A 60948-nucleotide genomic window follows, 5' to 3' on the forward strand; every position below is an offset into this window, starting at 1 on the left:
TTGAGAAAATTGAAGATTCTCCTTTCGTAGCTTCTACATACTATCTTGTCTCCGTTGGTTAAGGTTAATAATTTTAGATAGATGCTTAGATTTGTTTATTCGGAAACACAAGCATTTTATCTTCTCTCCAACTATGTGATGACGCGAAGCATACAAACCTCTCATTACCAAAAGTATATATCGAATAGAAAGTTATATATTAGAAGTTTGGAGGTGTTGGAAGATGTGCAGGTGATTGTTTAATTCCACATGGACTATGCACTGGGTAGATTTTGGATATTTATTACTGGGTTAAGAAACCCAAATAACATCTTTTAGCTAGTCTTTTTGAGTATGGTACTGAGCTATTGCGAATGGTATTAGACCAAACCTAGCTCATGGCTCACATGGAGTAAGAGAATATTGCAGCATGGGCCCATTTGGGTTGACCACAAACTGATCGTAATGTTGGATTTGAAATATTTGTGATTAGATTTAAAAAGATATAGACCCTTAGCCAAGCAAAGATATTGGGGCTCAAACGAGAAATATTGTAAGGATCCATGCAGCTGTGCATGTAGTTGCACATCGGCTATATAGTGGGTAGATCTTGGATATATGTATAGAATCAAGGAATCCAAATAAGACCTTCCAACTAATCTTTTTTTGAGTGAGGTCCTGGGTTGTTACAAGATGATTTTTAATTTTTCCCCTATAATATAAAGATCAAGTTTTTTCTTAAGAAAATATAATTAAAGTTTGCTGCTTAACTTTGTTTTTTTTTTGTTATTAGATCATTTAAAACAATTTTATTGTCAAAGAAGTTTCCATATTTTAAAAAACATCAGTAGTTGCATTTTTTTCATCCACCTTAATGTGAACCGTAAGTTTCTTTTCTTTTCTTTTAGATGTGTATGTTATCAGGCCAAAATAAAAATTCAGCTAATATCCTTTTTATTGATTATATTGCCTTGGCTCCAGGTGGGAGAAAGAAGCTGATGAGATTGGGATGATGTTTTAGTGAGCTGCTCAAGAATTCCCAAACTCTCCCTTGGTAAGGGTAGGAAAATTTCTTTTTTTTCTAGCATATTTTCATCAAGGAGCTAGGTGTTCGTGGGGAGGCAATTGCCCAAGGGAGTGTTGAATTTTTGGCCAACTAAGATATTAACCCCTTCAGTTTTTTTATTTTACAGTCCATTGTGGAAATATTTTTTCATACCTGGATTCTCAACAAATCAAAAGTTAGTTATAATCGAGCCTCCCAGATTTTTTTCATCTTGACAGAAAAATCTACCTACTTTGTTGTGGTATTGAAACTGCTAGACAAACACTAGGAGACACACCTGATCAGCTTCTCCCATGCTACTGTGAACATGGAGTTGTCTCTCTTTTGGCATGTTTCTTAGCAACAATTTTAAGGTTGCATTAGCACCAAATTTTATTCTTAAAGCAATAAATTCATAATGAGAATATTGATGCTGAAAGCTATGAGATTTGTTTAACCTCAAAAGGTTGTTCCCAAAAATCTCAATGGGATAATTTTATACTACTTGATTTATTCTACAATAATGGACAAAGAAAAGAGAAATTTTCAAAAGTTGCTTCATTCAAGATGGCAAATCAATGAGATAACCTATCTGTTTTATTTTCTTTTTTGGATGTTTACCTATCATATGTGACAACTCACATAGTGTAACAGATGTAAAACCTGTGAACTCATAGATCAAGCAAAGCTTTGAGATAGAGCCAACTTTATAACATATCAAGAATAAGCAAAGTTCTAATTCCTTAATTTGCTAACTAAATAAATTATGTGTAGTCTTCGGCGCCTACAAGTGCAATCTTTCGAGTTCAAACCATTTCAAATTCAAATAAGTTCATGCTTGATCCGCAGAGCACATTCACATGAGTTTAGTCCTCTAGGCTCAAATAATTTAAGCATGACATATGACTTGACCCTCAACCGTAATTAGCAATTCTCTCTTGATTAAGTTAGTGTGTTAGTTTGAAATTTGTTATTTTATTAGAGTAGTACAGGTACAGGGTTCCATGTGTGAAACTAGAGTTTGAGTACAGATAATTCATTTGGAATATTATTACAAACACTTTAAAAAAATAGAAACAAAAAAAAAAGTTTATGTAGACCATATCATAAACAATCATGCTGCAGCATTGTGCTCTTTAAACCTATTGAAAGTCACTGCCAGGGCCGCGTAAACCATATCATAAACTTGATCTATAAGTCGAAAATAGGCTTCTCTCCATTTTCTGTTGAATAATAATGGACCAAAAACGGCCCATAAACCAACTGCAAATCCTAGCCCCATGCTCATATACAACCACTCGATTTAAGATCCTTCTTCATCCCCTCCAACAACATTTGGACCTTGATTTGTCTCGTCATCTTTGCACTTTTGAGCTAATGGGAACCCGCAAAGACCAGGATTACCAGCATAGATAGATGGCTCGGTGAAGGTCTGAAACTGATTACCTGATGGAACTCTTCCTAAAAAGTTGTTATATGATAAGTTCAAGTGACTCAAAAAAGTTAGCGCAATCATGCTTGAAGGAATTCCACCATAAAGGTTGTTTCTTGATAAGTCAAGTGACTTCAACTGTTGCAATGCACTGATTTTTTCTGTGATCTTTCCTGTCAGACGATTTCCAGACAAGTTTAAGCTCACTAGTCCAACAAGGCTGGCCAGTTCTTCTGGTATTTTACCAGACAAGTTATTGTCTGAAAGGTCCACAGCGATCACAAGTGAAAGGATTATGGTATACTCAATGTCACTTCCTTTCATGGTCACTTGCAAATTTTCAGGGTAATAATGATAATTTGAAATGGTTTGATTAGTCTCCCGTAACACTTTCATGGCAATGAAGTTCTCAAAGCTCGAAGGAATAGTTCCTGATAAATTGTTATTAGCAAGATCCAGGATTTGAAGAAAACTTAGTCTTGATAGCTTAGAAGGAATATTTCCAACAAGCTTGTTTGATCGTAAGCGAAGGATCTTCAAGGATAACAAACTTTCTCCTATCCAAGTAGGTATTGTACCAATGAATCCATTATGTCCAAGATCAAGAGTTTCTAAATTCACACAACTCTTCAAGGATAATGGGAGTCCTCCTGATAGATTATTGTTACTCAAATGCAACGAAGTGAGGTTTGGTAATGAACAGATTGACGGAGGAATGTTTCCAAATAGATTGTTGCTTGAAAAATCCATGACAACGGTAACGAAAGAGTTGTTCCAGCAATCAGGAAGCTCACCCAACAAGTGATTTTTTGAAAGATCAAGAACCTCAAAGTCGGGCACACAAAGAGACGAGGGAATTTCATCGCTAAAATTATTTATGGAAAGGAAGAGATATGCCAAATTAGGCATACTTTTGCCAATACCAGGATGAATCACTCCTGAAAATGAATTGTTTGATAGGTCTACCAGCGCCATTATAGAAGAAATAAAATTTGGCAAAGGACCCTCGAAGTAGTTAGAACTTAAATTCAACATATAAATGTTGATTAAGCTTGTTAGATCAGGTACACTACCTGCGATTCCATTGCTGGAGATATCCAAGTAAAATATATCCTGGGAAAATGACTTCCAAAACCAATCTGGTAGAGTGCATGAAATTCCATTGTTGGAGATATCCAAGTAAACTATATGCTGGGAAAATGACTTCAAAAACCAATCCGGCAGAGTGCTAGAAATTCCATTGCTAGACAAATCTAGATAGGAAATGTTTTCTTGCGTCCGGAGCCATGCTGGAAATTATGGTCCCAACTTGCAAGAACCAATACCTAACCACTGAAGCTGAAAAGGGGGGATCCAATCTGACGTCAGATTCAGAATTAATTGGTTGTCTGACAAGCGTAGAAAATTCAATTTGGTGAAATTGGCAAAGTGTTTTTCAGACATGACACCCTCCAAAGAGTTCGAGCTAAGGTCTAATGAAACTAGCTCCGCAAGTCCCGCAAGCCTTCCAATTGATGCTGGAAGAGAACCTGAAATTGAGTTGGCACTCAAATCGAGAGATTTGAGCATTCTAAAGTCCCCCAACAAGTCTGGCAAATAACCGCTAAGCTGGGTGCCCCGCATGTGCAGAGTCTTTAAGTTGTTCTTGATGCATCCCGTAAACACTTCATCAAGTTCATGCAAATTTTTGCTGATATTAATCTGTGACAATCCTAAATACTGCAGCTTACACAGACCCCCAAGTGCACCCGGGGTTTTGCCTTCAAGAAATAGATTGCCGGATAAATCAAGGAAATTGAGCGAAGCTAGATTCTTAATTGCAGGCGGAATGATGCCCCGAATATAATTGTAGCAGAGATCAAGGTGCTCGAGGCTACTTATGTTGAACAACCAACCAGGCATCATCGACGAATTAATGAAATTACCAGAAAGATCAAGAACAGAAAGTGAAGTAAAATTCACATGTGCAAGAGACAGCGGAATGGGGTTGATGTCACAATACTGTAAGCGTACCTCAACGATAGAAGGGAGCATGTTTAGTGCTTGCAGCCAGTGAGCACCTTCTCTGAATTTCACACCCATCATATTCAGATATCGTAGAGAAGAAAGATGAGAAATCCAGAGGGCATTATCAATGATGAATTCAGGAACAGGATCAAGATCACTATGGAGATAAAGATATTGGAGGCTCGATAGATTCCCAAGCTGGGGTGGGATCAGTCCACCCAAACCAGCTCTGGAGAGGTCAAGATATTTTAGCTGACGGAATGAGCCCACGAATTCTGGGATGCGAAGTCCTCCAAAGTTGTTCATGCTCAGGTCAAGATAATTCAGGTGCTTCAGACCAAGTAACGAAGGCCTCAACTCACCTTCCAAGGACCCCTTGTGCTGCGGAAAGCGAAAACCGTCAATGACTGAGAATCGGTGTAGAAAATCGTCAATGAGTGAGAATGGGTGTGGGTTTTTTTTTTTTTGGTAAAATTATAGGAGGGGAGGGGGAGGGACCAGCCCACCCGCGTAGCAGCCTCATTACTGAGCCCCCCTTCCACTAGGGAATGTTCGATACAGGTCGCAGGTTTCGCGTGCCTTTCCCGACCCGTGAGCTCACCCCACTGGGTTCACCGCCTCACGTGTGGGTACGTGACCCCAGTGCCACTTTGGTACAAGTGGAAGGAAAGCATAACCGCCAACAAGCCAGCCGAGCGTGGGGCATCCGGTCCCCTAATTTAATCGACGCCCGTGCGTTTCGAACTCGGGCAACTTGGGCGGAATTATCGCCCCCTTACCACCAGGCTACTACCTTGGTGGCAATGGGTGTGGGTTTTGGAGGTCAAGCTTGACAACATGGCCAGTCCGGTTGTCACAAGCGACGCCTTCCCATGTGCAGCAGTCGTCACCGACCCAAGAAGATAGCCTGTTGGTGGGATCTTTGAGGCCTGCTTTGAACCCAAGAAGAGCATTCCTTTCAATCAGCATGCAGCCTGGGATTGAATCTCCATTGAGTTTTCTCACTTGAGAGCACAGAAAAGCAAACAACAAAAGTAGAAGCTGGGCTCCTTTTAGATCCATGAATTTAGCTGCTGTGAGATGGAGTAGATGGATCTCCTTATATTTATTTATCTGAAGCAGATTCCATTGCCGTCCCCGTCCATGACCACGCGCCAATAAATTGACCTCTGAATTTCAATAAATTGCCGTCCATGACCCGCCAACAAGATCAAGCTTCTTTCCACACCACACATGACTTGCTGGCAGTCCAAACTCCGTGGGATATTTACGAAAACTCCTTTGCACACCACACATAACTTTGGTGCACTCAAAAGTCCGTGGGATATGTACGAAGACTTTTCTCCACACCACACATGACTTCGGCGTGCTTGTTCGGTGGTCCAGAACTCGGACAAGTTGCACTCAAACCAGTCTAAAGTCGTGAAGGGCTGGAATAGCTCCAGTGCATCCACATCTAATGAGAGGAACTATGTAAGTGAGTATTTAATCCTACATCGATTATATATCGAAGAAGATACTGATACAGGGTGAAGAAAGTAAAATCATCTCTTCAACTAGTTTTTTTTTAATAAAATCCTAAATCATTATAAATAGTGTTAGAATGAATCCAGTCCATCATAGTATGTGATTATGTGTTTAGTTCTATATCAGATATATGCTGGGGTGCTTAAATAACATTTTTCTTCTTTGCTAGCCTTTTTGAATGAGGTCTTAGGTCGTTCCACCTAAAATTTTGAAACTATTAATAATAAATTTATAATAATAGTATTTAAGATATTATTTATTTAAAATTGGACTCTTAGTCTAGCGAGGATGCTAAGATTTAAACAAGAGTAACTATATTTGAAAAATGATTGTGTCTGAAATTGGATTATTAGACTTGTGAGGATACCAAGCTTAATCAAGGATAATTGTGTTTGCGATATGATTGTCTTTGAAATTGAATCCTTAGTTTGGCGAGGAACCATACAAGTACGTGTTCAGTCTCATACCAATTATGCGTTAGCGAGATATTGAATACTTTTATAAAGCCAAAAAACTCAAATAACACCTTTTTAGCAAGCTTTTTCTAGTGAGGTTCTTGATTGTTGCATCTAATATCTTGAAACCATTAATTTTTAATTTAGAACTAACTGATCTTTGAATGAAGCTACGCTTTTACCAACTCTCAAAAAATAGGGATAGAATGCAACTGTGATGGTACTTACACCTAGTATCATGTAATCTTGATGTCTAATTCCACCTCTCTCGCAATAGCAACAGAACTTCCAGATGCGGCATATATTAGTCATTAATCAATTATACATGTTGGAGAGATCTTGACACTTATGTATGACATCTGAGTTCTTGGTTACCGGTTCAAAACTTGACAAACGGTACCAAAGCCAATTTTGTTGGAAATTTTGAAGCAGATTCCATTGCCGTCCATGACCCGCCAATAAATTGACCTCTGAATTCTATCTTGGAAAGTTAGTCGATGATTTCCACACCACACAAGACTTGCTGCAGGCAACAGTCCGTGGGATGTTGACGAAGAATCCTTTCCCCACCACACATGACTTCGGAGCAGTCCAAAGTCCGTGGGATATTTACAAAGACTGTTTCCACGCCGCACATGCCTTTCTTGTAGGGCTCGTTTGGTTGGCGAGAAAAGAATGAGGAAAAGTATGGCCACGGAAAAATAATGAGATGCCTCTTGTTTGGTTGGAGTTTTCAAAGAAGAGAGATGAGAAAGTTGTATTCCTATAGAAATATGATTCCCACATTTCATTGAAAAGTCTTTTCAATGGGAAACATGGAAAAGTTACATTCCCATGAGCTAGGAATGACTCCATTTTTATTTTTTCCCTAAAAAGTCCTTCAGCATTAAAGAGGTATTAAAGATCTAATTTTTATTAAGGGTATAATAGGAATTATACATAATTTTTTCAGAAAAGTGGATCGTCAACCAAATATAAGCACTTTGGAAATCTGTCATGTTCCCATGGTTAACCAAACATGCCAAAAGTACTTTCCCAGGCATTCTCTTTCTAGAAATTTACTTTTTAGAAATCATATTTCTAGAAAAAAAAATACTATCCATGAAACAAACGAGCCCGTAGTCAAAAGTTCAGGAGATATTTACGAAGACTTCTTTCCGCACCACACATGTCTTCGGTGTGCTTGTCCAGTGGTCCTGAACTCGGACAATTTGTACCAAAATCAGACTAAAGTCATGAAGGGCTGGAATAGGTGCAGTGCTTCCACATCCAATGAGAGGAACCATGTGAGTATTAATTTAATACTTTTTTAACTAGCTTTTTCTAGTGAGGTCCTTGATTGTTGCATCTAATATCTTGAAACTATTAATATTTAGTTTAGAACTATTTGACCTTTGAATGAAGCTATGCTTTTGCCAACTCTTAAAAAATAGGGATGGAATGCAACTGTGATGGTACTTACACCTAGTCACCTAGTATCATGTAATCTTGATGTCTAATTCCATCTCTCTCCCAATAGCTACAGCACTTCCACATGAGGCATATATTTAGTCCTTAATCAATTATATATATTGGAGAGATCTTGACACTTACATATAACTTCTGTGTTCTTGGTCACCAGTTCAAAACTTGATAAATGCTATCCAAACAAATTCTGTTGGAAATTTTGAATTTTCTTTTATAAAAGATTAAAATTTCTAAAAATAGAATTTTAATTCTTTCCTATTTTAGGAGATCTGGAGTTTTAAAATACGATTTTAAATAGCCCTGGAATTGTAAAAGCAAGCGCTCTTGCATTCATACATAGCTTGTTCCTTCAAGCCCAAGTTGTGTATTAAGGATAGTGGGCTAACAACGACGCATGCCCTCGCACACTCAGCTTGGGTTGGCCAACTAGGCCATGCGTATGGCATGCGCGACGCGTATGTACATGTACAGGCGGGCCTCTATGAGGTGCCAGCAATATCAAAGCCGTTGAGGCCTTTATTGGACTCTTTAGCAATTACCCAGACCAAGCCTAAAAAGGGTCCAGATTCAGGGGCTTAGGATCATTGGTTCCTTGTGCTACTACTTTGTCCAAGATAGAGAAAGCCTCACTCAATTTTTTCCTATTCCTTCCAATTTACTTTTCATCTATTTTTTTTTCAATATCTCTAAACTTTCATCATGAGTTGATTGGATCATGCCTCACATGCGATCGTGCTCGTCAAAGAAGGATAGGGCTGAGCCGAGTTGTTATATCTTAAGAACAATCTCCCGTGGCCCCACACGAGGGAGTCTAATTTTGTTCTCAAGGCAATGCTCTTAGCTCTCCAAAGAGTGCAAGCTATTAAAAATTGTAGATGCATCATTGTTGTCATTGACGTTTCCATAAGAAATAGAAGAAAAAGAAAAGGATCTAGACTCGATATCAAATAGCCGTACGGGGCCCATGGCCCATTTAAAGGAGCTTGGATCCAGCAGACCTTGGCTTGTCTCGGGCCCTTTGCAACTTTGCCCATTGTCTTCCTTGACGGTCCATCCATTCTTTGGCGTGAAGGTGACGAAATAACATTGTAGGTGAGGTCAAATAGAGGTTTTTTTGGCCTGAAGGTGAGGAAACGACATCGTACGTGAGGTCGAATGGAGGTTGTTTGGCTTGAAAGAGTGGTACGACCTACATCTTGAGAGACAATCAACCAACCTTTACATCATGAGGGTGAAATGCTAAGAAGATGGAAGGGATGGATCTTAAAGAGAGAAGAAAGGCAAGTGGGTGGTATCGAGGTCTCAGACAAGAGTATATAATAGGAGATGTCCTTTGAGCCAAGATGCTTTAGTGATAGAGGAAATTTGAAACCAACTTCGACTATATTTGGTAGAGGGGATAAGTTTTGAAGGAATATCCTTATATCACAGAAAGGATAAGTTATTCCACGAGATATATAAGTCTTTTCTTTTATATTTATTTGGTTGAACGAAGAAGTAAGAGAACAAAAGACTGCTTCAAGTTTTGTATTAAATAATAATAAAGATTTTATTGTAATCACAAAATTGCCCTCCAACCTTTTGGTGTATTTAAAAAATGGGTAGGGATAAACTAGTAATTGGAGAGGGTAAATATACTTTGTTCCCTAGAATAATTTTATTCTACCAAAATGGTATCATGGAGCTATCCCTTCTCTCCCCCTTTTTTTTGGCATTTAAACTAATATAGCTATTTTAGAATGTTTTTGGGTATTTGGCTAGATAACTCTCAATTTGAGGAGGGAACTTATCATCTCTACCAAATATTGTCTTAGGATATCCAAAGCAGCTTGACATGGTGTGATCTAATGGGGAAGAAGGAAGTAAATACTTCAACTCGCTTAGCTCAATTTTTTAAAAAAAATTTAAAAAAATAAAAAATACGGTGAAAATAACGTTTGACCCCATTTTATTTTATTAATAAATAAGAAATTGAGTTACATAGCCTCTATTTGTATTAGTATAATCCGTTCTTCCACAATTCAAGTTGGACTCTTCTAGGTAAGAGAGGACACATCTTTTTCAAAATAAATATGACTAGTTTAAATAATCTTGAAAAACTAACAAGTTCAAGAGCTAGACATTCACTTCTACGTCAATTTTATCTACAGTCGCTTCGCCTAATTCTTCTTAGATTAGAAGATACGTCATGTCAAGATCTTCCAAACAATGAAATTTAATCTTGATCTCTCGATACCCCACATCTTTGAAAAGGATACAATGTCGTTAAGCTCGAAAAATTATCTAATTAAATCGGACATTGTATAGGCATATTAGGATCTTCGGAAGTTTGGTGTATGATTCGGCTTTTCGATATGGTTGATCTTCCTATTCAGCACTCCCAGTAATGGCTAAAGTGATCCGCATCAAGTTTGCTAATTTATTTAAATTATAGTATTTAGGTGTGCTCCCGCAAATTGTATTTGTTATTTATTAGTTGTGATGTCCTTTCCTATGCCCCACTCGAATAATGGTGTATCGTCCTCAATGAAGATTTGGGGGTTCTAGCAATGAAGATGAGTGGCTATTGTTGGCTAGGTTCCTTTGGCAATGAATTTTTATGTTATAGTGAAAGATGTGGCCCTAAGGAGGGATGGAGCCATGGGCAGCAGCAGGTTAGGCGGCAGAAAGGTGCAGAGAGACGTCCAGGTTGGGAACGTACTAAGACATCATCATAGGTTTAGAAGCTTGTTATCCACCATCGCCCAGTACCCACATAACTATGCTTTAAGAGTAATCAAGAGCACATATCAACATTTATTGATCTCTTCAAATATTGATTGATGGTAGCTGTAGGATCTATAAACATAAAACACGCTCATGATCTCCAAATTTTCAGCCATAAATCTAATATAGTCTCAAGGGCACAATTATTCATCACCCATTTGTTAAATACAATAAGTTAATTGCAAATAGTGCTTAAGAAGAATTCTCTATTCTAGCATTGTTAGCACAAAAAGAATTTCATGACTTTTCAAAATAGTCACCAGCACTGAGTGATCAAACTGCCAACAAGACATCAAAACATAACAAGCAATGCTACGGTAACTCAGAAAAGCCGCTCAAAAACATATAAAATAAAAACTATCTAGTCCCGAAGCCACTGATCTTGCATCTTGGACATCATGAGATGCATCAACAATTAAGTTGAACTATATGATCAAATGAATGAATGTGCGTATGCATAATAAACTATCATTAACTTCCTACGAAAAAAGATTAGGGGAGTGATGAGGGCTCACAAAGCCATCTTGCAGTGGTTGATGTCCAGTTTTCAGATAAGGTTTACCATTTTTTCCCTGCAAATTATCCATTACTTTTCAAAAGAACTTTACCAAGAAGATGGCTAACAAAGCATGGAGCAATATGTATCTTTTGTTTCATACTTCCAATTATTTAATAATAGCAAGATATTATAAATTAAATTTAACTATTTAAAATTTGTAACTACAAGTATGGTTTTTGATTTTAATCGATTTGTTTCTTTAATTATATTAATTTCAAAGAGACATTAGTATATCTTTGCAGGAGTGGGCTTTTGTTATTTAGTTTTTTATTTGCTTATGTATTCACTATTTTTTCTTCTTTTATTTTTTTCGAGGGGAATTTCTCCTTTTTAAATTGAAAATCTTTTTTTCCCCTTTACGAGGTTTTTCATCCATCTACTTTATGTTAATATATCTTTTTTCCTTAGCATTATTTTTGACTGATGGTTTTGATTTTTCATGTGCAGCACTTATTTCGTTATAAATGTTTTCTTTTGAGACACCAATACTAGATATTTTAACTAATTATACTCGAGTAAATATTTATTGTTTGAGAATATATTTCGATAGTCTCATAAATAATTGTTTATGTCATTTTGTATTTTATATACAGAATGATGGAAGTACGTACCGACTCATCTTTCCTGTTCATATAGATTATCAAAAAAAAAAAAACTAATAGATGATCAATATAGATGATATTGTGAAGACGAACACTGACAACTATGTTAGAATAGTTGACATAAACTTTGAATAAGCTACAACATACCAAACTGAAACCAATTCATGTTGCATTGGCTTTAAATTAGTGAGTTTAATAAAGCTGCAACTGGGCCGGGTTGACCTGTAACCCAATCCGACCCATTTTAAAGGACACATGGGGTTGGATTGGGTTCTAAAATTAGACGTGTTCCATTTTTGGGGCCGGGTTTGGATTTTCTATATTCTGACTTGATCCGACCCGATCCATTTAAAATTTAGACAATTATGAGTTTCCAACCCTATGACCCAACCTGACCTGACTCGAACATGATAAATCATTTGAACCCATGAGCCACAGGGGGTTGCAGGCCTAGCCGCCCAACCTAGTGCTTAAGGCTGCCCCAGGGTGCTTAAGGAGTTAAGGGTCTCTCATCACTATTTTTGTTTGATTTTCAAAGATTGGAGTGTTTATGCTTGTGATTGTACTCTGATAATTGCTATCAGTACTTGATGGGAATCCTAAGTATATGTGCATGGTAAATGGTAAGCACTTATATTTTAAAATGAGAACCAGTGGTAGTTTCTTGTGATTATGACATGGAACTTTTTCCTTCTTCAATATAGTCAATGCTTTTTATGCTATGCAGCTTTATATGCATCTTAATCTATGGATTGCCCTTCCTAATATTTCCTGTTGAGCATGAGCCCCATTTCTATCAGTGAAAGCATCTTTATTTGGTGAAAGTGGGCTGGGTTGTGCAGGCATAGTTTCAGCGGCAGATATCTGTGCCAGAGGTGGTTATGTTAGACCGGTAAAAGCAGCAGGCCATGGGGCTTGGATGATGAGAAAGACATTCGTACTGCCTCCCCATGATCCCTAGATTTTCTATCTTTAACTCTGTGAATAGGGGAATTTGGGGCATTAAGTTGACTAAGGTTTTTGAGGGTTCAGATGTTATACTTCTTCTTTCTGGACCCGAGCCAGACATGATCCAGATCCAAATTTTTTGGAGTTGGGATTGGATTATACATGGACCCGACCTGACACCCATTGGGTTAGAAATTTTAACGCTGGATCCGACCCAATCTTCTATTGAGTTGGGTCTGAGTCCAACATCAGGATCCGAACAAGAAACCAGGTTGGATCGAGGTTACTCATAATCCGGTCCGACCCCACGCATTTACTCTATGAGAGTTAAGTGATTCAATTGCTATAATTAAATAGAAGCTAGAACTTTGTATCATATGAGAAATTCTTTAGTAACACAAAAATCTCATACAAGAAAAGCCATATTGAACCAGTTCTCTGGTTATCTCTCAACCGAATAATGTTGGTTTCATTCAAGCTCGATCTGAGCCACAACCATAACTATTTAATCTTTATCTTATGGGCCGCCTAGATGAGCCAATCCTTAAGCCAAGGTGCAAGCTTTTGCCACCATTAGACCATAATTCAAACTGAACTTGTCTCTATGTTGCCCACATGTGTGCACAGATCTCAAGGAGGGTTGTTGATGGCATCAAGGTGCGGTAAATCCATATCTACATTGGATTTGTTATCAAGTGCAAGTTATTTCAGCTCCATTATGTTGCAGCACTTGTTTGATGAAATGGCTGGGCGAATTAAACGGGGTTGAGGGGAGGCAGTGGTGGTGGAGCGACAGCAGGAGGAGATCCTCCATCCTCTACGATGTGGTGATGGGCCTGGCTGGAGAAATAACTCGTTGAGATCTGCTTTCTGGACGCCGGGCTGGAGAGCAGCGGAGTAGAAGGTAGTAGCGGCGGTGATGGAGTTGTGCAGCCGCGAGAGAGACGCCGAGGTGGAGGGCTGGAAATGGTGCCGCCCACCCCAAGCTTGGTGAAGGGAGGGTAGTGAACAACGGTGGTGAGGAAGTCTCTATAAAAACCATGACTCCGGAACGGTGAGTATGGGGCCACTTCGGAACGAGTGTCCAGCGATGTTCAAAGGTCGGCAGCGGTCGGGAGCCTTGGGTGAAGGCGTGCTTTTCCAACTGTTTGATGAAATGGCTGAATGAGGGACCGTGTAGATCATTTCACGAGTGAAGAGGGTTTTTCTCTCTCTAAGAGCTGTTTTGGCAACCTAATAAGATTGGGCAGGATTTTCTTCTCGAATCGTGGATTGGGCGACCCATTCAGGTATGGCCTATATCAACCTCACACTCTCCCGACAAGAATCGTATGGAAGGAATTAGAAAAAAAACTTAAATGAGTCCTGTTTTTAAATTCTTGCAAACCAACAGGTCAACAAACTGGGACTTAGGTCGGGATGCGAATGGGTCCTTAGAAGAGCTAATAGGCCGGAATCCTACAGAATATTCGTTCTTTTTTGAGAGACCTCTTTTATTTGTATCATTTTATTCGCGCCATGAAAGGTGGCGATGCGGTCAGCCAGTGTACTAGCCCATTCTCAAGTCGGTTACATTAATTAAACATATCAATTTAATTTTAAAAATTATGATTTGAATTGCATGCACGCATATCGACAAAAAAGTGAATAAAGCAATGAATAACAACATTGCTGAATGCCGACAATTGAATCAAGGTAAGACCATTTCTCCTCCACATTTTAGCATGCCCCGCAAAGAATATCACACTAGATTCTCAAGGGGGACCATTCTAAATTAACCCCTATCTTTAGGTGAGATTAAAACCTTTTTCTATGTCAAGTGGGAAACACAGCCACATTAGTCCCATCCTTTTAATAACACCTAAATTATGCTTATATGCTGATTCTAATGAAGCACATTGGCCGTGTCGCTGTCGTTTGGTGCTGCTGACCTTTCTGGCCGACGCAATCGGCGTCTCCATGCGGGTACGGATTGTATCTTTGGCGCGGAAGAATGATTGGTGGTTTTACACGATGCTGACCGTTGGATCGCCACACGCACTGATCTAAAAGCAATCCAAATTTCTGCGTTCGTTAGCTGCGCCGATCATGAAGTGACTATTGTATGATCCAGCGATGCACGGATTCACGACTATTAGCCCCGGTCTGGTTCCCACCGCGCACTCGTTTGACCCACGACTTTTGTCGTGTACGGAATTGAGCTAACACGCACAGATCTAAAAGCAATCCAAATTACTGCATTCATTATTTACACAGATTGCGAAGCGACTATTGCACGATGGATTCACGCGGAGAAAGTTGAAACGGCTAAAGACGCAACCTCCGTCTGGTCCCCACCACGCACTCATTGGACCCGCGACGTTTGTCCCTTTTCACCGCAAGAGTGGCCCTAAATTGTCAAAATTCAGTCATTTTTTAACGGAGAATTAGGGTTGGGTGAGGTCATCTTGAAAGCGCTTTCCTTGTTTCTGGTGATGTCAGCGATGCATTTTGTTAATGGATCTAGTGTGGATGCTATGTTCTCGAAATTGTTTCCTATCATGCGGTGGAATCAGGACTTGTAAGGATAAGGATCATGGGACAGGATAGGAAAGTTTAGAAAAAAAGTAGCAAAGAATCAGGAAATGAAGATCAAAAATAAGAAAGGACTTGATGGATCATCTTGAGTGAGGCAACCATGGTTTGACAATTATAGAAACAATTTCTAATTTATAAATAAAAATTATAGGTATAAAATTTTATCTTTAACTCGGTGGGCACATGTATGACATGAGCTCAACTAGATAAACCTTCTAAATATATTTATCTAATAATATTGAAACTAATAATAGATTTATAGGCATAATTAAACATATTATTCTCTATCAATTAGTGGTTGACGTTACTATAGTTGAACCATGATAACATTGATTATTACTTTTCATTAATATAGTATGTATGGTTTCATGGATAAAAGATCTATGATGTAATAGCTTAGAAAATCTTGAAAATATAATCAAGTTTCATACTGTGATTACTCTTGTTATCTAAGCAACATGAATCAAAATATATTGAAATGATATTAACTTTTATAAGAAATATATATGGGGTTATCTCACTATTAGTTTTCAAAAAATGGACAAGTTAAAATGGTGCTAACCTATTTGAGCTTCCGAGAAAAAGCTTTTGCTCAGTAACATATAAATTATTATCAGTTTCTACTCAAGCCAAATTGCATACATTTATCGAAATGCAAATAATACGATAGATTGGGTCGTCTTCTTTATGGCCCGGCATTCGGGTGCAGTAGTTTGGATCAAGGTCGAAGATATATCTCACCATTTGTATCAATTTTTTTTTTTAATTTGGCAGATTATAGTCACGTGAAAACTATATGAATGCTTTTTTTTAACCCAAAAAAAAATATTGTACTATAACGATCTGATGCGATAAAAGGTACAAAATCAAGGCTTTTAGAATGCCGACATCCAAATCAATAAACCCTCTTTTTTTAAAAAAACTACAGCCACTATTTATCAATTTAATACTTTGCAAGATTTATTTGTAAAGAATAATCAATATTATTTACTATCATAAAAAATGAAGAAGCGAAAGTGGTGTCGCGCACTGGACTGTTGCGCTTGTTTTGGTATTAACGTCGGACGAGGGAGGACAGGGAAGAGAAAGCGACTGGTAGCGGCATCGTTATTCGTTTATGGAAGTTCTAAAAATAAAATTATGAAGTAGAAGAGCCGGAGAAAAAGCGACGACACGGAGAGGGAGAGATATCTGATGGCGATAGGATGGATTGGATGCCCCTCCCTTCCCATCTCCTTCCATCGACCTACTCTTCTTCCAAGAAACCCCCCTCTCTGTGTTTCTCACACACACGCACGCACACAGAGTGCGGCCTTCAAGGGTCTCTCCCTCCTCGCCCTCTTTGGTTTACTCTATTCTGTTTTGTTTCTTGCCGTCATGGATGGTAACACAACCTTCTCTTGCCGCATGGCAGTTTTCAAGTGGCTCGAGGAGGAGGAGAAACCGCCAGGAACTAGAAGAGCTCACCAGCTCGAAATTTGAATCTTGTACAGGAACCAAGGAAGTTCATTTTAGAAGGTGAAGAACTTTGCCTCTTTTTAATTCTAATAATTCTCTTCGTTCTTTCCTTTTTTGTTAGTTTGGCAAAGCCATATGCCATTTTTTTGTGGAATTTTAGTAAGGACAGAGCAGTTTGTAGGTTGTTTTTTTCCCCCTCTCCTTCTAAAGTTACCATTTTGTTGGATAAAAGAGAGATTTTCAAGGGTTTGCTTGGCTTTTGGGGCCTAAGAGGACTCACGAGTATCTGATCCTGGGGTTTTAAGTCTTTTAGAGGTGAATACGAGGAAAGACCAAGAAATTTGATTGGAGTTATATGAATCTTTCAATTTAGAGTCACTCGTCCGACTTTTCTTCTTGCGATTCTTTATCTGGAGTTTGGAGAAGTTAGGGATTTAATGATTCTTTTTTTTTTTTTTCAAAACTAGGTTTGCTTTTTAAGGTGTCCGTGTCCTGATTCTGTTAGTTTGGTTCATCTCTAGCTTATCTCTCTAATTAATTTTGCAGCCAAAGAAGTGCCACTATATATATAGATAGGCTTTTTTTCATAGTAAATGACTCATATCAATTTACGAACAAACTATTGAATACTATTTTCCATTTAGTAGAGACCAAAATTGAATCTATGATGCATTTTTTTCATGCCTTATACAGTGATAGTCAACCACCTCTAGTTCTTTCACTGTATCGTTTTCAGTATTTTATCTCCTCTTATTTTTTTGATTTTCACCTCTTTCTTATTGCTTCTTCACACCTGTTCTTAAAAATGTTGAAGTATAAGAATGGAAATACTTTAAGCTAGCCAACAATTTCTTAAAGTCATTGTGGCCTAAGCCAACCCAATCCAGCTCAAACTACTTTTGCTTGCTCGGTAGAACTGGCTTACACACTGGTTTGGTATCAAGCATTACTTGTCGGATATTTTTAACAACCAGCAACATACCAGTTTGTTGGGTAATGCTGGACTAGCAAGGATCTGTAAGACAAAATCAAGTACAAACATTATCAACCATTGGGGCTGTGCATTATAGATATTTTAAGAAATTCTTGTTACATGTTTATAACCATGTTAGGTAATATGACATCCTTAGACATTACAAAAGTAGCACTGAGGATAACATTAATATATTTTTTCCCTTAATCTGTTAGAATTTCTAAGTTATCTGCTTGAATCATTTGTGTAGGTATAAGGAGTAACACAAAGTGATATTTGGTTGCTATAGTGACTAACTTTCTATTTTGAAGCTTCAATTTGATTTTTTTTCTCAACCATTTTCGGATCAACTTAATCATTTCTCTGTGATGGGGGCTTAAGGTAAGGAACTCTATAATTTGTCTTTTAGTTTCTGCTTTTTTACCTTTTCTTTCTCCTTTTTTACCTTTATGTCATGGCATTCATTTATATTATGCAAAACAAAAGAATCTTGATATTTAGGAAAACTTATTTGATTTTCTTAGCAAATCAAATGACTATAGTTTCTATCTGGCTTCCTTATTGGATTGTGCTTGTCAAATTCTCTGAGAACTTCTTGATTGGTGGTTTCTAAGAAATAATCAAGAAGGCAAATGTTCATTCTTTGTGCCAATTGTTTTAAGTCACTAAGTGCCATTGACATGGGTTGCGTCGCTTTGGGGCCAGCACAACACATAGCATGCCATGCTGACACATGGCACTCACCAACATGCAATGGGCACAGGGTAAGTAAAAGTTTGATACATTAAGAGTTGTTAATGAATTAAAACAATATTTTAACTCACATCTTCCCATACAATAAAAAATGTGGGCGTGTATGCTCGATGATCGATGAATACCGTATAGGATGTTACTTAAGGCACGACATAGGAGTGTAGTTGAGCCAAGTTTGATCGAGTCTGTGTTCGATCAAGCTTGGCATGAAATTACTTTTGAGCATAACCTTTGAAATGAGCCTGATTATTTTATTAGTAGGTCGAGCTTAATTTCAAACTGAGCCTAACACGAGCCTGATCAGCCAGCTTGATTCAAGAAATTTCCTAGCGCCAAAAAGTTACTACTTTGACCCAACCTCAGAAATCTAAAACTTGTTCTAGTGTTGGAAAGTTGACCTTAATTTGATGATTTTTGAATTTTAAATTATTTTTTTTATTGAACTCAAAGGGGGTTTTGTTCCTTATTTACTGTGATATATAAATGGTCTTTTACTTAAATGATATTCATGGACGACTAAATTCTATTGTGCAAAACCAACAAACGACTGCCCACTTCCTCTGCAGTACAAATAAACAGCAAGGGAGAACAAAAAATTTTCTTTTGGTTAATGCCAGGCCATGCTGAAACTTATCAATTTCATTGATATCTAGCGATGTGCATGGTACCTGGGCACATGTCTGCCCCATTTTGGTACCTAGCGTGCAGACTGGCACAGACTAAAACTGAGAACCTTGATACTTGATGCATGTGAAAGAAATTTGAGTCACTTTTGAACTTACCTTTGGATCCATGTAATTAGTAGTTCTGGAGGTTGTCTAACACTTGGACGAGCATGAATTAGAATAGACAAAATTACCTAAAATGATGGCATGCATAAGAGAATACTACTTTTCTCTTTTTGTGAACTCATCCATATCTTTTCATTGTCTGAGTCTACACCGAAGTCCTTGCAAAGTAGAATGTAGCTTAGTTTATTTAGTTTTGTAGGTCAATTAATGTTGTTTGTAAACATCTTACTTGTTTTTTAATTCTAGAGCTTCTTGAAAAGGGAAGTGTCCAAGGATTTCAATAGAAGGTTTGTTTCAATATTGTGGATATCTGATGCAATTTTCAAGGGATGTGGAGTCTGTGAGCTTATTTTGCCTTGGAGATTCAAAATCTGGTTTGTTGAAGAAAATCAAAATGAGTGACAAGAAAAAGAAGGTAGAAAATAAGAAAGGAAAGTTTTCTATATCAAAACAATAAGCAAAATGAATTTCCTCGACTACCAAAATATTTTATATACATGTCTCTTTAGGAAGCTATCAGACAAACCACATTTAGGGTTAGTGGTCAATAAGGAGGACTTTACGAAATGGACTTTGTTTGGCATGTCAATTAACTTTATATTGCTCCTTCCTAAAGCAACACAATAGTTGATATAATAATAGGAATGCCCTTACAAATCCAGAAATTGGCTCCAACTATTTAATGACCTTCAAAAGCTTATTTAGCTTATTTTGTATAACTATGATTATAAATCAACTAAGACCATAATGGATAAATATTATGTTCTGAAGCGTTATGATGCAATGCAACTTGAAGTCTAATAACTTGGGTACCAAAAATAAGAAAAGAAAAAGTCTAACAACTTGGTATAGAATGTTTGAACTCAAAGCTTCTTTGTTGTCTTAAATGTACAAGTCACATTTTTTCATCCTAACCCTTGTTCTTGTTGACTTTCTTGGCACTGGGCTTGGCCTTAAGAGTGTTCCATAAGTTAGGTTGGCATCCAGCTCATGTGGAGCCCCCCTTATGCCAACTCAAAACCCATGCCTCTGCTTTCCTGGTATCGGTAGGAGAGAGGTGGTGGAGGCATTATTTATTAATAAAAAAAGAGTGCCTTAGGGCTGTTGTATGGTGTAGCAAGACGCACATAGACAAAAGGAGAGTGGGAAAAGAGGAGAGAGGAGAGAAGAGAAGAGAGGGAGGAGAGAGGAGGGAGAAGGAAGAGGAGAGAGACCCTTTCTTTAGGTCTATTGACCTCGACTCTAGATCTTGTCCATATTTGGTATGCAACTTTGCAATGTCCTGCACAATGCTTGTATGGCATTCTCTTTATTATTTTTTCTTGTCATTCTCCTTAGTGATTTTGTGTGTGGGTGATCCACGTACGAGTTATGTATGCAAGTGGTGATTCTTAAGTCAAGATTGCTCGGCCTAAGAGGTTAAGTTATAACCTCCCTATTGCTTGATGGAATCTTATGGCTTTGTGATTTGTTTCCTATTAAAAGGTTTTCCATGTAAAATTTTGCGTACCTCTTTTATTTTTGTTATTTCCTTGTCTTTATAGTTTGGCAATCTTAGAGATCGCACACAAAAGGGAACACATTGCTTCCCGATAGTTGTATTGGAGCATAGGATTGGTATCAAGTATTCACTTATGCATCATGAATGGAATCATTTGCAGGATGATGAGTTTGAATGGGAATAACTAGTTGATATGGCAAGCTGTGATGGAAGACTTGCTATACTAAGTGTTCAAAATTCCGTACATTAAACTTATATCAACCAAGGGTGGGTAGGGCAAGTGCCTATCAAGGATCATACTGACAAAGGTGTTGATAGGTATGCATGTTACACCCTAGAGACCCTTTGTGTGGCATTTTTTTCAAAAACTATGTTTGCCAGAAAGGTGGGGTTTATCAAATTAACTATCCTATTCATGGTTCTTTATGCGTGCTAAAAATAGAAACATACATATTTATCACATAACTTGGAATCTAGAATCCACGTAAAATATATAGATGCTAAGATTAGCATTTGAAAAGAAATTAGATTAGTAAAATATAGTTTAGATATTTTTAAATAATTAATTGAAAATAATTTTAAAATATAAAATATTCTTTAAAATATTTTTTAATTAAAGGCTTTCATAGATTGGACCAATGTGGATAACATATAAAAAAATCAATACGAAAGGAAGTGTCTTCATTGGGTTAATTTGAAATTTACAATGACTTTGGCCTAAGCTTGGGTGGAACCCAAATGCGCCCAGATTGCGGCCATTATTTTCCAAATTTTGCTAGCATTTGCGCATCACTAGTGCCACCATGCTTTACTTCCTTTTTCTCAAGATGTCACTATTAGTATTTTAATATTATTTCAATGTTTTTTTAAAAGATTAATAGCTGATTGTGTAGACCTGTAGATTAGCCCCTTCTTAACAACTTAGCTGAAAATCGACTTAAAATAACTATTTGCTTGGGTTATTTTCACATATATACGATCTTTTATTGTAGGCTTTGGTGATCAACACATACCTCTAATCATTTGTTTCTTGATCCCGTGTTCATGCTCTAAACTTAATTTACAAAGTTTTTTCATAGTTTTTAGATTAAATTTGAATAAAAGTTCATATTGAAGAAAAAAAAAAGGATAAGAAAGAATATTATCTAGCTACAATGTACATCTATCTCAAAATTTAATTTCAGTTGACAGGTTGGATGGAGATGCTATGATAGTTATTTTGGCAAATGGTATTGGAAGCTTACCAAGGGCCCTGATGGTGGCAAGAGAGAAGTGGTATTACTGTGTATAGGGCACAACTGGAGTTGCTCAACGGCTGAATGAGCACTAGCAGAAAGAAATCGTCATCATGTTTTCAACATTAACAAGGCAATCATTTATTGATTTGGGGATAGCACAAGATGTCTTTTATTGAGAAAAAAGGAATCCATCAAGTGTGTTGAGAAGGATCCTATCAAAGGACAAGCATGGGTAATGTCGGAGCTTGTTAGGGGTGGGTTTGATGTGAGCATGTGCCATTGGGTAGGAGAATTGCTAAGCAAGGGAGACCCCTTCTTATGCCAACCAAAACCCCTGCCTCTCCTTTCATGGTATGGGTAAGACAAGGTGGAAGTGGCAAGGGTAATCAAAAAAAAAAAAAAAAGCCCTAAGAAACTACTGTATGGTGCGACCAAACACAAATAGAGAGAGAGGGATAGTGGATAAAAGATAAGAGGTAAAGAGAGAAGTGAGATAGAAATACCATTTCTTTAGGTGTCCTTGCTTGACTTATGATCGACATGTGAGCAATTTGGTTGTAGTATTTGCATGCAACTTCGCAATGTCTTGTATAGATTTTGTACAATATCCTTTTGGTGTGTTTTCTTGTCTTCCTCCTTGATGATCTTGTATTTGGGTGATCCATGTACGAATTATATAAATGAGTTGTGATCCTTGGGTCATGATTAATTGGTTTAAGAGGTGAAGTTGTAATATACTAGTTCCTAGTGGATTGCTTCCTCGCTTCTTTGTTCTTTTTCCTTAATAGAGGTTTTTTCATATAAATTTTGTGAGCCCCTTTTGTTGTCGTTTACTCTCTCTATGATTCGGTAATCTCATAGATCACACGGAAGAGAAGATTTCACTTTCCACTACAATCAGTATATTTATTAAGGATTTAAACACTGGTGGGATAATAGTGCATCTCACAATCTCAAGTGTCGAGATGAGGCATTGTTGTGAGTGTTGGGAAGGGATGAGTCAGGAAATGGATCAGGACATGACCGAACATCGACCGTCTCAAGTGTCGATAAGTGGGGCATCCCATTCCATGGCCCCATCCCACAATATATAAAATCTTGTTATTGGTGCTAGCATAATGGGTCTTTCTATAATTTTTGTTGCTTCCGCAAATGACTCATTTTTGCTACATGAATCTTTTTCCACTTGTGCAAAACTAGCCTTTGAGTATAGCATCTTCTTTCATTGCTTCTCCAGTAATCCTAGATGAGGTCCAACAGCCTTTGTTTTTAGGGACAAAATGTGCATAGGAAGTTCTTGAGTCAAAGAGGGAATTTTTATCATTATTAGTTGATTATCCAACTTGACTATGAAAATAGTCTTTAGGTGTGAGCATGGACGTTTTGGTTCGTGCATATATAAAGCAATTATTATTTTTAAAGGAAATTTTAAGTTGTCCTAAGGATAGTTTACATATCACGTATAAGTGGCTTGAGAACTTGGCACTATCATGGTACATTGTGCTCCAACGAGCTATGCTAGTGCTTGGAATGCATTGGCATGGCAGAATGCCAACTACGAGGGATGTAGCCAATAGCATGCCGATGCTCCATGCCTGCAAGGCACCAGGATGATACACATAGTGCCATGCCATGTTGATTGGCACTTATATCCGTTCACAGGGAAAATGTGAAATGCTAGAGAGTACGACACATTTGTGTTTCAGAATATAAGTTCATGGTGTTTTTTCACTTGATATGTGAAAGCTTTCTATCTAGTTTTTAGTTGTATTTTTTTTGTAATATCTATGATGACAATGTTTGTGGTGCCTTCACCATCAAATAGTGTATTTCTGCTGGAAGTTGTTTGAGGGCATATGATTTTGCACAGTTTCAAAGGTTTCAATTGGCTTTCATGCAGTGTCAGCCGTTGTTGATCAATTTTGTGCCAAAAGACCACAATTGGTTCAAACCAACCATAAAGGGTAGATTCAGTTAATATCTGGATAAATTTTTTGGGTCATTTTCTTCATCTTTAAAAGTTAATAGAGGAACCATTGAGTGCTTTCTGGGATGGCATCACCCCTTGCCACTTGGGCAAGGGGGTAGGGGTTCAATTCCAGTTCAAGTCGGCCCTCAAGGGGTGGGATATGCATATGGTAGAAGGTGGAGATTAGCCCCTCCTAATCTCAAAAAAGGAAAAAAAAGGGTTAAAGAGTGGGAAAGCTTATTCATTAGGTAATGATGCGGAATATTATGAATCAATTTTATAAAAGTTGAACTTTGTTCTGCAAGTTCTAAGAAAAATTAGAAGCATTTAGATATTTACTTCTAGCAAATTTAAGAGGAAAACAAATCAAATTTTAATAACCAATTATTGATACTAAGGCGTAAATTTTTAGAATATAGCAAGATCTTGCTAATACTTCATTGATCCTCAAATTTAAGGAACAGCATTTTGCTGGAATTAAGAAAAAAAAAAATCAAATCATTGTTTTAGATTCTTTTAATAAAGAAATGGAAACAGTGAGTTTCTTACATCTTGACATAAGCATATGCAAGATATTTTTATACATATCCACATACTAACTTTACTAATGCAAATTATGTCTAATACAGAAACATGCATATTTGCTTTGTAGCCTCCTTTTTTTTAAGAGAACAATTTTTTTTTTAATTCTTGTTGTTTTAAAATATTTCTCAATTTTAATATTTCTTGTCAAATTTGAGAAAACTAAGTTGAAACAACCAAACTATTTTACTGAATGAAACTCAACCAGGTTGACTAAAACCAAATTTGAATTTTCTTTGTTCAGAAGATTTATTGCTTTGAAGTTGTTTGTATTATTGCAGTCTAATAAGGTACTCCATATAGATCTTCTAATGGTTTTTCCTTCATACGTACATGAAAATATGTTGAGTTGTGACATAAGGAATAATTTCTACTTGAGTTGTCGTATAGTACAGCTATTGCTTCTTCAATTTATAATTTTTTGTGCCCTTCGTTGTTATACATTAAGCTTAAAATTATGATAGGTGACTGAAGTTCCTTTAATTTAAGCTGACTGAGATTAGTTTAGTTTAAGTTTCCTCATTGACAAGGACTTTCAACCAACAATTTTGTTGCCAGTTCACACCATATTGTATTCATGATACATACGATACTGATGTGTTTTCCGCATGGTATTTGCATATGCCATGCTGTTTGTCCCAACCTGTGTCACTTCTTAATGACCTCTATTAGTGCACATTGTTTCAATACACTAGGAGAGACTAATATGAAATGGTATATGCTGTATAATATTTTTCCCTTTTAAACCTATGCTGAACTATCTGAAACTTTCATGCATCTTTTTGAGGTGGTCCAAATCTCTCTCTCTCTCTCTCTCTCTCTCTCTCTCTCTCTCTCTGTCTCTCACTTTGAATTTGAAAGTACAATTTATGACTAGGATCTAGTAAGTTATCTTGCATTAATGCTTGATGTGGGGGTCCATGTTTGCAATGATGTTGTGGATATGGAGCATATGCTGATTGCAGTAGCACTACTTGTATATGGACCATCAGAGACACTTTGTGTCGTTAATGCGGACTAGTTACAAATCCTCTCCAGCTTTTTTAGTCTAAAAGCACAACTGCTTATTCATGTTATTGCATATATTTGTGTTTTTATGATAAGCGTAGATATCGAAAAACATGATGTGCAATCTATCTTAGCCAAACAGCATACAAAAAATACTTTTTTCCCTGTCGTTGGGGTTGTTCATGGTATCATAGAATAAATAATGCAAACTTTGAAAATGACAATCATTTATGCCAACCACATCACTGTGACAATTACCTGCATGACCACATCAACTTTGTTTGGCAAGTTTTAACATCTCCAGAAGGTTGCTTTTTCCAGAGTTCATATGTCATTATAGGAATGCTTACCAGATCAGGTTCTATGGCCCTGTTTATTACTGGAATTAGGCTTTTCAAAAGTAATCTACCTAAATCCAAACAATTCAATAGATTTACAGATAAACTGAACTTTGAAGGAGAAAATCAGATCTTGTGCCCAATATTCAGATGCACGGTGACTGCATGAGTTTTTGAAAGCTATTTTTTTAACACATTGCAAATCTGCACATATTAAATGCTAATGTTTGGAATCTTATTTAGACATACTTCTTCATGCACCTGTTCCTGCGAATTTCATTTGCTCTGGTTTTGCAAGTTGTTTTATATGTTGTTGATGCTGCTAAGTCCCTTCATGGTGGAATGCACCAACTCCACTACAGTTATCCTTTGTGTTCAACTTCAGAAAGAAAACTAAGAAATGGACTGTACATTTATTTTATTATTAAAAGAAATACCAGTTAAATATATGCACCTCAGATCTGTTGAAACATTTAAAGTGGGGACTATCAAGGCCCTTTCCAACCAGTGAAACAAGTTCTATCTGCCTACTGTAAGAGGCAAAAGCAAGTTTTGACTCCAAACTTCGTGTTATAGTTGGATAACCAGAAAAAGTGAACAGTTTGAGATTATAAAAATAGTAAATAGCACACACTGTACAAGGAAAAGTTAGAATTGTTTTCAATTTATAAAACAAATTAAAAAAATAAATTTCTAACATGGCCAGCAATTTTGCATTAATATTTGAGATATTTAAGATTCCATCCCTCTCTACCTGATAACAATTATTGAAATAAACTTCACAAATTTCAGGAGTAAATTATCTGGATCATTTCACCAATTGCTTTACGGGCTCGTTTGGTTCGCGGAAAGCATTTTCCTTCCTAGGAATATGATTCCTGGAAAACAAATTCCTAGGAAGAGGATGCCTAGGAAAGTATTTTTGGCATGTTTGGTTGACCATGGGAAAGTGACAAATTTCCAAGGTGCTTATGTTTGGTTGGCCATCTACTTTCGTAGGAAAGTTATATATAATTCCTATTATGCCCTTAATAAAAATTAGGTTTTTAATGCCTCTTTAATGCTTCTTTAATACTGAAGGGACTTTTTGGGAAAAAGTAAAAATGAAGTGATTCCCGCCTCATGGGAAAGTAACTTTCCCATGTTTCTCATGGGAAAGACTTTCCCATGAAATGTGGGAATCACATTCCCATGGGAATACAACTTTCCCTTCTCTCTCCTTTGAAAACTCCAACCAAACAAGAGGCATCTCATTACTTTCCCGTTGACCACACTTTCCCCCCTTCTTTTCCCGCGAACCAAACGAGCCCTACATCTTTTCAAACCTACGTATTTCTGAGCAAGCACGGTTCTCTGAATTCCTCAGATAAAGGAATTTGGGCATTTAAGTGACTGGAATCATCATCAACAATCTTTCTAGACTTGTAGGTTTTTTTAAATGCTTTAGTACAATCTTTACATGATATGCCAAAAGACCAAATTTTTGTTACATATTTCATGCCTGCCTTGCATAAATTGCATATATACATATGCATGTACCCACATATGTACATAGGTGTATATGCATGCATGTACGTTGTATGTACATGTGTACTGCCTAACAAACAGTCAGACCTGCATCATGTTGCTATCAACATTTACAATAAGAGTGCTGGCAAATTTTGCCAACTGTTGGGTTACTATAACTTTATATTTGAGCACAAGGTGGGGACTGTTCATTCAAGTTCTAGGTAATTGTTCTCCAGTACTCATGTTAAGCATTATGTCACATTTTAGATTTGTTTTGCAATTTGTAGTTTTATTTATAACTTTGTCCATGATAATTTGTCATTAGTTCATTCCACACGAGGTTAATACAATAGCCTTTGCTGTATATTCTTTTTAAAAAGTTACTAATAGTTTATTACTCTATATGTGACATTTCACCTGTCTCCTTTTTTCTTTTTCCTCATTCAGGTTGAGCTTCCAGTAGGTGGAATCCTTTATCTAACCTCACCAACTCCCAGATTATAAAAAATGAACAATCTTAAGCTGGGCGTTGAAGTTGTTGGTGCCCATGACCTCATGCCCAAGGATGGCCAGGGTTCTGCCAATGCTTATGTAGAGCTCCACTTTGATCACCAGAAGTTCCGAACCACCATCAAAGAAAAAGATCTGAACCCTGTTTGGAACGAGCAGTTCTACTTCAACATCTCTGACCCTTCCCACCTTCCTGACCTGTACCTAGAAGCTTATGTTTATCATATCAACCGAGCCTCCCAATCCAAGTCCTTCCTCGGAACGGTTCGGCTCTCTGGATCTTCCTTTGTCCCTTACTCTGATGCTGTTGCCTTGTACTATCCGTTGGAAAAGCAACATATCCTTTCGCGTGTGAAAGGAGAGCTTGGCCTTAAAGTATTTCTCACTGATGATCCCTCAGTGAGACCTTCCAACCCCCTCCCAGCTGTTGATCCATTTCTCAGTAATCCTCCTCCAGTTCGCAGTCATCAAACTCCAGATCAATTCACCAGTCCAAATCTGAACTTCTTTCCAGAAAACAGAGCGGAGTCAGTTCAGACCTTTTACCACCTCCCAAGAGAGCAGCGCCAGGTCCATTCTACAGCCCCAGTGGGTGACCAGCCAGTGAGGTACACTGACGAGATGAAATCTGGACCGCCTCAGGTTGTCAGGATGTTATCATCATCATCGCAGCAACCAGTGGACTTTCAACTCAAAGAAACAAGTCCGTTCCTTGGTGGGGGACGCGTCGTTGGAGGCCGTGTGATACATGGGGAGAAGGCAGGTGCTTATGACCTTGTGGAGAAGATGCAGTATCTTTTTGTACGAGTGGTGAAGGCACGCGATTTACCAGCCAAGGATGTGACCGGGAGCCTTGATCCTTTTGTTGAGGTGAGACTTGGAAACTTTAAGGGAATCACTAAACACTTTGAGAAGAAGTTGAACCCAGAATGGAATGAGGTGTTTGCGTTCTCTAGAGAGCGATTGCAAGCATCATTCCTTGAGGTTGTGCTCAAAGACAAAGATCTTGTTAAGGACGATTTTGTTGGAATCGTGCGTTTTGATTTGAATGAGGTCCCAACACGAGTTCCACCAGATAGTCCTCTAGCTCCAGAGTGGTATCGGCTGGAGGACAAGAAGGGGGACAAGATTAAGGGCGAACTTATGTTAGCAATATGGTATGGAACACAAGCTGATGAATGCTTCCCGTATGCAGTGCATTCAGATGCTATACTGCCTACTGATTCTGCTGCTGCTCTGAGCTCCCACATCCGTGCGAAGGTCTATCATGCACCAAGGCTGTGGTACGTTCGAGTCAACATCATCGAAGCTCAAGATATTGTTGTGTCTGATAAAAACCGCATCCCAGATTTGTTTGCTAGAGCACGGATAGGGCACCAGACATTGAGGACGAAGACAATTCAGTCTCGGACGATGAACTGTCAATGGAATGAAGAATTCATGTTTGTGGCTGCTGAACCTTTTGAGGATCACCTAATCCTGTCTGTAGAAGATCGTGTCAGTGCGAGCAAAGAAGAGGTGATTGGCCTAATTCATGTGCCTTTAGGGTCTGTAGACAGGCGTGCCGATGACCGGGCGATACGCCCGAAATGGTTTAACCTTAAAAAGCCGGTGGCAGTCGATGTGGACCTGTTGAAGGAGGAGAAGTTCTCAAGCAAGATCCATGTTCGCATCTGCTTAGATGGAGGATACCATGTGCTTGATGAGTCTACCCACTACAGCAGCGACCTCCGACCAACTGCAAAGCAGCTGTGGAAGCCTCCAATTGGGTTGCTTGAACTTGGCATCCTTAATGCTGATGGGCTCCATCCAATGAAGACACGGGAGGGAAGGGGAACAGCAGACACATACTGTGTGGCCAAGTATGGCCAGAAATGGGTACGAACTCGCACCATCATTGACAACCTGAGCCCAAGATTCAATGAGCAGTACACATGGGATGTCTATGATCCAGCCACGGTCCTTACTGTTGGTGTCTTTGACAATTGCCAGCTTGTTGAAAAGGTTTCTGGTTCTAATGGCCCCAAAGACATGCATGTCGGGAAGGTACGCATCCGACTCTCAACTCTTGAGACTGGACGTGTATATACCCACACATATCCGCTTATAGTCCTCCACCCCTCCGGTGTCAAAAAGATGGGAGAGCTCCACCTTGCAATCCGGTTCTCATCCACGTCAACTGTCAACTTGTTGTATCAGTACTCCAGGCCCCTCTTACCAAAGATGCATTACGTACGCCCCCTTTTGTTGATGCAACAAGAGATGCTCCGTCACCAAGCTGTCCAAATTGTGGCAGCTCGGCTGGGCCGAATGGAGCCACCTCTCCGAAGGGAGGTTGTGGAGTACATATCTGATGCTCATTCTCATTTATGGAGCATGCGCAGAAGCAAGGCAAACTTCTTTCGCCTCATGTCGGTCTTCTCAGTCTTGTTTTCAGTTGGAAAATGGTTTGGGGATGTGTGCGCATGGAAGAACCCCATTACAACTGTACTAGTACACATTCTGTTTGTGATGCTTGTCTGCTTTCCAGAGCTGATACTCCCGACAGTTTTTCTTTACATGTTTCTGATAGGGCTGTGGAATTATCGGTTCCGCCCACGCTATCCTCCCCACATGAATACTAGGATCTCTCATGCAGATGCTGCGCACCCAGATGAGCTTGATGAGGAGTTTGACACATTCCCTACATCTCGGGGTGCAGAGCTCGTGAGAATGAGGTATGATAGGCTGAGGAGCGTGGCAGGGAGGATTCAAACAGTAGTGGGGGATGTCGCAACGCAGGGGGAGCGGCTGCAGTTACTACTGAGCTGGAGGGACCCTCGTGCCACAATGATGTTTCTGATCTTCTGCCTGTTGGCAGCATTGGTGCTGTATGTGACACCGTTTCAGGTGGTGGCAGTCATTGCAGGGTTCTACTTGATGAGGCACCCAAAGTTTAGGCACAAGATGCCGTCGGTGCCATTGAACTTCTTTCGGCGGTTACCAGCGAGGACAGACTCTTTGTTGTAAAAAAAGGAAATTGTGTGGATGGTTTTTCCTGCAAAACTGTTTCCATTAGAATAACTTGTGTACTTCTAATTTTATCTTTATGTTATGCTGTTTTTGGTGGTTGTGGATGTTGTCATAGTGGGTGAAAGACTTCATATAATATTTGAGTTGCTCCTCCTTTGTCGATGTCTTTCAGAAAGACCTGTTTGATGGATTTCTTCTGGTAGACTTCTTATCGGAACTTCTGGGGCAGTTTTTTATAAATCAATTGTATGTTTTTTTTCAGAGCAGGTGAAGTAACTACTCTACCAAAGGATGAATCAGGGATAACTATTTGAATCATTGAATCAATTGTTGGTATACTTCATCTCCTGATGTTTCATGAATGCAAGTAGATGAAATGATCTAACCAACCAGCTCAACCTTCGGTGCATCTTGTTTTGGTGTAGAAGGCTGCTTATTGTTATAATGATCAGTGTCTAATCTTTGTTGGAGCTGGTTACCTGCTACATCTGCTCTCTAACTTTCCAATAAATTTGTTGGGAAAACTGGTTACCTACTTCGACGAAACATGGATAGCTCGAGGAGCCCAAGCAGGCAATCTATGATGACCTACTGCCAACAGTCTCAATACATAATAATAAAAAAAAATATAAAAATAATATAAATGATTTGACAATAAAAAAAAGTCAACCTGTAAGTAGAATACTGTAGATTAAGATTGTCGAATATCTGAGGATTGGTTTGCCAAGAACAATAAGTTAAATCTCTTATTTTTTTTTCTTAAAAATATTACGTGATCTGTCTTCGGTTGAAGCATTGGTCCCATCTACCATTCGAACAGCTGCCAAACATTGGCATCCACAATGGCGAATGTATGTTCCCTCAGGATTGTGTTCCCTACTGGTTTCCACGCACTGGACGGCTCATCTCTTTTAGCATCTGGTTAATGCTAGTACCGCACTATAGCCCATTGTAGCACAATTAGCCTATAAGCAATCTCAACTGATTTGGACCAGGAATTCGGCAATTAAACATCTGAACTAATTACGAGATCTGGAATCCTGCAATTAGCTCAAATAGTCTAAATTAATTAGCAATTAGCTCGACCAGATTGAACTAATTATGGGACCAGAAATCTCACAATTAGCCTGAACATTTGGAGCAGATTACATGACTAGGAACCCTGCAAATTAGATAAGAATCATTATTTTCATTATTTTTTATCATTTCAATGTAGAGTAGATTAGGTATATGAATATAAATAATTAAATATATACAATACTAAATCTTTGGTGGTTGTTAAGGGCTTGTTTCTCCAATCATATTCGATACAGTAATCGGTAGAACCATTTTGTTCTGATGCAGTCATGACTGAGGAGGAGGTCGAGAAGATTTCTATACATCTTTGATGGGTTACAAAATGGACGCTTCACAAAGCTTTGGTGTAGCTTGATTTTAGCCCAAGCTCACTGTTAGGCTCAGTTCAGGCCTTGAATTGTGTAACAACTGGGCTTAGTTTCCATCAGGTGTCTGGGAATGTCCGTTAGGCGTATAACTGAGTTTAGCCTATCTCAGCCTGCTTGATGTGCATATCTAAATTCAAATCTAAATTAAAATGAAAATCTATGTTTAATTTAAAATTTTAAGTAAGTATCAGGAGATTTTTTTTTTAGATTAAATATGATTTCCTTTAATTTTGCATCTCTTCAAATATTAGTGGTAAGAGCCTCATTTAAAAATTGGGAGTGGGTATGGAGAAACAACCACCATAGCTGGAGATTTTGTTTCTTAGACATTTTTTACAAACTTTTTTACTTTAATATATTTAAATTGATTGGGATGAAATTTTAGCATGAATATTTTGAAATTATAAAGGATTTTATGAGGGGAAAGATGTGATAGACAGGATTCGCTGGAATAGGCTTGCCCCTATTTCCTTCAATCAGTAAGAAATATCCCTGCCAAAATCTATTCCACAACCAACATCCCCTTGAAGGCATCTATATTCCCTCATATCATCTAATTTTCCCATGCTCCGTTTCCTCTCCCTTGGCTCTTTCACTTCTTTTGCTTTAATTTCAATCTCCCAAGTGCAGGAACAAACTTCATGAACCCACGCTACAAAGGAATATCGCAATGGAAGACTAGACTTCAAATATCCTTTAATTCAAGCTAGTGAATCTATCAAAACATATCTTATAATATCTCTGTAGGTATGTGAAAAATTACTCTTATCTAAAACAATCCAATCATATTCGTTCTTTGATCTGATCGATGTTTCTAGACATTTTCATACTCATAAGAAGCAAAATTTTACTAAATTCTAATTATTCATGAGCTGAAAACATGAGTAGAAGAGCATCATTTACATCAAGCTCATCCACTGATTATTCATGGTTTCGGAAATCTGACATAATACAGCATCAGTTATATCAAGCTTGTTAGTGGGCGTCAAGGAAAGGGCTAGCAGAAGATTGTCTCTTTAACAAATTTGTTTTTGGAGAATGATAGAGCATAGAGCAGTTTTTTGTGGTAAGGAAAATCCACCGGAAACAATTTAGGACGTATACCAAGCAAGTGGAAGACGATCAACAACAAATTAAGAAATAATAGTGAGATTTAACCAGCAATATATAAGAAATTATGCTTCAAATTTAGTGAGACTGAAGACATTCTACTTTCCCTTGAGACCGACACTTTCTACTTTTCCATTTAAGTTTAAAAATTTCTTCATTCAACATTATGGATGCATATTGGAAATAATTGGAAACAATTGAAGAACTAAGATTATACTGGCTTTATTTGGTTCCAAGAAGTCTTTGTAATTTCCTACTTTGGTATGCAAATTTTTCTTGCAGTCTTTAATCCTAAGAATTTCATAGATAAATAAGTGGTCAATTTTTTCCAATATCTCAGGAAACAATTTTTAATACTAAATATCTTTCGTAATAATATTAAATAGTGATTGCAAAGCTAAAATTGAACCTAAAGGTTTGTTTCTTAAATAACATACATTAAAAAATATCGACACCTACATGTAGATTTCAGTCATCAAAATTGCATGTTGTCACTTCGGTTGCATGTAGAAAAGATTAAGTTTTGTGATTCTAAATCAAATCTTATAATTTGATATTTGGTGACAACCTACAACTAGTGTATTATTAGAAAAAAGGTCAACTTAGGCTATATTTTTGTCATTCAAAGCCTAACCTTTACGCAAGTTCATGGAGGATAGCCGTTTTAGTTGGTCCTCATGCACGTGGTTGCAGGAAATATCATCAATCAGTAGGTAGAAAATATTATTGTAATTCCGGTCGATTTCTAGATGGAAGAAGGATCTCGATTGAATTTTTTGTTGACTGCCCAGTAAGTTGTGCCATATATTCACCTTGTAAGAAATCCCTACAACTTTTTACAAAAAGTTCTACTAGCCAGTTTCCATTTATACACATTAACCTGATTTTTGTAAGGAGTTTTTCATAAGTTCTCTTTTAAAGAAGATATATACTATGTCTCTCTTGCTCTTTTACTTCAATTCTATCCCTGTAAAATTCTAACCATATATTCTTTGTCATACAATCGTCGCCTTCATGTCACTATTTGGACTAGTCTATGGCAGAGGCAATGTATGTGGTCAGAGTTAATTCAACAATCACATGAAGACAGAAAGCTTCTTGAAGCTCTTTGAAACTTAATTTGATTGTACCGCAGCGTAGAATTTCAAATGCTTCCCTAAAATAATTTCCCATCTCTTATATCCTTTCCTGAATCCCATATGGGAACATGGAATAGCAGCTTGGGTTAATGCGGCTAACCAAATTCCGTTTTGTGTTGCCCAAGGATGGTCTTCCAACTCAATTGGCACCATGAAAAAAATCCAAGCTTGGAAGCTTCCACGTACAGGTCTCAAGACTTCTAGATTACAAGCTTAAAGAAGATCCGCCCCGCGTTGTGCGAAGAGAGACAGATCCTTGTAGAAAGAAGCATTTGATTACAGCTTTTACGTGCATGGCTTTATAAGTTGACGTGGCCATATGTGGGCGGCTCAACTCTTAGGCGAGCTTGATGTCCATGTCGCGTCCTCTTGCTCACTACAGGAAAAATAAAATTTTCCGATATTAGAAAAAGCGTCGGAAAATTTTGGTTCAACGCCAAATTGTGCCGACGCTTCTAAAAAGCGTCGGTAGAGCTTTGGAATCGACGATGCTTTTTAAGCGTTGTGGAAAATGGGACCTGCGATGATGCCCTAGCTTTTATATCCTCTCCTCTCCTTCTCCCTCCGGCACTGACATCAATCCACCGCCTTCCCCGTCTCTTAGATCTGAGCCACGAATCCAAGTCACTCTCCTCTCCTTCTCCTTCTGGCATTGACATCAATCCACCGCCTCTCCCGTCTTTTGGATTTGAGCCACGAATCCAAGCCACTCTCCTCCGGCGCTCCACGTAATTTTACACGTCACAACTCCAGCTTGTTAACGAATTGCCTAATTGGCTCCGTAGACCAAATTCTTTTTTTGATTTTAACACTTAACAGGGTTCATTAGGTGTCCGTCATGAACGGCTGGGTGTTCATGCGTGCTATCAAGAGGCACGTTAGACCTATAAGCTGCCTACACGTGAGGCCAGCAACCAACACACGGCGTGGATGGGGAGAAAATAGTGTGAACATCCAATAAGATAGGCTTCGCAATTGTCTTTGTGCATGCAATCAATTTGGTTGCCAAGTCGCTGCAAGTAACTCAAATCCAGCATTTACTTTGACCTAGTTTAGTAATTAGAACGCACAACGACATTCTTGGGTTCAAATAGAACATCTCAACCTGCAACTAAAATCATCATGTGACCAACTACAATAGTTGGGAAATGAGAGTTGTTAGATCATGATTGATGTGGCTAAAATATGCCAACCAATTAGAAAGTGATGCGGGTTGTGATGGAAATTCAGTTTTATTTAGATTCAAATTTTTGGGCCGATCTAGCCAATTCAGAAACTCTAAAGCCTGAGTCTAACAGTAAAATTTTGTCTCCAAAGAAAGGCCCAACATCCAGCACAAGAGAGGTATTCTAATTCTTTTCCTATCATCTTTGTTTCCTCTGGTCTTTATTCTTTATCGCCTCTACTGTTCCTCCAAAATCCTCTCTGGCTTAAAAGGTTCTCTTTCTTATTTGAAAAGTTATAGGAAAAATGGATTCATATCTGCTTTGATTTCATCTGAAGAAGTTGCAAATGAAATGGAAATAGAACCTACATTTCGTGAAAATCATGTGATCCATAGAATAAAACAAATTGATAAAAATATTGATGAAATCTTATTTGCGGTCAACTATGTCGCAAGAAAGATTAAATGAATTAACTATATTATTGATTGAAAATAGTATTTTAATGAATCTTGAGTACAAAAGTTTGATTTGTAATTTGGCATCTCAAAATGCTACACGAATTATTTTTAAATAAATTTTTTAAAATATTTTGTACTTATTAAATTTTTTCATTATTTTTTTGAAAAAAAGTCCTCCTAGTAAGTTCGCCTTAGGCTCCCAAATGCATTGAGCTGTATATGATGGTTGGTCACGCTCAGAGATTTGGTTTGGTCACAATATATGATTTTCTTTACATTTTTTTTTAAAGAGAAACTCTCCAACCCAAATGTTAAAAACTTCTAGTCTATGATTTTACTATAATTGGTCACATACTGGAATCCATAATATCGATTCTATATGATTGCCCATATAAGAAGTTGTTCAATCTGCTATATATAAATATGAGTAACCTCAAATGTAAACAATGAATGTAACAATCATCAAACAGGCAATTGATCAAAAAACCATTGAATCACCACCTATTTCTTTGATAATAGAGATCTCAATCGTTAAATTTTTACATCAGAACTCATGTCTTCAATATAACCATCAAAAGACTCATCACCAAACTTAAAGGCCACACTGCTAAATGACCTTTCATTTATGAATTACTTTTTGGCACTAATATTTCCTTGCCACTTTCGATTCTTCGGATTGTGTTCCATCATGTTTCCATTATTCTCAAAATATATAATCCAGACTACATCAAGAAAACAATGGAAAGAGATGGATCCTAATAGACTCATACATTTGAGTTCATCATGTTCATCAATCATCAGGTCATCAAATGCCAGATAAGACATTGGAGCAAAAATTGCTTTTTTGCATGTGCTATCAAATATTCTTTAAAGAGGCAGACAAACCTGCCTCATTTGAAATGTCCACACTGTGAATTGGACCAAGGTAGCTTGTTTTGATGGGGACAACTTAAGCTAAAAAGAAAAATAGTTGGATGGTGGTTTTAGTTTACTTAAAAAAAAAAAAAAAAGGGTACATGTCGATAGTTCATATTACAGTGAGTGCAATATGCCAGTTTTGAAATTAATTAATCTAATCAAATCCTAATAGATTTTTTATATGAATACCTTCCTAGAAATTCAACTTTGTGGGAATATCCTTTCCAAATTTATATTTATTTCTGTACCTCATAAAATACTATTTTTATACAAATGCATTTAATATAACAGTTTTTCTAACACCGTTAATATGTATTCTAATTAAAAATAAAATAGAATTTTGAAAAAAAAATTGTCCTCATATGACCGCTTTATAAATATTTTTTAACGGCATTAGATTATGTGGGTACATATGGAAAAACAAAATAAAATAAAATAAAATAGCAATATAAGTATTTTAAAAAAGCATATATGCAAATATTAATTTTAAAAAAATATTTATGTAAAATTTGTTACGTAGGAGGGTATCGTGGGAAAAAAAACCTAGTCCTAATTTATGAGATAAATGTGAGGCGGGTGGTTCTATATACACCCCCCCTATTGCTCAGGACACCCCCCAAAAATTAAAAAAAAATTAAATACTCTCTACACCATGTAAAATTTGTTACGTAGGAGGGTATCGTGGGAAAAAAAACCTAGTCCTAATTTATGAGATAAATGTGAGGCGGGTGGTTCTATATACACCCCCCCTATTGCTCAGGACACCCCCCAAAAATTAAAAAAAAATTAAATACTCTCTACACCCCCCCCCCCCCCCCCCCCCCCCCCGAATTTGCTAAGGACACCCCTAAAAAATTGAAAATTCCTAAATTACCCCCCACCCTCCCCACCCCCTCACCTAAATTGCTCTCTACACCCCCAAACCCCCCCACCCCGCTCTTCCCCTCCAAAACACCTCGCCAACGCCCAAAACCCCCCCGTTCCCCCTTCTCCCTCTCGTCGCCGGCATTCTTCCGATCTCCGACCACCTCGCCGGCTTCTCCCGGAACCACCTCGCCGGCTTCTCCCGAAATTTTTTTTTTCACGGTTCGTGCTCCGTTCGGCACTGGATCGCCGAACAAAAGGCTTCTGTTCGGCTGAACAGTGCCGGACAGAAGCCTTCTGTTCGGCACTGTGCAGCCGAACAGATCTGTTCGGTTGAGGGTTGCCGAACAGAAGGCTTCTGTTCGGCACTGTTCAGCCGAACAGAAGCCTTTTGTTCGGCGATCCAGTGCCGAACGGAGCACGAACCGTGAAAAAAAAAAATTTCGGGAGAAGCCGGCGAAGTGGTTCCGGGAGAAGCCGGCGAGGTGGTCGGAGATCGGGAGAATGCCGGCGACGAGAGGGAGAAGGGGGAACAGGGGAGGAGGGGTTTAAGGGGGGTTTGAGGGGTGTTTTTTTTTCTTTTCAAAACGAAACGGAGGAGGAGGAAGGGAGGTGTATGAGAAAATTTCAAGGGCAATATGGTAATTACACTAAAGGTTAGTTTGGGTATTTTTTTTTTGGTTTTTGGGGGGTGTCCTGAGCAATAGGGGGGGTGTATATAGAACTACCCATGTGAGGCAGAGCCATCGACGTGTGACCCTTCTCCCTTCCTTATGCCGCTCTCGCGCGCGTCCGTTCACACGGAGGTTGGCTCCTATAAAATAGACGGGTCGTGGGGGCGCCTGTTGTACCTTGTCGCCGAAAAGATCTCTGCTTTTCGATGCTGTGTTCCCCTCCCGCGGCTCTCTCTCGCTTCGTTTACTTGAGAAATCTCTCGCACTCCGCCTCCCTCCGGCTCTCCAAACCCTGCTCGTCTCCCTCTCAAAGGACCCTCGTCTTCGCCCCTTCGAGGATCTCTTCTTCTCCTTCGCGGAATCTCCGTGGTGTCGGCTTCCCTTTCCCTGTTTCTTCTTCACCGGCGGCGTCTCCCCTGTTCTGTAGATTCGCTTCCGAGATGGCCAGCAAATCCTCCCAGGCTACCCAAACCGTCCATGACTTCACTGTGAAGGTAGATCCCTCTCTTGACTTCCGGTTTCGTGGATTTGATCTATGGTTTGGGGGTTTTGTGGATGGGGTCTTCCAAAAATCGGATTCTTTCGCTGAATCGGTTGCTTGTACTGCTTCGGTTTGTTAATTCGAGATCTTTTTGGTGCTTTAATTTTTATTTTTTGATGCTTTCTTTGTTTAATGAACGAGATATTCAATATATTTTGCCCTAAGGCTCTTTTTTTATTTTTAAAGCTAAAATGTACGGCTTAGGATTGTGTTATGAGATTATGTTTCTGGTTTGGAAGATGGGACCATGGGAGATTAGTTAATTCGTTAAAAAAGGAGTGATATTTATCAAAATATGCAGGGTTTTGAGATAGATTGTGGGTTTTTAGGTTGACGCGTGACAAAGCTTTATCTTGAATTATGCTAAATATGTAGTTGATTTGTTGGTTTGAGAGGATTGGAGTATGAGCACTATTTCGTAACGTGCAGGATGCCAGGGGAAATGATGTGGACCTCAGCATTTACAAGGGAAAGGTTCTGCTGATTGTGAATGTGGCATCTCAATGGTAGTATTTTGTTTTTATTGTTTGAAGAATTTCTCAAGTGTTAAATCTATCGGTTACCGTATCGCAATTGCTATAGTTTTGGTCAGTTTGCACTTTTGTTTTAGTTTATTTAGTATCTAAGTCTTTATGTATTATCTGTTTCAGTGGGTTGACTAACTCGAATTACACAGACCTGACTACGCTGTATGAGAAGTACAAGGACAAGGGTATGTGTCTGGCCCTGTTTATGTCTTATGGCCGGACTGGTCATTTTTATCTATCCTAATTCAACTGGTTATTGTTCAATGAACACTGAATTTTTCTCTTTTAGTTCCCCATTTATGACAGCTATAATTCAGCAGGTTTAGTCTAGAGTACAATAGCTTTGAAATAGTTTTACTCAGACTACCATGTAAGGAAGTTTGGCGTGTTTTCTGGTTTAAGTAATATATTTATCAACAAGGAATAAGTCTTTTATACCTGATAATTGTGATTCTTTTTTTTTTTGGTTAGATTTCTGAAATTTTTGAATGCCTGAAGTCAAAAGATCAAGAAGAATCAAAGTATTGGTATATTTGCAACAAATTGTTGAATAAAATGAACAAATCACTCAGACAGCAGCAGCTTTACATAATAATTAGCATTGTTAGAGTTTCAGTTCTTTGTGCTGACATCATTTTTCCATTGTAATTAAGATGCGATCTTGCCACTGACCTTTATTCCATGACCGAGCGACTTTTCTTCATATAGAATGTATATATGTGCAAACCATGTTAAATAACTATAGTTTTAATAGCCACATAATTTACTAGTAACCTCGACCAAGAATGATATATGTTGGTACTGCTTTTAAGTTGTAGTTCAGCTATATGAAGAATATAAAAACTATAACAAGTGAAAAGGCCAAAAATGAAGTACTATTTTGAGGGTAACCACTTAAAGGAAATAGCCTATGGAAGCCTCTATTAACATAAATCAGATGAAATTTTATTCATCAAATTACTGTAATTTCACGGTACACATATTCTGGTTCAGTCAAGCTCTGAAACAAGCCTTAGAGAAACTCATTAGTCTCGAAAGTGGTAAAATTGTAACTTAAGCAGCATTTTTAACCAATTAAAAGACAAACTTACTCTAATGATTTATAACTTTTACAGAAGGGCTTGCTACTGAAAAGTTACTTAATTTTAATGCCGATTCTCATCTCAAATTCAGTATTTTGCAACTTGAAGTAGAATGTCTTGATAATTAGTATCTTTTGGTTTTTAACTAGTTGTGAGGCCAAGATGTTGATTTGCAGAAAAAAAAAAAAAAATTGGCAAGTTGTTGGGTCCTAGACATTAGTTTTGGCTTTTTCATGATTGGTCACATGCATTAAAAAAGCATCTGTCTATTTATGCATCTAGAAAAGTTGTAGAAAGACAGTGAAGTTAAAATTTTCTGAAATTTACAGATTTTGTGCATTAACGGCTCTGATTTCTATAAATTGAGTTTTAACGTAAATCCCTTTATCTTCTTATTACATGATTCTTTGTATAATGCAGGTCTTGAGATTCTGGCTTTTCCATGCAATCAGTTCGGGGCACAAGAACCAGGAACCAATGAGCAGATCCTTGAATTTGCTTGCACTAGATTCAAAGCTGAGTACCCAATCTTTGACAAGGTAACCTATATAAAATTTCGAATTTCCTTTTGTCATGGTTGCACTGGGTCTTCGAAATATAAAATATTGCCAACGGACAACATTTATAAACTTGTTTTATTATAATGTCCTTTGATGGGAGGATGCATTCTAGATATAAGCATACTCCCGTGTGCAATGAATCTTTTAGTTTCTTGATTTGCTTTTATTTCACTTCTTTTCCACATTTCATGTTTCAATGGATGAAATTTTTACACAGTTTCCATTTTACTTGCGATATATTTTCAAGCTGCACTTTACCATCTAGTTCTGAAGCAAAGCAGCACGATTTGCAGATTCATTGTTATGTACGATTACCAGCACGATTTGCAGATTCATTGTTATGTACGATTACCAGCTTAGTCAAACTAGATGGCGTAATATTCCAAAATGTACAATGAAAAAGATTGATGCAACATTGTGCATCTAGAAAGATGTTTGCTAAAGGCAATTTTGATTTTGATGATGATATTCCTGGCATGTTTTGAATTTTAATGCAATTACCATTCTGACCTGCCAAGTATTAAAGTGCCCATTGGGGGTCGCTGACCAATATTTCTTATACATCATTTTTTTCCTCTGAAATCTGGCCTTCCTTCTGCATTAGGTTGATGTAAATGGGAACAATGCTGCACCTATCTACAAGTTCCTGAAATCCAGCAAAGGTAGTCTCTTTGGAGATAGCATTAAGTGGAATTTCTCAAAGTTCTTGGTCGATAAGGAAGGGCATGTGGTGGACCGTTATGCCCCGACTACTTCACCTCTGAGCATTGAGGTAACCAAAACCATTCCATCTCATCAACTTCAACCCAAAGAGACTGGTCATTCTGATAAATTTATCAATTTACTGCTAGACCTTTAAAGATAATCTACTAACATGTGGATTTTTCATTCATTTGCAGAAGGATGTCAAGAAGCTGCTGGGACTTAACTAAATTTCACTTGTTTGGAGCCATTTGCCAGGGTTTTGTATCATTTTCAGTCTTTGTTTGGTAAAATATGGCATGATTAATGCTTCAGTGACTGCCAATAAAACCGTTCAGGATGTTTGTCTGTGCGCTGTTACACTTGACAAGTACTTCTGAGTGCGTAGGTGTTGATATTTGTGTCATAAGAGTGTTGCTTGAGTTCTTTAGTTTAAATGCTTAATGAATGTATTGTTTTTAAGGAACATATATGCTTAATTTATGCATCTATTTCTGCAGTTAACTAATTTCTTTAGTAAATAGATGGGTCTCTATAATTCAAGCTCTCTTTTGCTTTATTGAAGTTGATTATGGATCTTCTCCCTTGATGTTTGAACTGGAAAGGTCCAGTGGAAATATCCTTCTGTGCACTGTGGAAAGGCAAGTGATTGGCCAGGGCAGGAACATGTATGTTGTGCCCTGCCGAGTACTCACCATTAGAAGGTACACAGATGGTGGGTGATTTACACTGGACCTCTTATGATTGAGGAGCCTCTGAAGTAGGCTCTATTAATCTGGGTAACTGCCCTCTGTTTGTCTGCATCTCCCTTGAGAATATAGGCTGACCGTATAGTTTCCTTTTTTTTCTGGGAGATCTCTCACTTGAGGAACACCTAATATCTACTGCTGCATTCTAGTGGGAAAAGTATCCATGGCTTTGTTGGTAGGCAAACAGATCATGGGGAGCTTTGAGTTTGTTTACAAGATGAACTACTACGGTTCCTTCCTGCTCTCTGCTTGAAGTCAAGGCTCCATTGCCTCTAGAAATAATTTATTGCATTGCGTATCTGCAATTAGGAGTGACGGTATATCACATCATTAAATTGTGGTATTGTAATGAAGTTCGATGATGCTAAACCACTCGCATCATCTTCTTGTGCTAATTTTGGTAGTGGTTAAGCTCTCCCATCACAGCAAAGTATTTTACTGGATTTAAACCTCAGGTAGATCAAATAGTTAATATGCTGATAAAACATGCTTTTGGCTATTAGGTGGAGTGGCAATTTTCTGAAGCCCTAGTAATTCTCACGTATTCACATGTTCCAGTGCATTTGGCTAAGGAAAGAACTTCAATCACAATAACCATTCAGGATTGTGGATGTTTATCAAAATATATTAGCAATCGGCAGCGCCTAACCGCATTCGATGGGAATCATGAAGAGATGAAGCTGAAAAATATGAAAACCTGGAACGGGATTAATAGATGAAACTTCAAAGAAAGCCCTAATGACCCGAACTCAGTTCTGCTGATATCTAGTACTTTTAAGCACTAGCAACAACCCAAACTGGAAAACCATTAGCGTTAATATGCTAAGAAAATTAGGATGGTAACTTGCATCATAGCACACGTTGATGAGATTAACGCTGGATACAACCAGACCAAACGTTTGGCACAAAAAAATTTATCCCGTACTAGAAAAAGTATTTCCCAGAGTATGAAAATCTCCTTCAAGCTGTGTTCTTTCCAAATCCTTGAAGAACTTCCAGTGATATATGCATTCTTTCCGAATCCTGTTTTTTATTTTTCGGCGAATCACTTATGCGCAAACCTAGCTTTTGATGAAGCAGCTCAAGCAATTAAGTTTACAGAAATTGATTCAATCTACAAAACAAACTCACGTCTCCCTCAATTCAAGAGCACACTATATGTAATTTACCAAACATAATCACATAAGAACAAAGAACAGAGAATTGGTTTCCCTTTGCAATCAGAAAATTTTGACATAAACAACCAAACTTAAAAATAGTTTGACAACATTACAATGACAGACCAGACCATGCGACTCGAACTACCACTGGATCCAGTCAAAACGATTAAAGATAAATTGGCAGCATGCCCTGAACATTGCACATTAAAGGCAGCTTGACTGGTAATTTGACTGGAGATGCACTCAAATTGATTACAGGCAACATTAAAACTGAAAAGACCCAACATAACAAGTTGGTGATCTCAAAAATTTCCTGACGCCTGAGACAACAGCAAAGAAACAGCACAGTAAAGATGGCATACCAGCAATGTACAGGCAATACTTGACGCCATATAATGCTAAGTATGACAATTGGTGGAAACCAAAAAAATTTTCACAAGAGGCATTTAAATGGTTGATATCTTCTGCAAAATGAAGTTAGTACGAATTGAGATTAAGCAGGAATAAAATGCGAGTTCAGCAAGGCTCGCAAAATATTGCTAGTCTTCCCCAAGGCTCCCCAATCATCCTACAAACGCCACATATACACACACCACCCATCGAAGTATAAATAGCCAGCATGAGCTACCCGCAGGTCAAGTCAATGTCGATGTGAGCATTCCTGATGTCCATTTGCCTTGAACCAGGCCATCCACCCAGGACAGAAGGGGTGAGATTTTGGCTGGGAGGTGCACCAGATGGTGTGCCTTGTTTATCCCCTACTGGATGATCGGATTCAGCACCTGGTTGTTGGCTGGTCTTGGCTTTGCTTTTCGCTTTCGACCCGCCATAAATAAAGCTCCCCACTATTACCTACAAAAATTTAAGCATATTTTCACAACGGTCAAACCAGAAAGGATCTAGCAAGGAAACATAATTATACTTTAGCTACTAATTTTCTTAAGGGTGGAAATCAATATAATGTTGTGCTTAACATACACTAGTGTGCAGCATGTACGATGTATGTGCATTTCTGCATGTGAAGTGAGAAATGGGAGGAAAGGTTAGCAGTCTGAAGTTGGTTCAGAGGGCTGTTTTCTGATTTTTGATTTGGCGTAAGATAGAGAAGTGGATTCGTGGTGGTCTATGGCTCCAGAAAGGGCATCAACTTGGACTATGGAGAAGTTGGCAAACTATAAAAAAGTGGAGTCGACACTCTTTAAGAGATGTAAGTTGGGAAATATAATAAAAAATTAGAGTAACTCCAGGTCGGAGTCCAAACCCCAGAGTTCACTTTTTAATAGTAGAGATGTATATATATAATCTTTTCCCTACATATGAAAAAATGATACTAAGAACCTTCTTGAAAGTCCAAGAATTCCGATCCCCTAGAACCATGATTGGACTGGAGAAGGTTGGTTTGCTAAACAGTGGGCCCTGCTCAATCACGGACATCATGCCATACACAGATGGCCATTATTGGCAAACCGGCCAGTCCAATCGTAGATTAGATAGAGAGGATCCCACCGAAAGCCCAAATATGAAAAAAAAAAGTGGGGGAAAATTTGACACGATGAGACTTGGTTATCATCAAAAGCACACATGACCAAAATGCAATAGCATGCCAGAACTCAAATGCTAAAAATATGATAAGAGGTTCCAACTAGTTACCTGCACAGGAGTTGCAGCAATAAGCAATCCCCCAACACCACCACCAATCACACGACCATCGGGGCTAGAAAGAGATATGCTTAAACCACCACTCCGGCTACGGGATCCTCCATCATCAGTCAACATATAGGATCCCGACAAGCAAAGTATTTCAAAGCGGCCCTAAACAAGTAAATAATTCATCACATGAGTAAAAACATGAAACTTTTTATGAAAATTACATAGAATTGCAAGTGTTCACAAAATTCCTCAGCAAATTGTATATGATAGTTCAAGTTTTATCTTGTTATTAGAAGTAACACGGATATTCTGTTATCACAAAAGATCTAAAATGAATCAACTTTTCCATGGTGATTAGACAATCTAGCCAACTTATGCCTCTGCATATATTTATTAGTAAGAACTCGAAGCAAGGACTGAATATCAAGGACGTTTTATGGGAACAAATAGGTTCGATGACTTCGTTTAAACTTCTATACTGATGGTCAGACATCTAGAATGCGAGTCATCTGAAGGTAACATAGGCAGGTCAAGAAATGCTCCTTTGCTTTTCAGACGTCATAACACTTATGATGGGGTTTAACCCCATAGTAATGATTCCTGTTCACCAGTACTTCGATGAAGCATCGAAAGTCAAAGGTTTTGAAGAGAGTCAAGTCTCAACTACAAAACCTGTACATACATTACCCTCCAGACTAGATGTGATTCAAAGACAGGTGCCACCTATTAGACTCTCACTAACGTAGCATTTTTAGTGTAACAAAAAAAAAAAAAGGAGGATGAAATGGAAGGTGAACGGAGGGATAGACTTCATTGGGAAGAAAATTACTTCTGGAGATCACTTAGCAAATAAATATCACGAGTATTCAAACTATTACAAGAGCAACAGCTTTCTCCTCGTTGCTTGTAACATCAATGAGGCATGAAAGGCTTAGGCTTTCAACCTTGGAATAACTCTTTCACAGCCATGCATTAGTCAAGCGCACCACCACCTCATGTGAAGAAGGATTTGGAAAAAGATTGCTAAAAGAAGAGGCCCTTATAAAAATGATAGGTAAATGAGGACTTGTAAGGCTGAGCTCAAATACTAGGGAAAAACATTGATGGCTACAATGGTGGTATGATTAACTCTTCAACCTCTAAATCTTGGCAATGGCATATTCCTTATATGGGTCAAGTTACTTTGATGTGGTTGTCCCCACCATACTCACTTTCCAAGGTCCCATGCCTTTTTCCCATCAAATAATAGATCGGTTATAAAGCATGAGTTTTATTTCAGACAGACCATGATAGGATTGAGCAGATTTTACAACCGAACAGCAACCATAAATATTAATTAGTTTGATAAATGGATTAGATCAAACTGATCCCAGGCTTTCTCTAAGACAATCCAAAGCCATGAGGATGTGCTACATTATGAAATATAAAAATCACAATCCACAAGCTGCAAAGAATTTTTTGATCAAAAGGAATTATATGAGCTTCATCTATTGTAGGTTCCAAACTGATCACATGCCTTAATTAAGACAAATAGTTCCACCAAGAAATAGCAAATGAAGAAATATAGATGTGATTTGCAGATATTGAAAATGGATATCTTTATTCACAAATAAGCAACAAAAAAGGGTGTCATGCACAAATAGAAGTATAATTTAAGATGCAGTGCATTGAAAGAATAGCCTGTTACTGAATATGATATAAACAGTGTTATTCAATATGACATAAACAATTAAAAATAGAGGATAAGAGTGAATGAAAAGTAAAGAGAAAGGCTTACTCCTGACCTAGAATTGGATGGTGTCAAAACATCACAGAACAAGAAAATGTTCCTTCGTCATATGTTACTGACTATTGACTGAAGTGGAATAATGAGTTTGTTAGTCACCGGATGGCGTGAAACCAAACTATTTATATGCCACCGTACAGTAATATATTCTTAAATTTTTTAAATGAAGGACCTTAAAAATATTGGGAAACCAAAGATCAGTCAATTCAATAGTAAATGATAGGAAAAATTAAATTGTTCATGCTTGATCCCACCAGTTCTAGTTCAAGGTTTGTCTCGAGGAGCCAAATTATGCACAGTTTCATGTGGTGGACGATCTCACCATAATGAATTGATTTTAATTTGGAAATTTTATGAATTTTTTCAAATTATGCCTAAAACAGATCCCAGAGCACCGTCCTAAAAAGTCGCAACAACCTAGTGGTTTCTCAGAATTGCAAATATCTAAAGTTATTGCAACATGAACAGTTCTATACCGGAAATTAGTATCGATAAGCACCAAAAATATGCCATCAAAAGAAAACCAATATTGATTAGTACTAACATAGATACCAATACATACCATCAATTTAAGAAAAGTTTGCAAAAAAAAAAAAAAAAATCAAAAACAGCTACACAAATCTCTAAAATATTTGGTTCATATTATGTTCTACAGAATGATTTACTCGAGTTATGATTGCTTTACATAAAATGAATGTAGTTTTGTGAGGCAACTCTATTTATTTACTTAATGCTATGGATCCTAACCTGTGCTAAGGAGAACAAATTATGTCAAAAGATCAGAGTAAGCAGAAATTCAATTTAAGGGGAGTAACAAAAGGCCAAGATTAGAAGCTCAATGTTACGCTAATGTACAATAACTAAGGTTTATTAAAGTGTCATAAAAAGGATAGCCCTGTGCACGAGGCTCCCACCTCTGCAGGGTCTAGGGAGGATCCGATTAATAGATTGAAATGTCACAAAAACGAAAATTGCACCAAGTCGGTTAGAATATTAAAAATTGTTGACCTAGATCCTTGTCATATTGCCTGATTTTACAACTAAGCTGATGAGCTCCTTGGTGCCAAGACATCAAATCCCATGCTGTAGGCATATCTGGCTGCATATGATTGATTAAGATTTAGAGATCGCAGTCTCCACTATTGCCCTCAAGAGCAAAAGAAAAGGCTAATATACAATGTCCATACAAGCATCCATGCAGGTATCGAATCAAGCTGAGCTTGATCATGTGTTCAAAATTAAGGGAAATAAAGCCTGGTAAAATTCATAATGCACATAGTAACACACTAAAGATGCATGGGTCCAGGCTGCAAAGCATGTAAGTTGTGAAGCCCTTATCTGCCCAAAAACTCTGTGTTGCTTCAAACTAAGACGTTTCAGCATACAGAATATGAGCCATCGAGGGCTTGACAGCAAATATGGAATAAATGCCCTTACCAAAATGCTTCTGCACATGGAAAGGATCTAAAGTACCCAATGTTTGCAAATGAACCCATAAACCATACAAATGTGTTAATTTAAAATCATGCATAAAAAGAGGATTTGCAAAGAATTAGATGCACATAGAACTAATTGAAGGAGGGGACTTCAAGCCAAATAATGACAGCAATAGCAAATATACTGTATAGTAAGGGTTACGTCAAGTTACCAATCCAGAGATGTACATAAACTATGTTCTTCCATGCAAAGATGACAGTGCATGTTGAGAGTATGATCCATGGTTTAAGCTCCATATGGAACTCAAGAATAAAACTAATTTTTCACTTTTGGCCAAACTTAATTTCTAAGTGTCGTCAAATTTTCTGTTTCTTCAATTTTTTAAATGATGAAAAGCATATCCCCGAAGAGTAAATTAGACTTTGCAAGTTTCCAGTCCAGAATATTTGCAAGTCCTGCAACGTTAGATTGCGAAGAGATTTAGACATTTTGATTGCCAGATTTAGACTATCCTCAAGCAGTAAAATGATATATTACATTGAGAACATGATAAGGTCCCCCTCACCCCACTCCTCTCCCCCCCCCCCCCCCTCTTCTCTCTCCCCCCTTCTCCCTCACCCCGAAAACAAGAAAAAAAAAGGGTAAAAAAGAAAAAGAAAGAAGGAAATGTGAAACCACATATCAATACATCCACAAGCCCTAAAATAATACAAACATATAGTATACTTCGACATGATGTCCAATTTGTTTTTTTCCTTTATTAGTTTCCATCACATTTTACCCTTTCCTAATTCTGATTGACATTTCTCTTTTTTTATATCTTTAAAAAAAGAAGAAGATGATTTCTGATTGAAGCCAAAACTGCCAAACAGAACGCATCTAGTTAGGCCTAAACCAAAACTAAGTTTTTGAGCCTTTGTATGACCCTTACATGTTGCACAAATATCATACAGAACTTGTTTGCTGGTCAGTCATTTAGATTATGGAAATTGTCAAATTGAACCACCATTTTATCATCCAAAGAGTCAAGGCCATGAAATTCCTTTTCACTAAATTTTGAGGTTAAACATAAAAAAAGGATCTCCAATCATTCAGTTGGCTCTCCAGTACTCCTTCATTGCACTTAAACAACTTGGCATCCCTCCATTTATTGAAGTGATGACTTCTACTGTTTTCTAGTTGTCAAGCACTTACCGTCAGAAACCTTTATTCACCTGTTAAATGATTTTAATGAGGTGAAGCAAAGAATTTCTGTTTCCTAAAGGAAATTAGGTTCATGCAAAAGACAAAATGAACAAACCATTTAGAGCATGTAATGGAAATGATAGTCAGGTGATGGTGGTCATTGATAGACCTACAAGGGATGGTGAGTGATCAGTGAATCAGCTTATCATTGGAAGAGCTGGGAAGGTTCTTTGGATCAAGATAAGGAGGTTGAGTAATTAAACCTTTCAGTTAATGGAATATAGCTAAATGTTTGTCAATGTTAGTAATTTTTCCTCAAGATGGTTATCATTAAACTACAGGTACAAAATTAAGCAACTGGATTTTCTTTTAATTTAGGCATTTTCATGTGTTATCCAAGCTCAAATATGTGTGGGCATGACAACATATGAAGTAGATACTTAGTTGTCACAATGTCTTATTGCCTCGTATCCAGGCCAAATTGTAACTAAATTGGTGCCTAGGCTTCTTTTACTTCTTCTTCTGTTGCTTCCCTCAGCTGCAGCTGCAGCTGTCTCTGTCCATAGAAACAGAACACAGGATATAAATTGATAACTCATTGTTAAATATGTTTAAAATCATGTGTTCATTATTAATTATTAAGATATTTATATTTTTGAGCCTCACTTCGTTAAGGTGAGCCTTGCGTTGCGCCTTGCACATAGGCTCCGACAAACCTTGGTGCCTTAACGTGCCTTGAGCTTTGACACATTTGCTAGCGTCTCTGATCAGGATTTGAAAACTTTTTAATATTTTTAGTGATCTTATATTACAAAATCTTACATAGGAATCAAGGTATTACACTTTGCTTTAAGAAAACTGGAAATAGGCACATGAAATGCACGTGGGCCAAAAATAGATGAGCGACATGATCTCTAATCAAAAAATTGAACATTACAGATAGCAATACACAATGTCCTGGTTCATATGGTATAGCTATAATTAGATAAAAAATCAGGGACAATATTTTAAAAATACAATATCACAACAACCCAATCATCTCTTGATATCAATAAGGACATTGCTCATACGATACAAGTGAACAGAACCTCATCGTGGGATTAGTGTAGTGCCTATTGTCATAAAAGCCCCATAGGATATATTTTTAAATCACTTTACAGTTAAACTAAGTTGTATCCTGCATATTACCTATTGCTGTAAAAGCCCTGTTGGATATTATATATTTAAATTACTTTAAAGTTAAACTAAGTTGTATCCTAAGCCCTAACCTACAAACAAAAGGTTATTCCTATATCCCATAATTATCAGGTCAGATTGGTGGGCAAAATGTATATTAGCTTCAAAATAACAGTTTTGGTGTAACCCTTCTTTTCATGCCACTGCTTTTTTGATAATGCACAATATTGATGAATAATCAGGTAATTCCTAGCCTTCTTCCCCATCAAAGATCTCCTGAAATGTAGCCATGATGCTCTTGGAAATGAATGGAGCATCTGTTTGATTCTTGCCTTTCCATCACCACATTTTTCATGTGCTCTTATAAAGACTCCTAGCTTTCACATTGCAAGGACATAAGCAAAAATAATCTCTGTTTTCAGCCATAAGTACCAGGTCAAGTGCCACAAAATTTCTTCAAAACATAAATACCTTTAGCAACTTGGCATTAGTTTTTCTCCTGTTTAGCATATAAATATGTTGGTAATCCATAAAGACCCAAGACCTCAAACGACATATAATTTTTTTCATAAACTAAATATTCTTTGCAAGTTAGCTTTACTTCTCTTGTCTGGCATATAAATGCTGGTTAACCTGTGTTAGTGATTCTTTCTCTTAACCCACATTATCAATGTCTCTGAGATCCTAAGCAATCAATTTTCTAGTATTCTAGGTATATGAAAACCATCACTGGAGCATATCATTTCTTTTTCTCAATCTACATATCCTTCTCATAGCTTCACCTCCTGCATCAAGGAAAATAGGAGGATGGCTAAGACCAACCTAGAGTGATTATAAGCAATTTGAAAAGTTCCACAAGATTGGACCTTGTAAACCACCTGCCTCTAAATGGCAGTCCAATTAGCAAACTGCAAGGACCTAACAGCATCCCTGAATAATGTTCAAGTCATTTCATTTTCCCATCTTTCTATGTCCCATATGACACAATCTGGTACTACCGGTAAAGTTCATTGATATCCCTTAGTTAGCCGACAGATTATATCTAACTACATTATATTTAGCTCAAACACAAGAAACTAGGATCCATATGGAAACTACGACCTGTGTTTTCCAATAACACAGTATCGAAATCAGGTAATCTTGCTTCTTGACAAATTAAACCTATGGCATATGCATCCAATCACATTATCCCTGTTGTTCCACTAACAACCACAATCAATAGTGCAAGCATGCCAACTTTCAACTCTAGTTATTCTACATTCTAGCACACTTATGACACATATAAGATATATAAGATAAATCGTGTCTTCTATTTTTAGATCAGTTACCATTGGATCTTGCAACAATAACGGAAGATAACAAACCAAACTGTTTATGTAGAAATAAATCCAAGAAAATAAGTGAACAATCTCTAACCTCATAAGTGACAGTGCCACCAGAAGTTGCTGGCTGGCGAAGGGTCACTGTAGAGACAGCACCATTAGCCGAGAGGATACAGACAGCACGCGGTCCCTGTTGTGAAAAGGACATTATTTTGGATGCTATGTCCTGCACAAGAATGATGGAGTATTGGAATCATCATTTAGAATAAAAACATATGATCTCAATTAATTTTAAAGTCAGCTAATGCAGTCTGAGAATTTGATACAAATATAACTAAACAATGAATACCAAACACCAAAACATGGAGAACAAAGTAACTCTGCAAAAAGAGAAGCAATAAAACCTAATAATTTCATGCCAACACCAAGTGCGTTAATAATAAAATAATGATTATCAACAGGATAAGAAGCCTGAGAAAAGCCAGAAGGTGCAATATATCTGCATATTGTAGAGTTGTGCATAACCACATGCGATACCACTCTACATATATCCTTATTTTAGTCTTATATAGTGAAATCATTTTCCCTCTTTCTTAATTATGGCTAATAGATTGTAGAACAAATTAAGTTATCAAAACAGATCACATAATTTTGTTTTATCAAATGGAGTGGAAAAACTGTAATGAAACTGCAAAAACTTACCAGCTTCTGAAAAACATAAAAAGATCACTTAGAAATATAAGCAACTTTTGTTCAGTTCAGTTGAATCATATCAGGTTTTGGCATTTGCTATGTCCAACTATACATGTGCCGAGCCCTTTATGCTTATGGTCCAGGAAGGTTGATAGTTACATGCAAGATTTCCATTTAATGTCCAAGATAATCATCACTATTGTGTGACTGATTTTAGCATGCTTCTAGCTGAGGACACTTGAATTTTATCTGATAGAATTAATACATCCAAATATATCATGACATGTTCTCATATAAATCAATGAATAATAATTTCCACAAGAGGACCTCTATTGGATATTATTGCTGGTTCAAGTATTAGGTAAATACCACCATCTCAGTATGAGAAAAACTTAGCTGCTAAAAGCAGTTCCATAACAGCTTACCAGAGACAATCAGTTCAGGAAATGTAATAGAAACTCATAATCATAAACAAGTCTAACTAATTAAAACTACTAGTATGGAGTAAAAAGCATAATTTAAAACAGTAGTTGCAATTGACGGAACAAGATGAATGATGCAAATCGTACCTCTCCTACAGCAATTGTTATAATGTGTGGTGTAAAACCCATGCCAGCTGACCCAGCAACCCATTCCCCTATTCAACACCAGGCAAACAGGTCTCAGACTCCAATATGACAAACTAATGTGAGTAATGCCATTTAGCTTCAAGAAACCCAGAACCAACCAAAGCAGCATATAAAAACATGCTGTTAGACCAAAAAGAAAAGCAGCATACTTGGAGAAAATTTAAAATAAGGAAGGATGAGTAACGGGACAGAAGGATAAATTATAATCATAGCGAAACGAGGTTGGATGTTTGGACTGCATTTTCAATAAAACATGTACAAATGTTACACCACATTACTACCAGAAGACATATATAAGCCACTAAGTCGCTCAGTGCCACCTGATCTCTTGGCTCAATAAGTCTTCCAGGAAAACCTTGTATGTACTTAGTTTTTTAGGATGCCCACATGGAGATAGGTTCATAGACGTTGTCTATCTATCAGCTCCTCTCTCTGTAAAACAGTAAAACATGGAATGGTTTAAACCGAGAATCCATTTTCCAACAAATCCATCCAACATCTCACTTGTAACATCAGAAGTTTTTAATCAACAAGATTTTAGATAAAGGAAAAGATTTTACTAATGTTGGCTCCTGCCCAACATGTTGTAGGGTCTCAATAGGAAGTCACAGAAGGTCTGCAATTCACACTGCTTTGCTGTTAATATGAATGTCCACATCAAACACTGGTACAGGATGCCAGGACATTCGAACTAAAAAAGGATACGGTTTGAGGAAACTGCTAGGTTAACTATTTTCTTAAAAGAACATATTTACATTTTTCTAACAAAAATTAATAGTACATAGGAAATGAAAACAACGATCAGAATATATTCATATGTGTCAGCCTCCACTCAAAGCATTTTTCCTATTATTCAAGAATTAAAAAAAAGCTCCCCACAGAATCAAAGTCAAAGCCATTTATATGTTGCTATTCCATTGCAGATATCATTACTGTTCCCTTTATACCTCATTCTTTTCCCTTACAAAATGTACGTGTGCTAACTGGATTGGAGGCACTAAATTTACACAATAAGTTATTGGATACTCCAAATGTCGTATTTAAGATTTCCTTTCTCCTGGGAAGCCAGGATTCTTCGTTTGGAGAATCCGACAAATATTAAATTATTGATACTTGCATCCTATCCGTATTCTTTAAACGCATATCGTAAGCCTCTGAGCACGACAAATTAAAAAAACGATCTATATGAAAATCAAAATGACGCGATCTATCAACAAAGCATTATTATAATTAACAACCGCAAAACTTTTGGCCAGAAAAAGATCTAAATAAACAATCTAGGATTTCAGAAAAGTTTAAACAAGAAGATAAAGCTATTGGCTACGCTCAAAGCCAGGATTCTTTGTTTATAGAACCCGACAAATATTAAATTGGTGATCTTTATATCCCATCCATATTCTTTAACACGTATATCTCAGCAAATCTTAAACAACACGAGAAAAATAAACAACGTTTATCAAAATCAAACTAACGCCATCCATCATGACACCATTATTATACTTAAAAGTTCTAAACTTTCACAGGAAAAAAAAATTGTTCGAAACAACAGAAAGGAAGTGTCGACAACAAGCATGAAGGATCAATAAAAAGGAGATCGTTTTCTCTTCGAAACAACCCAAAGCAAGGATCTTTTTTTTTCAATTTGGAACTCACCGAGCGAAGCCAACTGCTGCTTCCTCCCAGTGCCCGGTGGCCGGCCTCTACCCCGCTTTTGAGTAGGAGCAGCCGAGCCCGAGCCCGACCCCATCCCCGACCCTGGGGGCGTCGCAGAGGAGATGGGAGACAGAGCCAGCGCCATAGTCCCGTCCGGCCCGTACTTCCGAGGCCTCCCCCGCTTCCTCTTCATGGGCTCCCCCGAGCCCACTCCCGCATGCCCCCCGCCGCCCATGCCGCCGCCACCTTGGGGAGAGATCGCCGGCGAGGACTCTACCTGAAACGCCGCCGACCCGATCGGTCCCCCGCCGGGCCCCATGCCGGAGGACTGCGCGGCCAGGCTCGAGCCGGGGTTCGGCATCGACCGGATCCCCGGCGGCGGCCCATGCAGCCCCGGATGCTGCGAACCGGCGACCGGACCTCCTATCCCTCTCTGCATGTAGTAGGGCGCCGGCCCGGACATTGCCATCCCTTCTCTCCCATCCATGCAACTGACTCGAGACCTCCGCCTCACTCCCAAACCCTAAGCACAAGGAAAATACTACAGGAAAGCCCTAGAAAATACTATAAAACTTCAAGCTTTTCGGTCTTCTCCACCAGAACGCTATCAAAATTCGAACTTTCCGGCCTCAGGAGAAGAGCAAAGCAGGGAGAAGGAGAACCTTGGATCAAGAGAGCTCAGAGAGAAACCCCTATGCCCTAGACAACTCCAATGGCTCGCTCAAGAAACCAACAAAAGCCAAAGAAGGGGACGCTGGCGTGGGATTGGGTACGAGTTACGGAAAAGCTGAGGCCCCATGGAGAAAAGCCGGACTCAAAGGTCATTTCCCCCCATCCGCTTCCGCGAAAGCAAGAAAAATCCCAGCCTTTTCCCTACCTCTTCCCTTTAATGCACCCGGAAACGCCAAACCTCATTACCAGAAAAGGAGCCCAACGCCAGAACAAGTTCGGAAAGAGTGGTTGAACGAAAGATAACCTACTACACTCCAGAGAACACGTCTCTCCTTCCAAGAAAACAAGCTCTCGCTTCCAAAGCTTCCCCCTAATGGAAAAATGGCAGAAACCCTAGCTTCCGTGGCCGAACGCCGGGTCAGGAAACGCGAAGTTAAAGCCCGAACGCTTCCCAAGAAACCCTAGCTGCTTCTGCAAGCGCTGAAGGCCGAGCGTTGTTGGCGAACAACTACAGTAGCAGCGCAAACAAGAGCCAGAGAAGTAAATACGAGATAGAGATTGCAAGACCACGAAGCCATCCACTTGACGAAGAAAGAAAAAGTCTACTTTATTAAAAAAAAAATCTCTATTTTTCCTCTTTTAATGATTTCCTCTCTGACTCGTCTCTCATGGCGGCAGCGAGCGCGGGCGAGAAGAGGAGAGAGATCGAAGTTGGAGTACGGTGGATACGGTGATGCTGGTAGGATAATTCCAAAACTCTTCTTAAAAAAAAATAATAATAATAGTCAATAAATAAATGGAGAAGATAATTTTAGGTAAATAAATAATTAATTGGCTTAACCTTGATAGCTGTTTGGTTCCAAACAGCACGCCACGCACCGACTTCCCGCACCGCATATCCGCGGCCGACGCCGAGGGCCGCTCGGCCCGAGCACGTGACCGGATTTAAAAGGAACGGCCGCATAGCAATTAGTGTGCGGGCCGACTTTTCTCTGGGTGGGCCCACCAGCGGCGTCACCACGTGACCGTGCCTCCGAGGCACTCGAGAGGTGGAGGACAGCTGGAACAGGGGGTGGGGCCCGCGGGGATTTTACCCGGTGGGTATCACGAAGCCAGTGCTGGAGCATGATCGTGGCCGTCGAGATCGAAATCGACGGCTCGGGAGAGCGGTGGTGGGTGCGGACGAGCGGCTCCTCGTGCTACGGCGTCCTATTTCTTCAGCTCTCGGTTTCTACGGAAGTGATGGGATTCGGTGCGGAGGGCCGAGCAGCAAATACCAATCCCCTTTTCCAGTCATAGTGTGACACGTCATTGAAACTTTGGGGAGGATGTGTCGAGTGGGGGGCTGCTCTCTGGAGCCTGGACGCTGCCGCGACTGACCGGGTGGTGCAGCAGAGCAGCTTTCGGTCAGAGGAATGACGTGGAGCTTCGGGTTTCGCGTCACGGACGCCAAAAATATTGAAATATTGAAAATATATAGTATAAATATGAGTGAGACACCAGTATTTGTCAATCATAAGGTGTCCACCTTTTGAAACTGTTACCGGATAATTGTGTTTATAAATAAGAATTTCTAATGGAAATAATATTTATTACTTATCTAAATCATTGCTATTTAAACAAAAAAATAATAATTAATATAAAAACTAATTAGAGATTGTTTTATGGTTTAAACAGTTGGAATGAATGATATCAAATAGCAACCAATGAAAAATGGAACAATGCTCAGGCAATAGCTGTTGTTTGTACCAAGCTATGGAGAAGAGAGAGAGAGAGAGGCCTGCCGACTTGATGTATGGCTGCTTGAAGTTGGGGGGTGGAACTACAAGGTATAAAATTTTCATTCATGGATGGAATGGTATTTAAGAAAATAGTTATTGGAGTTTGTATCATTAATATGTTGGAATGAAAATGAGAGATATTAAGATGTTGCTAGGTTCAACTTGTTGAAAATATATGGCTTTGATTTCTTTTTTCCCATGCCCATCTGTTTGTTTGATTTATTCTTGTAAAGAATTTTAATTTAAGTGCATTGCTTTTCAAATGGAATAGGAAGGACGACAATCTTCAAAATTGTTAGAATGGTTGTTATAATAATTATAATTATTGTTATTGGGATAGAGTAGAGCCAAAAATAATGTTTTTGAAGCAATTGAGAAGCTGAACATATTTATCCTTTAGGTCTTCAAGATACTTTTTATGATGAACTCGGCTGGTGATATTTTTAAAAATATATATTTAAAAAAATATCAATTGGTGGAACCGTGGAATGGTATTTTAAAAATAATAATTATCAAAAAAATTTTCATTAATATGCCGTGCTGCAAAGAAAGAGAGCTATTATGGTATTACAAGACCCAACTAGTTGCTAAATAGCAATATATTACTCTAATTTCCTTTCCCATGGCCACTTTTTTTTGGGCGCTAACTTAGGATTGGCTTGGATTGTTTGTTTGACTTCTAATAAATGCTGATGCAAAACCATGTGTTTCTAACAAAAATTATATAACACAGCAAACTCTCTCTGAAATCATTACAATGGTAGTTATAAAATTTGTAATTGCTATTATAATGTCGCACCCTACCCAAAGCAAGCAACATCAACATCGCTTGTTAAAGCAACTAAAAACTCAAATTTCCAAACTATCTATTTTCATTCCTCCTATCTTTCATCTGCCTTTTGATTATCAGAGGTTTAACAATTTGATCATACACTACAACTTGCTATTTTTAAAATAAAAAAAATCTTTTTGCTTTAGTATCCATTAGAGAATGATCATACACTACATTTTTTTTTATAGCAAAAAAAAAAATCAATTTTTTTTTTTTTTATAAAAATGATGTTAGGTGGGTCCAGCTCATATGAGCCCCCTTCTTTATGTCAACCCAATCTTATGCCCTTTTTTGTGGATAGAAGCAGTGACGGCATGGAATGTTATAGAAGCCCTCTTTAGGGATGTTGCTGTTGGTATGGCAAAGAGGCATTGATGGTCTGAAAATGTGAGAAAAAGAAATGAACGAGGAAGAGATAGAGAAGGAAGAGGAAGGAAGGTTCCCTTCTTGGCCTTGGGTTGGTATTACATCGTTCTAGCCATCTTTTGGATTTTGGTTTTGGGACTGATGCTTCTCCTCTAAGTTGAGATCTCTTGTGGCACATGGTCACATATGTATTTGTATCATTATCATCTTGCATTTTCCTCTACTAGTGCATTGGAAATCACTGAGTATCTGAGTCCTCAAGGAAATATTAGCTAATAAAATGGTTTTATTTCGCATGCATTGTACATATAAGATACTATTGAGCAAAGGAGTAGACCTTGCTGAGATACATTCAATTGCATAGAGTGTTCATGATTCAAATTCAACATGAGCATTGAAGCAAGCTGGGCATCAATTTCTTCAGTTTAGATTCTTACAGTTTCTGAAAACCGGTTGGACCAGTTCAACTCGGTCAGCGGTTTTGCTGGTATAACTCAATTTAATTCAAACTAACCGATCTATAATTTATATAAACTTTGTAACATGATATATATCGTAGATTCATTGGGTATAAAATTATGTTGTCTCGGCATGCTATATCACTTGTTCCTCTATGGTGTTTACTACTGCTTTGGTTTTATTATTTTTGCTGAGATTTTCTTTTCTTTTAAATTTTGTGAAGTCCAAGGACCACAACAAACCAAATCTAATGTTGGTTGGATCAGTTCAATTCAGTTCCATGTTGATTGGTCTAGTTTTGCATTCAAAATTTGAGCAATGATCAAAAATTTGGTTCAGTTTTGAAGCGGCCCCCAACTTGATCTTTTTTTAGCCATATGTCCTCTATATCTTGCAGGGACATTCTACGCACTCAAAAGAAATGTGATGAAATCCGGCCCAGACAGTCTGCAAGGAAATGGTTTACTGCAATCAGATGGCACGTATACCATATTGTACCTCATGTCAAGTGCACCTAGTTAGATTGTATTCTAAACTCAACCTCGGCGGACCCACTTTACGTACAATATCTGGCTTTTTGTTTACTTTATCTTTAGGGTTCGTTTGGTTAGAGTAATATGACATAAAAAATAAATTCTATGTCTGATTATCATGTTTGGTATTAAAAAGAAGATGAGAAGGATGATAAAATAAATGGTAGATTCCATACCTATTTTACTGAAAGAAAATGTAAAACAAATAACATCTTAACGGTGGTACTTTTTCTTACACTACGTTACTAAGTGGAGGCAATCTGAAATGATCATCGTGTGACGAGCATATCCCTACTTTTTATTAATTAACGATGCGACTGTATCTATATATTTTTACTTAATAGAAAAATTAAAATTCTAAAATTTATTCACATAAAAAAATATATTTTTTAAATATATGTAGTAAATATATTTCAATATTCAAAATGACATATATTGATAGCTTTCGTGTAATCATAAATAGCTAACAAATGGATTGAACAAAAAAGTTGTCATTAGTTAAATTATTTAGAAATTTAGCAATGTTGCTATATAAGATTATTCCTTGTGAAATATGGTAATCTTTTTTCAGTGTTATTTTCTAAAGTAATTTTTTTTCTCCAACCAAAGTAAGTAAAATTTATGTTACCCATCAATTATTTTTCTAGATAAATAATTTTTAAAAAATCATTAT

General features: G+C 37.9%; 3 protein-coding genes and 1 pseudogene across 5 annotated transcripts; 2 read left to right on the forward strand and 2 right to left on the reverse strand.

Moving 5' to 3' along the window:
• Positions 1-2093: 2093 nt before the first annotated feature.
• LOC120105982 lies at positions 2094-5584 on the reverse strand (annotated as a pseudogene).
• A 10942-nt stretch (positions 5585-16526) lies between these two features.
• On the forward strand, positions 16527-31181 carry LOC103695724 (FT-interacting protein 3-like). 3 transcript variants are annotated; one of them, XM_017847010.3, is made up of 4 exons: positions 16533-16685; positions 16779-16882; positions 18046-18176; positions 27932-31181. In XM_017847010.3, the coding sequence occupies exon 4, from the start codon at positions 27992-27994 to the stop codon at positions 31001-31003; it is 3012 nt and encodes a 1003-aa protein (XP_017702499.2). In that variant the 5' UTR covers positions 16533-16685; positions 16779-16882; positions 18046-18176; positions 27932-27991; the 3' UTR covers positions 31004-31181. The 3 variants fall into 3 exon arrangements, with proteins under 3 accessions (XP_008775338.2, XP_017702499.2, XP_038974711.1); XM_008777116.4 differs by lacking the exon at positions 18046-18176 and having other exon boundaries at positions 16527-16685; XM_039118783.1 differs by lacking the exons at positions 16533-16685; positions 16779-16882; positions 18046-18176 and adding an exon at positions 18279-18559.
• A 7675-nt stretch (positions 31182-38856) lies between these two features.
• On the forward strand, positions 38857-42713 carry LOC103695725 (probable phospholipid hydroperoxide glutathione peroxidase). The gene is made up of 6 exons (XM_008777117.4): positions 38857-39274; positions 39751-39827; positions 39972-40033; positions 41351-41469; positions 42095-42262; positions 42390-42713. The coding sequence occupies exons 1-6, from the start codon at positions 38987-38989 to the stop codon at positions 42420-42422; spliced, it is 747 nt and encodes a 248-aa protein (XP_008775339.2). The 5' UTR covers positions 38857-38986; the 3' UTR covers positions 42423-42713.
• A 1411-nt stretch (positions 42714-44124) lies between these two features.
• Positions 44125-56980, reverse strand: LOC103695726 (AT-hook motif nuclear-localized protein 9-like). The gene is made up of 5 exons (XM_008777118.4): positions 55633-56980; positions 53920-53987; positions 52752-52883; positions 45752-45913; positions 44125-44953 (listed from the first exon to the last, which is right to left on the reverse strand). The coding sequence occupies exons 1-5, from the start codon at positions 56117-56119 to the stop codon at positions 44726-44728; spliced, it is 1077 nt and encodes a 358-aa protein (XP_008775340.1). The 5' UTR covers positions 56120-56980; the 3' UTR covers positions 44125-44725.
• Between the last annotated feature and the right edge of the window lie 3968 nt (positions 56981-60948).

This window comes from Phoenix dactylifera, unplaced genomic scaffold (genome assembly GCF_009389715.1).
Source record: "Phoenix dactylifera cultivar Barhee BC4 unplaced genomic scaffold, palm_55x_up_171113_PBpolish2nd_filt_p 000412F, whole genome shotgun sequence".
Classification (NCBI taxonomy): Eukaryota; Viridiplantae; Streptophyta; class Magnoliopsida; order Arecales; family Arecaceae; genus Phoenix; species Phoenix dactylifera.

Excerpts from the sequence above, each read along its gene's own strand:
- LOC103695724 (XM_008777116.4), top strand. The coding sequence starts at position 27,992 with ATGAACAATCTTAAGCTGGGCGTTGAAGTTGTTGGTGCCCATGACCTC.
- LOC103695725 (XM_008777117.4), top strand. The coding sequence starts at position 38,987 with ATGCTGTGTTCCCCTCCCGCGGCTCTCTCTCGCTTCGTTTACTTGAGA. Across the intron at positions 41,470-42,094 it reads AGTACCCAATCTTTGACAAG|GTTGATGTAAATGGGAACAA; the intron begins GTAACCTATATA and ends CTTCTGCATTAG. Across the intron at positions 42,263-42,389 it reads CTTCACCTCTGAGCATTGAG|AAGGATGTCAAGAAGCTGCT; the intron begins GTAACCAAAACC and ends ATTCATTTGCAG.
- LOC103695726 (XM_008777118.4), bottom strand. The coding sequence starts at position 56,119 with ATGGATGGGAGAGAAGGGATGGCAATGTCCGGGCCGGCGCCCTACTAC. Across the intron at positions 53,988-55,632 it reads GCAGCAGTTGGCTTCGCTCG|GGGAATGGGTTGCTGGGTCA; the intron begins GTGAGTTCCAAA and ends GGTGTTGAATAG. Across the intron at positions 44,954-45,751 it reads TTGCTGCAACTCCTGTGCAG|GTAATAGTGGGGAGCTTTAT; the intron begins GTAACTAGTTGG and ends AAATTTTTGTAG.